Raw genomic sequence first — 72,089 nt, 5'->3', positions numbered from 1 at the left:
AAAAGAACAAGAGTCTAGGTAACCATGCTAAGCCTTACCTGTTTAATAACAAATTGGCTTTATATGTTTTCAGTCCAGCTAAGAATATACTAGTACATGTTCCATAAAAAGCATTCTCTCTCAGGTTTATGCATTATAGTAAAATTGAATGTTCAGAATAGAATACAGCATAATCTATCTATATTAGGGGATGCAGAGACCCCCAAAGGAGTTGCACCGAGTACAAAACAGATAAGGTTGATGAGTTTAACAGAGAATGACTGATGTCTCCTATGGTTTCCAGCCTGATATTGCAAGAAGACACTTGCATATTAAGAAAGATTTCCGGGCAACTACTTTCAGGATGTAGCAAACCTTTTTAATGTATATTTAAGTACTTTCTTGTCATTGATGAACAATTTCTCATTGATAAACAATGAGAAATACCTCATGAATGGATTATGATTTAGGAGGTTCAGAAGGCCACAATGTAAATAGGTCTTAGAATCTAACATATGGCAAAGAAAGTTTGCATAGAATACTTTAAAGCATTTAACTGAAAGTTAAATGTTGATATTAAAATGTGAATCAAACATACAAACTAATTCTGAAAATATAGAACTCTAGCAAATTATTCCTAAATCTGCTGCCGTGTGTATTTCTAGATCTAGAAAGAACTGTCCCATCGTCAAACAAATAAACAGTGGCTGAAAATATCCATATCTGATTCATACTAATGTCCAGCTGCACCAAAAAAGTGCTTTGAATTCTTCTTAGTTTTCAAATTTTTTTGTTAGATCATTATAGATAAGATCATATATAGCATATTAGTAGTTTATCTTTCCATAATATGTCATGGAGTGTACTCAGTTATATTAGTATGGCAACCATTATTTTATATTCACAGATAAACAGCCTTTCTTATATATTTATAAATAAGAATTAACATTATTTCATTTCAGATAATTCATTTTGGACAAATTTCTATACAGTCAAGTGCCGAACTCCCACAGAAGTCACAGAATAGTGACTCTAATCCTTCCTCTAACTAACTTCTCTTCTCCACAAAAAGTAAATTTAGCTAACTAGCTAACCAGGTGGTATCTAGCAATTTAGATGCATCATATTCACTTTTAATTTACCCTACATTATTCCTGTTTTATAATTACTTTAGAAATATGACATAGTTATAATCAAAATGTTACATTTTGAACATTAGAATTCTTTATCTAAAGTTTCACCAGAAATTAGAGATTTCTGAAAGCTTGATTTACGTGGCCTAACTCTGATCCATACAATATTCTGAGTGACAGAGCTAACAACAAAAATGGCCATATTTGTGTTTGATTTGAGCTTGAGAATAGGGAGGAGCATCTAAATTCTAACATTTTAGCATTACCAAACAGGCTGCAATTTAAGTGCCTATCTCACTGCACATAAAGCACAGCAGTAGGCATCTCTTAACTTGTGTTTTGTCAGTGAAATACCTTGCTTATCATTATTCTGCTATTCCTCAATTTACTTTTGTCAGTCCTCTTGATTGTCCAAGTCCTAAAAGAACTCTTAAGATGTTCGAACTTGGATAGTCTGATTGCATGTGTTCTTTCTTTCCATTTTTCACCATAAAACTCTGCTTTGCTAAATCCTTTATTATTATTATTATTATTATTACAAAGTTTTATCCAAGCTACTTAGATCAGATATTCATACTCTGGTCTTTCTCCTTCTTTCTGTAGATGGAAAACCAGGAAAAGGTCTATATAGGCACCTGCAGATAGTCTGTCCCTCACTTTTTAGACAGGAAAAGGGCAGACATCTTTCCAAGTTGGCCTCCTTGTTTAGCTATTCATCAAGTGTTCCAATATTTGAAAGCAAGTTATCTTTGTCAAACCGTTTGACAAAGGATCGTGTCCTAACTGATAGCCTGTAAATATTTTCTCACTTACTCATGTTTGATTCAGTCTTATTCATGTGACCAACTTCTGCAACAAAAACTATTTTATTGAAATGGAAACTTCTTGATGGAATGTTAAACGAACTTTAGCTGAATAAAAATAATTAGAAAAAGCATTCTGATTAAAATTGTCTTGAAATATCTATTTTTTGAGACAGAATGTTTCAATTTTTCATCATTTTTGTTGTGTTATAAAAATGAAGACATTCTTAGTAACATTTAACTGTCAGAAAACTAAAGGCTATCTGGTTTTATTTTGATTCACCACAAAATAAATTTCAAAATTGTACAACTTTTGCAATTGCATAAATGCAAATAAAATGTGTCCTTGAGCAACCTGTAATTTATTCACTGAATTCCGAACTGAAAATCTTTTAGGAAAAAAGTATAAATCACACTTTATAGTAGAGCAAAGTTATGCATTTGGATCATCAGACTAGCCAAATATAGTTAAAACTCATTCTGAAAAGTTATTTATCTTTAGTTGCAGTTCTGACTGTTCAGAGTTTACCACCATTTGACAGTTCAGAGCTTGGGCTGATAAGTCATTCCACTTAGGGTTGTCTGCTTTCATTACTCAAGTACATAACAGCTATTGGGACAAATTTCAAACCCACTTCCATTTGGGCATGCTTAATTTTGCAAATAACTTTAAAGTTAATACTGTAATTTTAAGGCTGAAGAATGCATATATAAAATTACATGCACAACAATGAAGACCACATTCAGAAAATTTAGCAGACTTTAGCATAAAGTTCTATGTGCGGAGGAGCTAAAATTTAAAAAATTAGCTCCAAATATGACCATATTAGTGGGAGCTGGAGACAGCCTTACAGAGCTGACTTTTCTTTGACTAAAGAAATGCCCTCAAGAAGACTTACTTCAGCTAATGAAGGCATTACATAAACAGTAAAAAGGCAGTTGTTAGAGGCTGGTGGAAATCAGCAATTAGTAATTATGAAGATTTCCTATCTCCTTTTAGAATAAATATATTGTCCCACTTGCTAGAGACCCACAAAGGAAGTGCTGAATGGAGACTCTCCAGTCAGTTCAGGCATTGCTTTGCATAGTGCATGCAATACATCCTACCTCCGTGTCTCAAGCTCCTGCTTGAGATCAGGCAAAGGCCAAAGATCAATCAATGATCTGACTGGTAGTGGTAAAATCACTTATTCATAGAAATAATTAATAAAAAGAGTTTGAAACAGCTGAATGCGTCACCAGCAGGCAAATGATGTTTGACTGACCCACCTGAGAAGATAATTAGAGTCAGTAACAATACTTCTCTCTTTAATTAAAGAAGAAAAAAGAGTTGGCTTCATCCTGTAGTTTGGAAATCAGGTATGGTCATTATTGCTGTGATTCACATTACCAGAATGAAATAAAATTTGAGTAAATTAATTCCCTAAATATGAAACCAGTAGCTAAGGATGTAAATTTTTTTGTGTTTCTCAGTGACATTTGTTATATGAATAGCTAACATTTATTATTAATTGATATGCTAATTAAAGCCATACTAGTGATTTCCATTAGCTTACTCTCAAACTTCTACAGAGCTGTCCGTCTGGTTTTAATCAAAACCAAATGGTAATCCAAGTTCTCAGGCTGGAACAGCTAAGAGGAAGTCATTCAGAGGAGGCAGAAGAAAGCAGAAAAGATAAACAGATGATATTCCCGAAATTTGTGTAGAGCAAAGGATGTAGATGCTGTGGGTTACTCTGGAGACGTGATTCAGGCACCCTGTCAAACTGGAACGAAGTAGTTACAAGTGTTTTATGTCAGCAAAATACTAATATGATCAAGATGGAGTCTGTCCTTTTGCTTTTGCAGAGCTGGATTTGTGTAACTCTGGAGGATTCTCAGAAGAGGTAAAGCAACATATACCATTGCCTATAACATGACTGCATTTAAAGTGTAGCATTAATTTTCCAGGATCTAACTGATTCTCCTGAGTAAGAATACAGTTTTAGCATTCACATGTACACAGTATCTAGCTAATTGTGCGTATTTACTGCTCAGAACAGCATTAGACCCTTTGTAAATGTGATATGTTAATTGAATTTAAGCCAAGTTGTTCTCTGCCTATTGCTTGCTACTTAGTAGTAAGAAAGATCAGAGGCTTTAGAGGTGTTCTCCTCTTTTTCTGGATGACTGTTACCTTTGCATGAATATTAGAGATGTATAAAATGCTAAAAAAAAAAAAAAAAAAAAAGGTAAACACCAGGGAGGGATTTGAAAACACTTTTACATTATGTAAGTGTAGTGCAAATAATTTGACAGAAATACCTCAGCAGTGTACTAAACCAAATGTCTTGAAATACTGTCTTGCCGTCTTTCTGTTTTTCCCCTGACTCTGTGCTCTCTCCCTTTCTCTCCCTTTCTTTCTCTCTCTCTCACATACACACACACGCACACAGAGTCACTCGCTCTCTCCCTCTCTCTCAAAGGCAGGAAATACTTTTCAGGCAATCTGGGCCTGGTTGTTGAGGCCCCTTTCACAAAACATCAGTCTGAATTTAGTAGACAGAAGTCACTGCGAGAAGCTTGACAGAATCGTGCTTAGTTAAGGCTCCCTCCAGCTGCAGAGGGTGTTTTTGTTAAAATTGCACATTGAGCAAAACTGCTTAGAATAGAGCAATGATCTCAGTAAGGAAATCTGAACTTTTACGCTAGCAGAAGTGAAATGGGACTGGGTTCTTTTGTTTGTTTGCTCCTTCATTTTGTTTTTTTGACCAAAGATTTTAGAGAGGGCATGTTCGGCTCCACATTCGCTTCATCTAGGTAAGGCTGTCTTGGAATCTTTCTATACTTAAAAATACCCCAAAATATCCCCCCCCCCCAAAAAAAAAGAAAAGAAAAAGAAAAAACAGCAAAGAAACAAGCGGTATCCAGCACTGGAGCTTTCTGCGTTCAAGATCTCAGCACTAAAACTGGAGGTAAAAAAAATAATAATTAAGAATGTACATTTAGTTGTAGACTGTCTGCCAATTCTGTTTATCAGAATGCGCCAGATCTGTAACAAAGTCTTCTTGTGCGTTTTATTTCATCTTTTAAAAGTATGCTTGATATGCTGAACTTTGTTTATTTGCATTTATATATAAATAGAGCTGCATGTTCTTGCTTGTGTATTTTTTAATGGACATTAAATAGGAAAGCTAGAAGTGTGAATGATCTCTTTTTCACCTCATCTGCCAACAGGGAGGGCATTTAGAGCTATGTTTTTTCTCCCCCCTACCTTACCTTTCCTTCCCTTCCCTCTCCTCCCCTCCAGCAGTAACGATGAGAAGCAGAGCTTTAGCTAGATACATCAGTGATACCTCTGCTGGGCTTGGTCTCTAGCTTTTTCACAGAACAGCCCTAGACGGAGTTTGTGGTTTAGCTGACAACACAATCTTAAATATGTACGCTCTAAATATGAAATTCCAAGGTATACTTCTTGGTGTTAGCTAAACTAGATTATTTTTAATAATCTGTAATTAGATACACAGTTTTTGTGGTCTGCTGTGCTTTCATTTAGAAGAGGAAAAGCAAGATTCAGTAAATATCAGCTGACTATAGTTTTAATTGAAAATGCATGAATTTCCTCAAAGTCTTTTTCTTCATCTAGTTAATTAAAATAACAATAATCTTCTGTTAAAGAGTTTAGAGGGAAATTCAGAATATTATCTCTAACTGATATATGAATGGAGCTGCTGCTACTTTACGTAAAGTTGGTGATTTAATTATTTAATTGCTACAGACATCAGAAGTGTTTCTCATGGCAATTTATATAGTATCTCTTTGTCTTCCTGAAAATCTAAAGTGACAGTTATTGCATATAAGTAATGTGAGAGCTTCTTTCTTGTGTCTGTGCATCATTAAGACTCTGTATAGTTACTGGGCAGTTAGGTAACTAAACATGAGTCATCAGTTCAAATATGTTGGAGAAAATTTCCAGAAGTTTTTAGCTGTGTTTTTACTGCATATTGTTGCAAAACGATTGGCGAGTAATGAAATAACTTTGTGGTGTGAAAGGAAGCGAAGGACCAATAAATACTCCAGAACAGGGTGAAATCTCTCCTTTGTAATAGGTTGAGAATTGCATGCTGTACTGCCCAGCCCATTCAGGCAGGAGAAGGCGTTCATGGTCATCAGCAGCTCTGGGCTGTGAAGAGCATGGGTCTGAAGGGGACAGAGACCAGCTGGTAGGCAGCACGTTATCTGCTTATGTCGTGGGGTGAATGTTAAAGTAGCAGTCACTGGTTCGTTTCTGGACAGCCCTCTCCCGTTCTGTGCCCTGAACCTGGAGGGCTGCGACAGGAAGGAGAAGGTCAGAGAGAAATCTGAACGCCTGAGTCTCTGCGTCACTCCCATGAAATTTGTGCTGGAACTTTGATGTCTCAAGGGATTTAGCTTTAGTGCCTTTTACTGCACTGCATTCGCCTACTTGCCCCTGTAAGCATGTGTATATGTACTTAATATTAGACATTAGTCTGGTTAAAGAGAAGAGAAAATATCAAAAGATAAAAATAATTATTCTGTATCAAGGGGCCCCTTCTTCTGCAGCACTGTCTTCTGGGTTTTAAAGGATACAATGACCTCATGTGACCTCACTTGCAAATGAAGGTACACACCTCAGACAGTTGAGCTACAGGATAGACAACAGAATAAAACCCAGAAAATATTTTCTTATTTTATCCTGAAGCTTCTTGCAAGCCATAAGAAAAAGGAACGCAGATAAAGCTGCCCTCATTTTCATTTAGAAGGTTTATTTAAAAGTGTTGAAGACAAATCTCTGTTGGTATTCAATTTCTGGTTCTATTTAAATTTAATTTCTGTGTTATGCTATTGTGTTTTCTTAGATATTGTTATTCAAGAAAATTCATGGAAAGCTTATTGTCTAAAAAAAATGGAAATTATTTTATAGATACATAGCAATACTGAATGTTGAAAAGGAGAAGCATACAATCTAACACTGAGTGTATAGTTTTTGACCTTGCTCTGTTCCTTCTAAAATGTTTATGTACTTAATTTGAAACCCTCCAATAGCCAAACAAGTTATATCAGATGACTCCTATGAACAATTAATCACATGAATTAGTGTCTGCAGCTGGCAGGAAAATTAATACAAGTGATTATATTCATGTGATGGAAATAATGCAAATAGATCCCCTTCATCATAAAATTATGTCCCTGCAAACTCTTCTTTTCTTTTGAACTTTGTACCTAGTGAACTCCACATTAAATTCCATAATCAGAGCACTTGAATGAAATAAGTTGAAAGATTTGGGACTAATTCATGAAGGTCTTTGTAACACAAAGCAAAATTTATTTCCTCCTAAAGAAAATGAGGATCAGAGATAACTGGTTGGAGTAGGCAGTTTTTGTATAGACAGGTTTATACTGATTCTTTTAAATTCCTGAACTTAAAATATATTTTTAAACTGTTCTTTAGGTGGTGGAACAATAGAGGTGCTCATTTCAGCATTTTCATAAGTCTCAAGAGTTGATTCATTTTTATTTTTTGTCAGAAGTGTTACACTGAATTTTATAGCGGATTTTTCTTTTGTTCTTAATACGAATTTTGTTGAAAAGTATCCCCCTTGATATAAAGCTTCCCTGAGGAGGACAGTAGCAGGAGTAGGAAGAGATTTATGAGCGGTTTTCTCTTTTTTCAGAAAAGAGATATATTTTAGAACATTCTGCTTTTTTATTTTAGTCATCTGGTTCCATTTTCTATTGTTTGTTTGTCTGGAGAAAAATTAGAAGATGGCTTTTATGTTGGTGTTCTGTTCCTTTTACAAAAGACAAAGGGGAAAAAACATAAAAATGGAGCAACACAGGGGTAAGTGCATATGAAATAATAGCATTGCAGGAAGAGCTACACATTGATTTCTTTAATTAATAGGTGTCCTAGAATCGTAGAATCAGGTAGGTTGGATGGAGCCTTTGGTGATCGTCTAGTCCAACCCACTGCTCAAAGTGGGGCCAACTACAGCAGGTTGTTCAGGGCCGTGTCCAGTTGGGTTTTGAGTATCTCCAAGGATGGAGATGGATATGGAGCGAGGGCTTGAAGCTTGGCTGTATACATAGGTGTATTTTATACATTAGTATATATATACACATATGCATGCTATATATATATATATTTATATATACACGCGCGCGCACACACACACACATATTTGTTGTTGCGGAGCAGGATTAAGTAACTTACTAGGGATCAGCAGCACTGTTCTACTTTTTCCATAAGTCAGCATGAGACAACAGAAATGCATCCATTGGAGGATTCTAAACTATTTCGCTGTAAGAACAAGACTTACAAAAGGGGTTACAGCTAGAAGAGTAAGAAATAGACCCTGTTTTTCTCAAGCAAAGTAATGTGCACAAATTATTTGGTGTCATAGCTCCAATTTTAGTAGAAATTATTATTTATAGACAAGAAACTCTGATGAACTTTCAAGCCCAAATTTCTCACTACATAAAGGCTGTTCCTTAGAAAATTATACCCCAAACCAAATGTATATAGATTTTTCACATGCAAATGCTATGAATAAAGGATTGTGATTGTGATTTTTCTGAAACAAATTACTAATAATGAATTCGAATGTGTTTTTTGGGCTGTTGACTACTTCAAGATTTTTTTCTATTTCATCTTTCACCATTGATATTTGTTGATGTCGATGCTTTTAGAAACTACATATTTTAAGTACAGTCTTTTGGTAGAGAATTTCAAATCCACTATTACCATAATTGCTTGTTTCTCTTGAATGAGGAAAATCTCTTATGTTGAAATTAAAGTGTCTGATGTTTTATGTTTGACATATTGTACATCAGCCACTGAACACAAATATAGAGGTCTGCCTTAGGCAATATGTATCTACATTAAAAGCCAATTTAACTCATACAATGTATTCTTTATTTTTAGTCCTCACTTCTCTCTAGGCTCTTCTTCCTCTTACTCTGATTTATGATTTTTCTCGTTTGCTATTTTATTGTATCTTGTGTCAAAATCAAGTTGGATTGGATCAAATGTCCTTGAACTTCAGGAAAGTCTGAAGTTTATAAACAACTTCTTTTACCTCTGAGTCTCTGGAGCTTCTCCCACCCTCTAGCTTTCTCTCTATCAGCTCGAGGCTTTCCAGGGTAGGTAGTGTCTTATCAGTGAGAGTTCTGTATGGTCTTGTTACAGTAGACCGTTATCAGTGACAAATACTCTTTAACGTTAGAGTAAATGAATGTTCCAATTTGAACATCACTGTACTTGTGGAGTTTGGCTTATGGTCCAAATTTCAGTGTGGGTTAGGGGGAGTCAGTGGTGAGATTCAAAAAGAAAATAACCTCATCAGACTGGGAAGTGAGGAAAAATTAGAATTGTATGGAGGATTATTGCAAAGTATTGTTCTGCTCAGGGAACTAAGAGAAAATGGAAGAAGGAGGTATAACCAGAAAGAAATTTGCCTGGCCAAAGGAGCTGGGGTTGTATTAGCTGTATCACTGCAGTTTATTAAAGAGTGTCTAACAACCTCAAGTTCGTTATTAGTGTTTTTGCCCAGACTGTCACAAAATATGAAGCTGTTTTCCTCTCCTCCTGAATTACACGCTCCTCCTGCGTGTGTAAGGGACACTGAAGACATGCTTTGGATTCGTTGATTCTGTCTGCAGCGTTGAACCCTCCACTTCGAGCCAAGTCCTGCGAGGCTCCACTAACTGAAAGCAGTGCTAGAGTTATTGCACAGTGGATCCACTTCAAAGCATGTGGCTGAACAGCAGTGACTGGCCATTTGTTGTCAGCTGCTAAATGGCAGATACCCCTTTTCATTTTGCTTGAATTGTTGATCTTCAGATAATGCTGTCTTACCACAGAGAGGTGGCAGCTATCAGTAATAATGTGCTAGAATGAGAAATCTTTGCTGAAAGAATGGTCTCAGAGCTGTATATTCCAAGGTAGAAGCTGCACTTGGAGAATTGCACCTGCAGGGAAAAATTCACCGTCTAGTTTAACGCAGTACCTACATGCAGGAGCATCAGTGCCTTCCTGACAACTTCTGATCCCAGAGTCAGCATCAGCTCAGCTGGATAAATAGCTAAAGATTTTTTAAAAGTTCTCGCATGTCTTGTGAGAATTGGCAGCTGGTACAGGAAAGAGACCCAAATTAGTTTTCCCATGGAGAGAGGATTTCTGTGTGAGCTCAAGTAATTTGTTTTATTTTTTCCTGGTAAATGTACTCAGAAACAGTAATTTCTAGGGTTGGGTACGTCTTCCCAGGCAGGCTACAGGTGCTGCGGAATAGGGGGACATCATCATCATATTGAGGGACCAGCTGATCTGTTTGGAGTTGCAGTATCGCTGGAAGATGTTGTGGAGAAGGTCAGAGAGATCAAGATGGGGTGTTAGGACAATTACAGGGAGAAAGGGGATCAAGAGGTGAGATGTAAACACACTGTGCAGAAAGCCTTTGAAAGACAAACTTCCTCAATTCTGTTGTTCATGGAACAATTCTGAAATCAGAATTTTTATCATGATGAAAAATACACTAGAAAAATTATGAGGTTTTATTCTGATGCTGAACTTTTTTTTTGCAGTTTCACCAACCTGAGTAATAAATTAAATTTTTACTTTCCCTTCCTTGAAGGAAGTGGGCCTAATTAGGTCCTCCAGTGTATTTGCAACATACTTAGTGTGTACTGCAAGTAATTTCTCTCTCTCTCTAGTTTCTGAAAAATATCTGGTACAGCAGCCATTTTGATTAATTTTTGCTTTTAGCATTTTCAGCTGCATTCCAGAAATACTTGCCCAGTTTGTTCTCATCACTTTTTTCAGTTGCGTTAAAATGGGATTCCAAGCGACACTTATTGGCTAAGTCCTACCAAAAAGCACAACCATTTCAGTAATCACTCTTTCTGGACTCTTGATGATAAAGTATTTGTCTTTAGAGATAGGACAAAATCATTTTCAACTCATCATGTATGCATAATTATGCATAATAGTGTCAAAGATGCTTTTTAGTCCCATTTGCACCAGCAATAAAATCGTGCCCCCTACTATTTTAGTAAGGGGACTGGTTGCCAAAAGTCATTGTCCGTTGTGCTTCAGATTTCATAGTTCGTGGCTATAATGAGCACCAGCAATGTTTCTTTAAATGGAAACACTGCATTAGAAACTTAAATCTAAAAGGATCAGGAATACAATCTGGTTAATTCATATTGTTTTCAAAAGGACCTCCTATAGCTAAGAAATTAGTTTTTTACTAGAGCTGGCTAGAAAATGGAATTTCTGCCATCATGAAAAATTTGAGGTTTGGGGAAAAAAAAATCCTAATGCAGGACCAAATATAATAGTCACAGTTTTCTGGTTTGCCGTGTCTTGTGAGATGGTTGTTTTTTATTTCAATTCTTCTTGTAAAGAGCCTTCCAGTGAAGGGTGTGGGGAGGGGAGGTGTAGGGAATCTGCCAAAGCTGCTGTTTGTTCTGCTTTCCAGAGGTGGAGGGCAGAAATGCTTTTGAGAGAGGACTGAGGGGGAGAGGAAGCAGAGATGAAAGCACAAAACTGAAATTTTCTTACAGAAGACTTCAGTTTTGTAAAAAGGGAATTTTACATTAGGAAAAGAAAAACCTGTGCAAACAGAAGAGTCCAAACCTTTATACTTTAGATTATTTTTCTTCATTCCAAAGAAATAAGCTAGATATATTGTGTTGAAATCAAAGTGGAATAATATCTTTCAGGCTACTAGACTTGGAAGACCAGCAGACTTGCAGATCAATTTTCTGGGTATCATTCAGCAGATTTTCTTCTTCTGAAAAAATGTATACTAGAAATGCTATTAATTTCAATGCTTTTAGATTTAAACCTCTTAGTTTCCTAAAGGAAAGTTATAATTTGATGTCCATTGTCACTCTGAAATGATATTCTGGTAAAGGTGATGGAGGAAACTAAGTTACTGTAATATCTAATAAAATTTAATGCTGATCATTAATATATTAAAACACCATTAACAAAATCACTAATATAATTGCTTTTTAAATACTTTAAAAATTACTATTTCTCTGTTTTAGTAACTATTTACCAATGCCAAATAGTACAAAAATATAAAGTTTGGTTGGGTGTTTTAAATTACATCTTTTAAATTGGTTTCAATTTGATAATTAAATTGAGTGTAAATAATATAAATCTGAAGTAAGCTTGGATACATGTGGATCAGTTTGGATCCTGTTATTTCCCTGTCTTCCTCTCTAAGATGAGGCTCAGCTGATCTGAGGCTCAACTCTGGAAGCGAACCAAATACAAATAAAATGAAGCTAAAACCCATGTTGGCTATAAGTAAAAGCCTTCTTTGTATGATGATGAGAATGGGTAATATGCTTCATTTTGAGGAGGAGTAGAAAAGGAAGCAACTCAACATTGTTTTATGTTTTCTAACAACAAACTAAGGCATATTGACAGAAGTTCAGGTTCATATCTTAGAAACCAATAATATTTGCCCAAAACAAGCACAACTCTGGCTGTATCTGAATGAATAATGTGGCAACTTCACTTTACAGTTTGGGGCGTCTAATTTATTGAGATCTTTTAATACTGCTGGACAGTATTGCAATTCTTGTGATATGTTAAATGCCTTTTAAAGAAAGGATTTAAACAACCTTAACACTATTATACATTTCCATTGACAGTAGCATATAATGAGCATATCTGACATATGTCAGAATCTATGAAGGGGAATATAGAATAACTTCCTAAAGGGATAATGAAACTGATCCCCACAAGGAAGAGAAAATACTTACCAAGTCACAAGAGTGACTTCAGGTACATGGTTTGAAAAACTTCTTGTGTGATTTTTCTTCTGTTAGAAATCACAAACTGTTTGCTATTCATTACAACTTCCATTTCTTTACAGACACAAGCAAAATAGTCTTATTTCTTATGCAGAAAGTATAGAGAGTAGAATATTTTAAGGAATACTTTTCTGTTTTAATACTTCTGCTTGATATTTCTACTTTGATGCTCTACATGCTTCTGTAGTATGAGACATAGTGAATAAATGTTCCCTAGTCTCCTTCTCCATGATAGTGTGGATTTTTATATGCCTCTAAATCTTCTCTTTCCCAGGCAGGAAATCTTCATCTGTTTCATTGGGGCTCAGATGGAAGTTACACCATACTTTTCATCATTGTTAGTGCTTTTTGCTACACCTTTTCTTACTCTGCTGCTCTTTCTGAGGTGAAATGAACATAACTGCATACAGTGTTCAGTTCATGGCATAACAGGGACTTAGAAAACATCATTATGCCACTCTGTGCTCCCTCTCTATTTTTCCTACTGTGCTATGTACTTTCTAATTGTCACTGAGCTTAAAATTCAGTTCCTGATAACTGGCCACAGTGATTCTAAGATCTCTTTTCTGATTGGTAATAGATAATTTATAGAGCATCATTATGCATTTATAGTTAGCATTATTTTTTCCTATCTGCCTTCCATTATATTTATCAACATGGAATTTCATCAGTATTTTTATCTGCTAGCTATTCACTACAGTTAGGTTCCTCTGCGTCTCTTCAGTCAATTTTCCAGATAAGTGGTAATGTATCATTAGCAAACTTTGTCATTTCACTTCTTTCCCCCTTCTGAGTAAGCTAAAAAGCACAGGTTCCAATAACTATCGTTGAGAATTTATTAATAATCTCCCTCCTTGTAAAAATGACTATTTGTTCTCACCTTTTGTTTTTTATTTTTTAAATATCAATTCTTTATTAGTGTTTCAGCCAATTTATAGCATATGGAGCTCAGACTGGCAAGCATATAGTTCAGGACCCAGTGGGTTGTGTTAGATTTGATTTTAAAACCAGCTCTTGGCACATCCTCCCACTGCTGCCCCCAGAAGTCAGCACCCCAAGGCTAAGTGCACTGGGTGTTTCCCCTGGTCCTCCCACCTTCTTGTTGTGAGAAGATATCACCCACAAAGCTTAGTAAGGAGGTAGAGATTTCTGGGCCAAAATCCCTCTGTTTCCCCCCTTCTTCTTGATCAGAGAAAAAAAAAATGGAAAAAGAGCTTCTCAAATGCCCTAGAATTCCCATACTTCCCACACCGACCCTTAGCCCAGGTCAGGACCTACTTCTGGCTTTGTCCCTCTCCCTCCGCATGTAAATCCCATCTCTGACTCAGAAGACATTTGCTATTAGTTTGGCAAAACCTCTATGTTGTAGTTCCCCAGACTTCCCTTCTTTGCCTTGCAGGCACCACAGTTGTCCCCTTCCATTCCTCGTACCTAGAGGCTACCTTAGGGTATATATCGTACTTACAAGTTCACTGATTTCTCATTTGAGCGTTGTTATTTGATCCTACAAGTTTGTTCCTATTCACTTTATTTTCTTGTTCTGAAACATCTTCTAATTGGTGTTTCAATCTGAGTCTGTTCCTTGGACCTATCAGAGGGATATTATCATTTGTAGTTTCTTTTTTTTGATCTTTGGCTGGCCAGGAGTTGGGGAATTGCGTTGAAATAGTCTTTGCTTTAAACTCTATGTTATAGGGTAAGTACTGGTAGGAATGGTAATATGTTGCACTTAGCTTTCAGCTCGCTAATAAATATTGATATCAAAGTCACACTGTTCAATGCATTCCGTCTTTCTGGGGCATACTGAAGGCACAGTACAGTATCATTTTTGATACTACTGTTTGAGAGTGTTTTCTAACATGTTTTTATGTTACCTGTTAATTTCAAGTATTTTGACAGAAACTGAGGCACAAGAATAATGCAGGAAATACTTTTTATTATGGTTCATATGATAGAATGCAACACTCATGTTGCATAGAATAGGGCATAGCAATATTTCAGTAAAGAAATGGAATCATTATTCTCCATAAAATAAAATTGGAATATTTTGTCTGTAACTGTTACTTACTCTATTTCTTTCAGAAATCTTTCAGGATTTGCACTTGTTATGGGACTAGAGTATCACCAAAAACTCAGCCTATGGCTTGTAGTAATCCTGAATAATGCAATGTATCATTCATTTCTTACCACCTAACACTGTATTATAAATACATTCAGAAACTCACCGTATCTGTCAGGCTTTGTATGCACCAGAGAATTCAGTCACTGAAAAACTTCCATTTGGATAATTTTGTTTGATGCAGACTTTTAGGAGAATTTGTRTTATCTCACAGGTGTCAGCAACTTCTTTTTCTGAGACAAAATATGGTTCTAAGTGTATTGATTTATCTGGGTCCTTTTAAATTACTTTTAAAGGGGTCATATGTTTACAATGTACCTGAGTCAGCTGTAATAGTCTGGTTAGTTTTAGCGTAAGCAGGACTTCTTCAGGTTTTTTTGAAAAATGTGAATGTGAGTAGTATTTATATAAAAGTGTAAAAAAATAAAAGTATGTAAAAAGTATGTGAAAGTATGCTTTGCATTCATAGGGGCCCCAGCTCTTCTGTTGGAGCCAGTGGGACCTGGGCAATGGGTTTCAGTCTGAGTATTAATTACTTAGCCTTTTCAGTGGTGCATGAAGACTGTACTTCTCTTTCTGTCCACCAGTTCTTGGGTGAAGATAAACAGTAGGAGACCTCCTCAAAGGAAATGGCAGTTACCTTGTGAAAAGACACTATTGAGCTATGTGTGTGGTTTTCTGTGCAAAAATCAGCAATAGGTATGTGACTGGTCTGTGTACACATTTGTAACATATATGTCCATCACACACACATGCAAACCTTACTTTTAAAACTGACGTGAAAGATTTCATATTTTATGTTTTCATTCTGAAGACATACTTGTTTTAAAAGTATGTCTTTTCTGATTTTTTAGAATAAAGTTGTAAATATTTTCAAAACAGTTATTAATTCAGACAGCTCTTAGTTATCTGCTCCTACATGATTATCTTTTTAATATAAGTTAGGAAAAATGCATCTAGCTGTTCACTAGATGAATACCCTACAACAAACAATCCTTACGTTTCTATTCCAGTACTTCAAGGTTTAGAATGGTCTGTACACGTGCACTATGTACATAAAAGGCTATTTAAATAGAAACTGCAGACAAGGTGAGTGTCCACTTTAGTGAAATGCAAAGAATGGGATATATCCAGGAAATAGGACAAGCAAGGATTATACATTCTGCGGCAGGAGATATTTTAAAATAACTCGCTGAGCGAAGATCTAGAGGCTTATGTTTTATCTCAGATTATTTGTAAACAACATTCGGTGTCAAAGCTTGGAATGAAGTTAGCAAAAGGGCTGAATGGAAGCCAGACCAGGAAGATGTGAGATGAGTTTATAGGAAACAGACCCCGTTCACTGAGACTTCCTTAAACAAAGTTTGCTGCCTGGGGTCACAGACCAACGAAGATAAAATAATGATAACAAAATAAATGTTTCTGCTTGATCTCCGTTGCTTACATATGCCTGCTATGTAAAAAATTCAATGAAACGGTCTTTCATCTCTATCTGCATTTATAAGCTAACGTTTGGCCCTGTTCTTTTGCAGAAAAGGTTTGCCTCCCATCTAAAGCATTCGCAAAAACTGAATTCCTCTGTCAGTATCGTAGGGGCTGTACTGCCTCGGCCACCTTATCGGAAATTCTCCTGTCATTTATGCTTAGTAAATGCTCTCATGTTTTTTGTGACTTTCTCCCTTCCAAAATGTCTTGATTTAGTGTAACGTGGCTGCGCGTGGCGCAGTGAATTGCCAGGAGTGCTGAATGCGGTGGGGGGAAAGGGGGACATGGTGCCGGGGTCAGCGCTGCATGGGGATGGCAATGATTTACTGCACTGTGCTTTTGCCTCAGCCCTGCCGTCGCGTCGGCAGCGCGGGGTGCGCTGCCAGGTCTCGCAGGGCGGCCGCTGCCGAGCAGCTCCGCGTTCCCCGCTTTCGCCTTCCTCGACCATGGAAAACCCAGGGGGCTGCGAGGAGGCGGCAGGCCGGAGACGGGCCTCAGTGTCCCCCTGTGTCCCCCAGCTCGTAACGGGAAGGGTTTCTTGCCCCTTTTTATACCCTAAAAGGGGAGGTAGATCTCTGGTCTGGCTGATCACAGCTTTAAAGATTTAGAATAAATTTCCTTCCTTCCCCTTTCCCTTTTTACTCCAGCTGATCTGGCAGCTTTGAGGTCTCACTACTGCGGCTCGTGCGGCTTGTGCTAGGAGTTGTGGTGGCTTTCTGGACTTTGTTTAAAGATACTTTTTGTAGGCTGCCACGTTTTTTTTGAGAAGGGAAGCAAGAGGAGGGAAAAGGTATTTTGAAACGTGTAGCTCAGCCAAACCTGTATGGAATTTTATGAGATAAAGAAAGGATACTTCTGAATTTCAGAGGCTGCTAGAAACAATTTAAAAGTTTGGGTTGCTCAGAAAAAATCACAGGAATCCTTTATAAGAAAAATGTTAGACAACTCAGTTATAGGATAGCCTACCAGTTCATCTTATACAGATTTTCACCCTATGCCTTATCTGTTGCAAAGTAACTACCTGTTCTGTGAGACTTTTTATAACACTTATAAAAATAAAAAAGCATAAAATCTCATGCTATTTTTTATTTTGTTTACATTTTACAGTGGAAAGAAATGGGCATTAAATTATTACAAATTCCAAAATCTATCTAAAATAACACATCAGTTCGTAAACACTGCAAAACAACACCTTGCTTTGTAAACACTGCAAAACATCAAAAGATTGCTTGAAGGGGATTCTGCTGGAGTGAAAACCTACTGTTCATTTCCATTTTCTTTGGTCCAGAGTTGCCTACTGAGTCAATATTACGAATCTTCTTCAGACCTCAAACATGCAGGATGAAGAAATTTTTCCTGGAAAAGTCTTTTATCATTTTTATTTTGTTTCAAACTTTATTCTTCAGAAAGTTAGTAGAATCAGACTTAGTGCTACTGAAAAGTATAAGCAAAATATGTATCTGAATTATGGCAGAAGCTGAATGGATTGCATCGCACTGACAGATGCTTTGTCCTAAAGAAAAGGTCTTTTCACTGTATAGAGCATTTCAACAAAGAGAAAGACTTCAAGTTTCATAAATGCTTTTATCAGAAAATCTGTGCTTTTTATTCAAAATTAGAAATGCTTTGTAATTTCAGAATTTTTTAAAATGACATTTTTAGTGAAAGATGTCAGAAGCCAAAAATAGTTCTGCTGAAAATTTTCAGTTCTTGCAAAATCCTTCAACAGAAGCAGGCATTTGATGTATATCTAAAGAAAAAATTCTGTCAAAATGGAAAAACAGCCCAGTCTTTTTTATTGGTTTCCCTACTGATGTTCTTTTTATCTTTTAGATCTTTTTGGAAACTGACAAACACTGACTCTTGTTAGAACAAGAAAATCTATATTCAGTCCCATTTGCCACCCTCCAGATCTGGAGGGCCCCAAAGTTGCTCAGTGACTGCAGATGAGTTCAAAACTACTTCTGGCTAAAGAAATTAAGTGAACCAGACTGCTAAGAGTTCATCCTCTTGTTTTAAAAATCTGGAAAAATCTTATAGAAAAGTTTCTGGTTGTGGGATGGTACTGAACAGAAAGAGAGAAAGGGGATGGCTTCTTCCCTTGGCAAAGAGTATAAATGGACTTGAGAGAGGCATTTCTCAGAGGACAAAAGATGCCGCATGTCAAGGAAAAAAGTAGGCAACAATAGCAGAAAAGCAGCTGATTAAAGCAGCAAGCCTTTCTTCTGCAAAGTGGCTGATAGGGAGAGGAACAAGGTTATGAGTCTCATCCAGAGGTAAAGGAAATAGGGTATCCTGTATATGGAAGTAGAAAAGAAAGTCACTTCTTGGCCTATAACTATCAGGTAATTACAGAGGGAACAGAATTTCTAAGCTGAAATATAGTAGAGAGCGCAGACTTGGCGGAGGGAGGAGGGAAAGAGGAAGAAAAGTGAACTTCCACCAAACTGGGGGCTCCTGTGTGAGCCAAGGCAATGAGAGGATTTCATTGATTGGCAGCTGAAGCTGTCTGGCTAGCAGACATCTGTAGGGTAAACTTTTCATACTCAGTGCTAATGTAAGCTCATATTTTAGAGAACAATGAAAGTGCCCTTGTCATATATTTATTTGTCTTGCATTTCAAGCACAGTATTTGATATTCTCCTGTTTAATCATTTTTTCTGCAGTCCATGAGGCAGCCAAAACTAGTGATAGCACAAGTAAAACAGAAGGGTTCCTAAAGTAAAATTTATTTGTTTTTCATCCCCCATGAAATATAACTCTCCACATCCAAAAATGAAAAACAGTAAGGGATCTGTTCTCCCCTCTCTGCACACATGTAACTCTATTTAACAGCAGCAAGATTAATACACACATTAACTCTTAGAATGCCTGCATATTGCAGATCATGGATCAGCCTATATTTTAGGTGGGCAGATGTATGAATGTCATTTGGAAGTTGCATTTTTGGCCTTTACATTTAGTATTTCTGGTCTCTTGATTTTTGCCAGAAACTCCCCTGTATGACTATAGGGACTTTTTTTTTTTTTTTTTTGGTAAAAATAGATAGAGCTGCTGTTCTAAGAGGGCAGAGAGAAGGAAGCTGCAAATGAGTTGCATCCATGTGAGTTGCAAAAAAAGCGGTGGTGTTGTAAAACTAATTAACTGCTTCTGAAAAGTTTTAGGGTCCCTTGGTGTAAGGTGCAACAAAAGTTAGAAGTATTATCATTATTTATTTGCATCCTGTGATAATTTTGGACCACGCACTCTTAGAAATAGTAGGAGAATATAAATATGAAATGAAAGCAGAATAAGAATGCAAATGCACTACAGATTTATACAGCACTTGGACTTTGCATTTTAAAATTTAAGCTTGCTCTCATATTCAACCAGGAAACAAAAGAGAATCTTAAAGTTGAACGAACTTCTTACTACCAAATTTTGCCTCTGAAAGCAGGGGGGAGGGGGGGGTTTGGCCTGGCTCTGTGTGTTATTTTCCGTTTTCCTCAGCCTCCCACACTCTAATGACTTGTGCATGGAATTCTCTTACCCTATGAATATATTTTCTTTTTAAGCAGAGTCTCCACAGAGGTGGAAAATGTGAATGTGGAATGAAGCTTGCCATCCTCAAAGAAGGTTAAAGATTGAGGAGTGTGTACAACTCTATTCTAAAAGTCACTTTGTCAAGACATAATTTACAGAGGCTCAGTTGCACAGACATAATTCTGCATTTCTTTCATGATGAATACTTTTATACCTTCAGGCATGTGATTTGTCAGGGCAGCTTTGTGGCCTGGTGGGCAATCAGAATTTGCCTTAGTGAACTGAAATGACCCAGAACAAACTTAGTACTTAATCTTCTTTATTGCTGAAATCAATAAGCGGATCCATGGTAAGTGATGACAGTTCTTATGTAGGGAGTGAAAAGTAGAAGTGTCTGCTTCTTGAACCTCTGGTGTTTTACGGGCCAGAAGTTCTGGTTTGTTATTTGACAAAGAATGTGTTGATTTTGTATTATAATGCATAAGTTAATAGGATGTATTTTCTTTGTGCTCATTCATGTGTGAAATGTGAAGAGATTACTATATCTCACACATTATCATCCAGAAGGCCTGATACTAGAGTCAGTGAAAAAAATTTACCTGTGTAAGTACCCTACAGAATTCAGTGGGGACGGTGGGATGCAGCAAACCCCAAAGAGTCCGGGTGAGCTGTGCAGTTATGGCTGACTGTACTGACTTCCTGGTAATCCTTTCGGACACCCCTATCCTAAATAAGGGTTGCATCTCTTCTTTACATTAGTAGATCTGGGCTTTATCCTAAATTTTTTCACCAAGTTTTTATTCAGGTTTTATAATGTATTTGAGGTAAGGAATATACCAAAAGCTTAAATTAGTTTTCCTATAGTTGTATTTTAACACCCCACAACAGCTGATTCCCCCGAAGTTTCATGTAATACTTGTTTCTATAGCTTGTCCTGAACAGAGTGAAACAATAACAATAAAAATGAGAGCCAGTGAATGTCAAAAAGGCTGGGCCAAAGCTAGTCATAAAGTAAGTGGTTTATAACGGAATAACTCTCAAGTTCTGCTTTACCTCTTTGGGAAACAGCCAAAATTCTGTACTCCACGGATATCTCTGTATGAAAAAGAAATGCAAAATAACTTAATGTGCAGAGAAATCATAAGACAATACAATTTATATCCATGGAAATGGTTATCTTATGACAGACACAGTGAAGAGAGACTCATTGTCAAAATTTGGCTCTGGAGCTACTTGCCTGTTCATGTGCCTGTTTATAACATTTTTGTTTACTTGATACTGGAGAGTAATCAGAAAAAAAGTTATACTGAATTATGAGTGCTGTCAAGTTTTGTATGAAAAGTATTAAAACTTTAAACAAAAAAGTCTTCTAAATTCCTGTCCTTCTGGTCCCACACTCTTATCTTGCTTTTACGCTTTTGTTTAAACTGCTTCTTCTCTTTCTTTTTTAGTTGGAGTTGATTCAGTAAGCCTGTCTTTTTTTTTTTTTCTTGCAGATGTTAAAATGATAAAACCTTCCGTCCCTGCGGAGCGACACAGAACAGCCATGCCATCTCCTCTGGTCCTCTGTGGAACACGTGGTGCGGCCTGCTGCTGAACTAGTATGRCATGTCTCTAGCAATCAGGAAGAAAAGCTGGGAAGAGCATGTGACCCAGTGGATGGGATTGGCTTTGGAGTCTGTGGAGTATAATACAGCATGTCGTCACGGACTCGTAGCTGATAACTTGCAAACAAGTATGGAAAAAGATGAGGTTTTGAGCGTGGACCAGAAAGAAAAATGCGCTTCATTTCCAGATTGCTGTCAGAGTGGAGAGCTGATTGGCTTCCCTGCCAAGCAGCTTGGAAACGTTTCAAAAGAGGTGGATGAAAATGATAACCATGAAGATGAGGAGCATTTTCTGGAGGCCAGCACAGAAACTCTAGTCCATGTTTCTGATGATGATGATGACTATTCTGCATTCAACCTGGATTGTGTCGATTACCACATCACTACTGTTGGAAGGGAACCAAAAGGTGAAGAAAAGAGTTTAAAAGGAGCTGGCTCCTTAACAAAGATGGTACCAATAATGGAGGGTAACAAGGAAACCGATGCATCTGGAATAATTGGAGATATTAATAAGGAACCTGGCTATGACCCCATTCCTAAAGAAGAGATGGAAGAAGAAAACATTTGTGGCAGTATCGGCCAAAGCCTGGAGCTTTGTGATTACGAAGGCTTAAATGAAGTAATAGATATACAGGAAGAAAATCTTTCAAACTCTACAAATGTGAAGGAAATTATTATGCCTGGGAAACAGCTGCTTCATACTGCTGTAATTGCACAACAGCGTAGGAAATCTGATGCTTTTAAAGAAGGGCCTGGAAAGCCTGAGTGTGATGTGGTACAGAGTGAGATTTCTTCTGAATCATGTACCAACAGTGATAGACAACCATGTTCAACAGTGCAATCCAGCGACTGCCTTATGCAGTCTTCTCCTTGCGCTCACATCCTGTCAGTGGAAAATGGTCTGCAGGAAAGTGGTTTCACAGAACTTCAAGTGACCCCTGAGAACAAATGCCTTTCAAATGTCAGTGCAGCAGAAGATATTCAGTGTTTACATTTAGGAAATCATTTGACCACACAAGAATATTCAGACAGTCAAGTGAAACTGCGCAAAAGAAAGGTAGGATGCATATAAATTGCAGAGATTGTTTCTAATGTTTTCTCCCAATTTCTTACAAAGGTGATTTCATAACTGACTAATTTATTGGAGGTAAAATGTATTTTTCAATCTTGTTGCATTAACTTGTCAGATTTTTATTCAAACTGTTCTGGGAAAAATGTGGAGATAAAACTGAGTTTCAAGAGTTTTTTTAAGGTCTGAAAATGGCTAAGCTGTGAATTTGGAAGGTGCCTTGTATTTACTTTTGATACTGTTGTCTTTAGACACCAATATTTCTTCTGCTTGTCATTCAAGGCCATATGAATAAGAATCTTCTATAAGTTTGGTTTATTTTTTGTTTTTCTGCTGCTATCAGATATCATTAGCCATCTTAGGAAAGAGATTCTGTCCAGAGGTTCGGAAACCTTGTTCAAAGAAGAGGACAGCAAAAAAGTGCAACGAAACTTTAAAAGGGAAAAAAGAAATGGAAAAATATTGCCATAGTTCTTTGGTTTTTTGCTCAGCCCTATGACCAGGTGTTCTTACAAAGAGAAGTATTGCTGAGTTTAAAATAAAGCCTTATAATTTCAAAGCACCAAAAGAGTTTTACTGTCTGTACAAAGCAAGGAAGAGAATCGTTCCAAAGCTTTAATGGACAGATCCCACAGCAACAAAAGGCCCACTGCCTTTCACAGAAGGAGTTTGCTGGCTGAGGGGTGACAGGATTCATCCCAAAGCCTGGCTTCCCCAGCTATGCTGCTTGTTCATGCTGATATCCAGTTTCTAATTGTTGCCTCTTCTCTGTGCTTTTTTTTATTTGACATCATCCATCTTCTGTTGTCTGTTTTTATAAATCTGGTTTCTATTAATTGTGGTTTTTGCATCAGATGTAGTGCCTCAGTGGTTGTTTCACTAAATCAAAAGTTCTAAATCACAAGCTCAAATGGCTAAAGCACTGTATGCCAGCACAACGTCCTGAATTCTGGCCCTTGCTCCCTTGTGTAAACCCTTTGGTAATATCAATGCTCAGGAAGATGTTGATATGGTCGGAAGCCATATATAACTTCTGCAGAACGCTCTAGAAGCTCTCGAAGCCAGTCTTCCTTCAGGAGTTCATACAATCACAGTTACTGTGGTAACTGTTCAGCTGATCCTGCAGTAGGTATGACTGAATTACAACTGAGAAACTGGAATGATTTCTTGACTAGAAGTAATTTGTTCCAGAAATACTAAACTTACCCATCTGTATATAACAATTGAAGACTTTAAGTTCTTTTTTAAAAAGAAGCAACATCATTTTCTATAACTAATTGACTATTATAACTGTACTTTCAGTGGCTGTACTTTCAGTATTCAGTTTTCTTCTTTACTTAGCATCGTTGCTAATATTGATGTGTACATTTATTATTATTACCAAGATTTATTTTAATGTACTTTTAAAGCCCTATCATTATTATTTGAAAATATAGATAAAACTTCTTCTTATTATGTTCAGATACAAACACTGTGCTGTGACTCTGCCCACATTAGGTTTCAGTATAACATGATATATTTTGGAATAGCTTTGAGACTGCAAGTTTCTATGTATCACATTGTATCTTGTTTTGAGGTCATTTACTCATTGCCTTTTAAATGCAAACTCATGAGATTTCTATTTGAGAATATATTTGTGCTTTGTGTCTGGGCTCTTAAATATTTTAAAAGAATATAAAAACTCCAGTGAGACTGTAATAGTGTGAAAAACTAAGAAAACGAGAATAGAAAGGGGGAAAACAAGAAGTTGCTTCAGGGAAGGTTAGAGAAATGTGGCTGCAGCAATGGAGAAGCAGTGTGTGCTATAAAGGGGGAAGGAGTCTGTAGATCTGCAGGAGCTAGTAACACTTGGGTTGAAGAACTTTACCAACACTGTGTAGTGTTTGGCTAAAGGGAAAAGATAGGGTCTGCTGTTGCTCCTGGTATTATATCTCCCTAAGTTTGCAGGACACTTCTGAAAACAATGTTCCTGCTTGCAGGATTTTATCACTTATATCTAATCATACACTATTTTACAAAAGTCTGTCTCTCTTGGTAATAATCTGTAATGAAAAATGTGCCTATGTTTATAAACTTTCCCTGAAAGCCACTTTTGTAACTTTAACAAAACATTAGAAAAACAACAGACTTAAAACTGAATCCATCCATAAAAGTCAAGTATTTGCTTTTCAGTGACAGGAAGACTTAAGGGATTGGGAATGGTATATAAAACCTTTTCTCTCAAGGTCAGCAGTTCAAACAGTGCAGTTATGGCCTAAAACATACCACTGTCTGATTAATGCTCAGCATCTATTATAGTTTCACATAAAGAAGTGCTCATAAAGGTCAGAATACTCAAACAGGCACATGGAGATGAATTGTTCAAGGTATTGAGGTACCCAAAGCTTGAGGTGGCACAGTAGTGGGATCACAGAAAGTGCTCAACTTTCAGGTACTTCAGTGACAGCTAAAATACTATGACCTTTGATTAGACATGATTTTGTTCCTGCTGGTACTAAATACTTCTGAAAACCTGTTCCTCATTAACATTTTTTAAACTGGTTTTAATTGTGGCAACAGTGCATGACCTCCCCTCTTATCTTTACAACTGTTCCCTTCAAACCGGATCTGAGGTGAGACAGCGTGGATCTGTTGTGCTTGCTCTGCTGATGAATGCAGGCTTTGGGGCTTAAGGGCTTAAAGTTTAGCATCTCTGACCAACACTACCTCCATTTTGGTAAACTGCTTTAGTCTTGATGGATGGACTGACACTGAAGATGCTTTTTGAAAACAGGTCCAGCCATTACAGCATTCTTCACTCCCTAAAGTCAGCAGGGTTCAAATGGCCGATACCCTCTTTTCATTTTCTCAGAAGGGCTTCCTTAGGTTAGGAAGTGCCCAAACTTAATTGTGATAAGTTAATGATGTTAGGTCGAAATGAAAGATCCCACAATAATCAACCTTTCCTGGTTTTGTGTTGACTGAAAATCAATTCTGTTTATCCACAAAATAAAATTGATGGCTATTGATGGCATAGAATAGCAAAACCATAAATGAATAATTATGTGTGGTTACACCATCTAGTCCCTCATGAATGCTTTCCTGGGTTAGATAAACTTTAAAACAATGACTTTACTTGAGAATTGTACATTCTGATTTTTCTAGATCTTGGAATAATCTTTGGAACTAATGAGTAAGCTCTAATGCTTTTAACTCGGGGGATCCCAAAAGAACTAATAGACTTGTGTGTATGTTCACATGTATAACGCAGTGGAGGTTTTAGAGAACATCATATGAAACCAGAGTAGTATTGATCATTCATTCCCAAGGGAATACGAGCAAAACGAGAATATTTAGTTGTTATATACAGATTAGAAAACAGAGAAAAATGGCCATTATCTTGTAAAAGACCTTGTAACTTTTTGCTTGTGTCCCTTTTCATGCTTGCTCCAAGCTGCTACATGCTCATCTCTGCAAGCTTAGGGGTAGCCAGCAAAAGCCCCACGGGGGCTACTGTGCAGGTGCACAAACATACAAGAATTCTAACATGCTTATCAAAGTTGTTTTTAAACTCAGGAAGGCTGCTTGATTCAACTTTATCTTAAGAAGGTGGGTTGAGGCAAACAGTTATACAAGACAGGCTCACCACTCGTCTCCTGAACACAATCACTGGACAGCTGGGGTGTCGCAACTTGTAACGCTCTCCCATGCACTGCCTTTCACATGCATCATTTGTGTTTAGCACAGGTGGAAAATGAGACAGAAAAATTTTACTGAGGTACAAAGTTCTGGTGCAAATGGACTTCAAGGTAAAAGGTGTCCCAGGGTCAGGGTTTGAGTATCCTCTCTTGTAGAGGAGTCTGAAAAGGCACCTTACGTCTCTGACTGGACCCATTTCTGCTGCTAGTTCTAGCTGTTTTCCTCAGCTTTTGCTAGATCTGTTGCTTGCTTCTGGATTTTCCTTGTTCTGGAAGCCAATAAAGTGAATGCAGTCTTTTATGTTCCTTACCTACTGAATAAACTCTGCAAGGCGTATTTGCTGTATAGAACAGAAATTCAGTTAGGCTTGTAAGGTATTGAGGACATTTGTAGGCTGAGAGAATAATTAAGTTTTATAATGAAAATTCATTGTTGTGTTAGGAATCTCTGAATGTAGTACTGGTATGAAAATTTGTCTTCTGTGATTAATTTGAATGCTACCTGTAAATAGGCAAAATCTGCAAAAAGTGTTTTAGGGAGCTGTGTAAAGAGAGAATGATTTATGAAAATGAAATAATTATGCTCACAAAGGGCTATTTATCCAAGGAGATAAGTAGGATAGCCAACCTGCACAGCATTTTTACCAGTAGATTAAATTTAAATAACTATTGAATAAAATGATTTAAGCAAAAATTCTACATGTAAAAGCAAGTTCTAGTCTTTGCCAGCTTCCCTTGCATTAGCAGAGATGTTCCAGTTATTCACGGGTTGTGAGAGTCTCATCCACACAGGGACAGGCCTTCTGCACTCATTTCCCTCCCTACCCCTGCAAATACACAGAGAAATTAGACATTCAGTTCGTAGGGATTCTAGATCAACAGGCTGGAGAACCTAGATACTATGAATGTGAAAGGTATTAATAGTTTGAGTTATTTTTTAAAGCGTGGCTAAGAGCCCATTTACATGCTGAATCAGTAAAGGAGTAGAAAGTTATCATTGTGAAGTTGGATTCTGAATAGTTTGAGTGAAAAAAGATGAAATGTAAACCAAAAATGAAGCAGCAATAAACTTTCCTTACAAAAGAAATTGTGACTTGATCCCTATATTTCATTGTTCTCTCCCCCAAATCCTAGATTTCAAACATAGCGATTACCCCATATAGAGGGGGGAACAACACCTAGAGAGCTAACTCTTGAGTGTTCATTTATCTCTCCTGCAGGATAATGCTTTATCACTTACTGTTTTTAATAAAATGTGAATTAACTTAAGACTGTGAAAATGAGAAAAGAAAGCATATTTATAACAGCGAATAACTTTGTGCTCAATTGATAGGGTTAAGGTACTGCAATATCACTGCATTTAAGGAAAGAAGGAAACAGTTTTAAAGATTTTCTGCATGCAAAAATGTAGAATCACAATTAGTGGGTTTATTAATAAGAAATTATCATTAATATTCAAAAAGAAAATTCAAGCCAGAAATTAGTTTAGCAAGGTACTGTCAGAAAATGGAGAAAAAATTCTGGGAAAAGATAGAGATCTCTCACTAAATATACACAAACATATAAGAAGTATTTTCTGATTTGACCCAGAATAAATGAAGGAAACACTCCTCATATGCATTAGGGCTGCTGTGATAAAATGTAATTTAATAGCTAAATGTCAGAAGACAGAGAATTGAATTAGCACACACACATACAAATGAACATTTACATGTCAGAATTATCAGTTGCATGTTCAGTTGTTTTCTCAGTTTGGGTAAAGTGTATGTTTGCATACCTCTACACATACAGTTAAACACAGTTTTCTCAAAATCTGTCATTCATTGCAATAATTTAATACTTTCCAACCAACYATATTTTATATTCCAGATTGTGATGAAATATGAAAACATAAATCTGCTGCTCTGAAAGCAGCCCCTTTCTCTGGCTTCCCAAATCGATGTTCCTTTCAGTGCTTAATGTTATTTTCATAAACCTCTGTAAGAAACATATTCTAGAGCCGCTCAGTTAGCAGAGGAGGGCTGTTGTCAGTGGTTTTGGACAATTCCATAGCAAGAGCTTTGAAGTAAATCCTCCAAAAATAAGCTCTCTTGGACTTCTAAATCAAGTTCAAAATAGCTCAGATAAACTTTGGATCAGCTTTTGAACTTTTGGTTGTTTATCTAAATTAAGTATGAATTCTGAAACTTCGGGGGTTCTCATCTAATGTGAAGCTTCTGTTTTACTACAGAGATAATTAATACATTGTATTAATAATCTTCATAAGATTAGAGGTGATAAAGTACTGGCAAATTTGCTGGTTTCAGGAAATGTAATTGATGTATTGTGTCTGGTGGTTTGAAGTATTTGTTATCTCAGCTGTATTCATTTCCAAGAAAAGATACAGCCTGGAAAACTACTTCAGGAAAACATTTGAATTCCATTTTCAAGTGAAACTTCAAATAGAACTATCAAACTAATTTGGGTATATCTGATGAATCTCTCTGTTTCTTTTCCCAGGTAATCTGAGTTTGGATTTCAGTTTTGTTCAACTGTTTTATTTATGTGGCACTGTTAAAGGAATGTAGTAAGCAAGCATGTGTCAGTGTATGAATTCCTCATTGCTCTTTTATGAGACTTTTGCTTTTAATATTTATTGCTTGCAGTTCTTTATGGTGGCCTGCTTAGAAGCTTTCCCGTTTCAAACAGTTATGTTATCTCTAAGTCATTCCTACAAGAATAAAGAATATAATTATCAGGGCTATTTCCTAATGCTTGCTATTATTGCTACTATTTTAATCCAGATTTCTACATTAAATGTTATATGCTTTGCAAACGATACTTAAGCTAATGCCAGCATAAAAGCAGCAGCTGGTGTTAACAAGATGCAAATTAGTTTTAAAATGATTATCATAAGGATGGCAGTAAACGAAAACAGACAGACAGGTAGGAGATTACCCGGGATGGCTCAGTTCTTCATAGCAGTGCCTTTTCACTAAGGTCCTGAGTTCTGAAAGTGGTGGTTTTGCTTTTTCTGTACTGTTGCAGTAAGGGTGGTTTCATTATTTCATCAATTCTATAAATTAACATCAGAAAAAAATAGAATAGTAGAATTTGAGTCTTTCCATCCATATTTGCTACCTGAGTGTTATACTTGCCCATGAGAGTGGAGGCTGACTCTCTTCCCCGATGCTACTTTACAAGGCTAAAACTGTGCTTTTTATGACCAGTGAGAAAGATGGGTTCTTCTGGGAGCTTCTGCTTGTATCATCCTGCACATTGCCTCCCCAGGAAGCCTATGGCACCTCGCCTTTTGGCTTAGCTCTCTTAGCAAAGTACCTGAGAGGCAGTAGGAATGCTTCCCAAAAAATCATTCTGAAATGGTATACAAGAGTTACCTATTTTGCCGAAATAATTTTCGTACAAACTTTTCCCTGCCATCTCTGCTCTTCATATCACATGGTCCTTTTCAATTGAGCACTCAGCTGTCAGTGTTAGATTCTTATTTGAAAAGTAGTGTGAATCTGTTGCAAACAAAAGCGTCCAACATTTTAGATCTATTTCTTATTTTATTGTAGTTAAAATACCAGAGATTCAGTTTCCAGACTTGTCACAAGCATTCCTTTCTGATGGCTTAATCTCCTTTTTACTCAATTCTTTCTTTAGGGAATGGAGGTAATTTAATGGTGCTTCTTTTCTCATACCATTTTTCGATTTAGCTTGTAAGATTCTTCTAGTGTATTTTTGTATAGAAATCGATTCAGCAGGGCTCCAGTCTAAACCATTACTATATAAGTAGTAATGGCAGATGTGGGCTTGTTAATGATTCTTGTAAGTATTTCTAAGTGTTGCACTTGTAACAATAACTCAGGTCAGCACAGGAAAAAAAATTATTTCACTGATACTTCCCCTCTATCAGAGAAAAGATGAAAATATGCCTAGAAATAACAGGAATGTACAGGAATTCAATTTAAAATGGGAACATGAATTTTACTATATCCTGATGTGGCCTTGGGGAACTGAATTTGCATTTTCCTGAGAGTCAGTCTGCAAATATGTGTCAGCTAGAGGAAGCTGATAGCTGTAAAAGAGTCAATTATCTTTAATTGGATAATCTTTGTAAAGTATGATGTATAAATGTGTACATTTCTCACAGTTTACGTTTCCCTATTGAGAATTTGTTTAAAAAAAAAAAAAAAAACTTCTCACAAATATTCTAGGGGAGCAATCCAACAAGCAGGAAATGCTCTACCACAATCTCAGGTTATAATGGCTATTAGAAATTCTGAAAATATGGACAGCAGTGGATGTTGTTTGGAGGGTCATAGGAGATAAGGGTTTGCTGCTTAAATCTTGACATTACAAAAACCATTAATGGATGTCAGTGGAACTGCTATGTCCTTAGGATATGTTTAAAAGCCATGCTGAACTTGGGTGTTTTTATAATTTGTAACCTCAGAGACTGCAGAAGCTAATAACTGTAGAAACACCTATTACAGAATAGTTAAGAAGAAAATTACTTTCAAATAATATTGTTCTTTAACTAATATTTCCTCTATAGTTGAGACCTGTACTTATGCCAGAATGGCACTGTTTTCATGCACTGAGATGAATACTTTCATCTTGGTATCTAGGGAATGTTTTTTCTTAGTTTTGTGAAGGAGAATGGCAAATGCAAATGTTGGCAATGTGCTCATCTGTTTTTAAGGATGGTTGTTCAAACAGGGAAGACTTTTTTTTCACTTTTATAGAATTTGGATTTGCTTCTGTTCTGCACCACTTCTCATCTTCATACCCAGTTTCTAAGGTCTTAGCAAAGCACATGGATCTGTTTTGCCTTGGCCCAAACTCATGATGTTAACATGAACATTACCAAAAATTGATGAGAGATCCTAAGCCACAACAGCTTTTAGAAAGGCTAGTTGCTATCCACGTCTTAGAGCTACAGTCTGTAGTATTAGTACAGTGCGCAACTATTACTGAGAGCCACAGTTGCTTCACCACAAAGAATTTGCTGCATTTGCACATTACTATTAAATGGTCATAATTTGCAAGGCATCAGGAAGAATCTGGCATGGGCTGCAAGTAAAGCAAAATAAATAGTATGATTTCTTCAAAAATAAACTGAAACTTTTTATTTGGTGTTGGTAGTCATAAACATTTGTTTCTCTTTTCTGCATTCAAAACTTATTGCCTAAATTTACCTAAATCTTTTTAATAATGAAGATGTGAAAACAAAAAATATGAATTGACTAAAATATTGGATCTAAGATTTTTAGATTATGCATATGTTCTATGGTAATTGGCAGAAAGTGGTGGTCATAAAGCACTTCCATTAATGTAATTAGATATCCCTAAGTTGTCTTTGCTGCTCTCAAAAAAATATGTATGATAAATATTATCTCCATCTATCTGGAAGCTAAAGAATGCTTTCCCACAGACTTCCTTTGTGTTTGGACTGAAGTATGATGTATTTCAAACAATCTGAAAAGTATTTAAAACAAATTCAGAACAGAATGGGATGATTGCCAGGCCATTACAGTACAACCTTTATGCAAATTTTACTTTGACACATTTTTGTGACAGCATTCAGCAATAAATTTTAGAGGCTGCCAGCATTGTCTAGACTGCAAACCAAGAGACTGTTGCACATCAAGTTATGCATTAGTTGGATTTCAGCTACCTAAAATGGTCATGAAAGTATTTGTACATGGTTCATGGTCATGCACTATCGCTTCACCAAAGTGATGTTAGGCATTTCCAGGAGTCAGTGCAGAGAGTTTTAGTTTCATGCTGTTAATACTCAGCAATTTCTGATTTTGTCCAGGTTTGAATAATTGATAGGAAGAAAACGTAACTTTTTTTTTCTTCTTAAAATGAATGAATAAAGAGTAACCTGGAAAGTCAGTATTAGAGTACCCCTGAGATCCATCTACGCTAGAGAGCCTCTGGAGCCCTAGCTAGGATGGAAAAGCTTGTTCAGCCCGACCCTCTGCTGCAGACATGACCCATGCTAAAAGCAAACGCTTTTCTGCTAGCGCCCTTAGCTGTCTGGGCGACATGTGGGAGAGCCACGCTCCCCTGGCGACCTCGGCGGCGAGGGGCAGGTGAAGGTCCCCAGGCTCTGTGGCAGCGGCACCTTTGCCAGCGCTCTCAAGGAGCATTTGGCCGCAATAGCAATGCAGTGGGTGAGCGCATGGTATCGCTTTTACCCGATGTATTCCCACGCACTAGTTACAAACAAACAAGCAAAGAGCCCCCCTGTGCTGAGCTGCAGCAGGGTGGGAGCCAGCTGCTGGACTCTTTTCCACAGATTTTTTTATGCTTCTTGTTTCCCTCCGTGGTAGTACATGTGATGGAAAGCTAGGTAGAAATATGTTGCTCGTGCTTGTGTTCTTGTGCCGCTCTCTCTTAATGGCAGTGTAGGAGGTTTGCACAGACACGGGGGTCTGTGCCACAGATAGGGCGTATTGAACATTGCCTTACAGAGTGAAACAATACTATTTCTGCTGCCAAAAACTAGTCCAAACTCCAGAAGATATGGCCTAAAATGGTTATGGATTCAAATTTAGATATACTCTTCCTCTTACAAAACAAACGAAGTGGAAATTCTGCTTCTGTGTGTGTGTGTGTGTGTGTGTGCACACACGCATGTGCGGTGGGGTAAATGTATGGCAGATGTAAGCCAGATCCTTGCTGTCCTCCATAACTCTGTCATAGGTGACATCTAATGCTTTTACAACAATGGAATACAAGGAATTTGTCTTACTCAGACTGCGTTAATGAAAAATTGGCTCACTTTAACATGAGGATGTCCTTCAATAGTGTGCCATATTACAGCCCTTATCTTAAGTTTCACATTATTTTTGCAGCCTCACCTTACATAAGAGTTAGAATAACAAATTCAGTATATAAAATATTTATGTAAAATGGAAGCTTGTTTTTCCTTTCCTGTAAGATACCTCCTTTCCAAACATTTTTGCACACAGCAAATTCAATTAAACAAAGGTTTCTATCTAGGATATCCTGAGGATACCATACTCATTTAGCATAATAAAGTATATGGTCTAATATAACCATGCAAAAAAAAAAAGTTTTTTAAGGAGCTGATTCTGTTCTTCTACTGTATCTGCTTTAATCTTTTGGGTGACATCATCATCCTTGAAAAGATGGTTTGCATGCACTAATAATTACTAGCTGTTTAACATGAAGGCATGAAAGATATGAAAATGTTAAGCAGTGCTAAAGCTCAAGACTTGTGTGGCACAATTTTAGCATCAAAATATTTTAAATGCTGACATTTTTTCACTGTACTAACAGATGAAACTGAAAATGAGAAAGTATGGCCACAAACAAAAATTTGGGAATCTAATTCAAACCACTTTCCTACAATTATTATTCAGATATTCTGAAACAGTACATTTTTTTCTGATAAATGCCAATCTGACACAGATTTAGCACTAACTGCTGAGTGTGTACATCACACCTCACCAATTCCATAGAGTTTATTCTAGCACTGCGAACTCACCAGTTTGCAAATTTCTCTACCAATTAATTGCAAGATCGTGTGATAGGACATGAGCAGCATCCTGTTTAGGCTTTACATTTATATAGGAGACAAAATAGCAAGGGAGAGGTTGCAGGATAGGAGAAGAAATAGGACAAAAAGGACAGAGATACAGAGAGACTGTCACAGAGGTAGGAGAAAACTGGAAAATAAGTAGGGAAAGATTAATTGATGTTCCATTTAAAGTGACCATTCAATTCCTAATTTCACAAAGCTTTCTCAGCTCACATAAATGACATCCGACCTGTTTGCCTGTTATAGTGTCAAAGACAATTTGGGGAGAAATTCCTCCATATCTATACCTTGATTAATATTCTTGTGGATACATATTCTGTAGGACTTGTCATTTAGTGCATTTCACAAACATTGCATTAAGCTTTTAGAAAAATGTATGGTAATTCTTACTGCAGGTTCTTTCGCAGTATGTGTTTTAAGTCAATTGATCGCATTTGTGCAGACTGAAGCCTATGAATAGTTATGACCATGGGGAAATGAACTTGAATCAGAAGTAGTACATACATTCCTGAATTCTGCTCTCTTGGGAGCAGTACCAGAAGCCTCAGATTAGAAAGCCAATTACTTTTTTTCTAGGTCATCCATGCTCTCAGTGAGACAAATAGTATTTCTTCTTTGTCTTGTCAGTACACTCCTAGACAGCGTGTTAAGATCACTAATCCTTCCCCCTCACTCCTAGCTTTTCAGAAGGTGTTTGATTTCCCCCCGCCCCCCATTTCATATATTAAGCTCAGTGTGGCAGTATTAAACTTTTTAGCTCTTTGGAGCTTATTTCTCCTTATGTGTGTGTAAAGGAAAGATCACTGTCAGTGACACGAGAATACTGTGTATTTTCCTCCTTGCAAGCATTATAGTTTCACAGGGTTTGATTCCAAGCTCAAAGAAGCAGCCAAGCAGAGCCATATAAATAGAGGAGGAAGGGACTAGAAAGTTGTTGGAAAAACAGGTGAGTGACTTCTGCGACTCTTCGTCTGCTTTGGAAAGAAGGGCAGGGCTGTCCCAAACACCCTCAAGAGCAATGTTTCTAGCGATATTTCTAGTTCCTGGTCCCCTTGTCCAGCCCTCATTCCTACTGTTGTACAAAACTTCTACTCAGATCCATTTATGAGAATATCAGACCGAAACCTGACTATTTTGTGTCTGTTTCCCAGCTTCAGCAGTAGCTATAATCTGCAGCCACTTGGTCCCTCATTCTGGACTTCCTCTCCCAGCCCCTTCCATTCCGCTTAGTAACAAAACTCACATCTGAGAAACAGTTTGTGGAGGACAAGCGCTCCGTGTCAACGGCATTGCCTCGTGAAGCACAATGACAACAGCTTAAATGTCAGCACTATTAGTCACTGGTGATTGTTCTAGAGTTTTTAATAGAATTTTCTGATTTTCTAACCGCTATGTTCAGACAAAATGTTTACTGGGGGTAAAGTATAATTGTGGAGCTTTGATCTTTGCTTTCAAGCCTCTTTTAAAGTGTAAAGAAAGCTCATCTATGCTGAGAATGACATTAGAGGCTATTTTTGGAATAAGACCAGGATTTTGAAGGTGAAAGGACACTTCTCCAGTTCTCTCAACAAGTCCCTGGGAAAGTTAAAAATAAGTCTTGCTGGAAAAAAAATTGGCAGTTGTTATTTGAGAAAATTTCTTTATTCCAGGAACTGCCTCATGTAGCAGAAATTTATTTACCATCTGTGTAGACTTGAAAATTTTTCCATCTTACCAGATACACAACTGAAATAGAAACAGATTTTCCATCCCTATGCTTTCCACTGGTCTCTGCTTTAGACGTGCGTTGTTTTAAAAACTTAAGAAATTTTTGTGTTCTCCAAAGTGGGATAGCTCAATTATAGCCCATCTGTCAAGCTCTGAAGCTCTGGTCATGACCTGTGGTGATGTCACCTTCCTGTTGCTAAAGCGTGTCACTTGGGGAGGGAAGGGAGGAGGTCACAGGCCCATTAGCTGGAAACCTATGCTTGTTTAATTCTTGTTGCGGTATTTACTTCTAATGAAAAAATAGTTGCTGGAGAAATGAATTTGTTTTTCTTTAAATACAAATACACTTCCTTGCTTTCATAGCTCTGCAACTGTTGGGGGGAAAAAGGGGGTAAAAAAAAATTGCATCTAGAAGTAACTGGTCCTTTAAAATGCAAAGCAACCTGTCTGTACATAGCTCTGCATGCGGCTCCTGACTGCTCCCGTGCATACACAGACCAGAGACCAACACAAGCAGGTCCTGAGAGACAGAAAGAGAAAAGGGTTCAGGAACAGGTGTTAGGGTGCACGAGCTTCACTTTGATTGCACTTCCTGGGGTCTGTTCTTTCATTTATTCTATGGGTATATTTTACTGTTACTGTCATGCACACTCAGGATCCCTAGGGGCTGATGCTTACTTGGGGCTCAGATGTCTTTTGATCCCATCTACCAAAATGATACTCGTGGGGAACAAGCGTGGTGCAAAAGGCAGGTGTCAAAAGCTTCCTGTTTGAAATCCACCGTTCTGATTTGCTTAAAAAATAAACTATTTGCTTAAAGAATAAGCTAATAAAGAATAAACTAAAAGCTGTTCTTACTATTTCTTTTTTTTCTGACCTATTTTTACCTGCTTCAGGGTTCATTATGTTTGGCTGAAGAGGCTTATTTTATATTGGCCCTTCACATAGGCTTTTGCTTTCATCATTCTAAGCCTTTGAACCAGTAAAATCTTATGAGATGTGACATTGCTTTAGCTAGAAGTATTACTAAACCCTTTAATCAGCCAGTTTTGATCTGTATTTTAAACTGCATTCTGCCTGTTTTTAGACTTTTCTGTGACTCATTTGACTGCACATAGTAATGCAAGCTATGTTGTACTTGAGAAAACTCCTTAGAGAATTGTGAAAATAGACATGTGTGAACTGTAAACCATTCTATATTATTTCCTGTTGCTGCTAAATCGTATGCAATCCCTAAAGGAGGAAATTAGAATTTATATTCTCAGTTTGCAACTACATGTGTTATTCAATAACCACAATTTTTACATTTGAGTTTCAGTTCCCAAAGAAGCAAAAGGTTTTCCCCATTGTTTTGGTTAGGTTTGTGCTAGTGGGTTAAGGCACATATATGCTGTCGTGGTTTTGTTTGGACCAGGAGAGTGCTTTTGAAGTGAGTTTGCTGATTGATGTGATACAAAGCATGATAAGTGGCCTTGTGGAGCAGTTTCAAAGCATGCAAACTGGATCCCTTTTGATGGTACGCTTTGGTATCTTCCTTTAGCTGCATGGCTATTTTGACAGATGGTAGCGTAACACTTTGCAAAGAAAAACTGTATTTTAGGATTATCATTAACCAGGAAAAATTCTTCAGCTATTAGGAAGAAAGAAATGATGCAGAAGGGTAGTAGATTCCTATCTTCACAATGCAAAAGGTATGGACTGAAAGAAGGAAATACAAAAGCTCTGCTCCCTGCTCAGCACTGGTCCCTTTAGTGCACATTCCCATCGTTTGCAGCGTGATGCTGTTGCAGGGCTGTCCAACCCTTCTCCATCCCTAACCAAACGAGCCGCAAGATATGTAACTACTCAGACCGGGCAAAGTTAACTACCACCAAATCTTCTGACAACAGATTTTTAAAGTGATCAGTAAACTACAGATTAGGGGCATTTGGAAAATATTCCCTGGTAGAAAAACACAGGTTCATGACTCTAGGGTAAAATTTAGCCCCTAAGCAAACTTGGCAGCCTCTTGAGATTTTTCAGCTACACTTATTTCAGCTGTGTGAAATGTATCCAATCCAATGCAAAACTTGTGAAAGATATTCTTTCCCCCATACTTGTGCTTTCTAGTTCTCTCACTAATTCCCAGTAGTGCTGGGGTAATTTGCTCGTTCTGTTGGCCAGCTGCTCAGCTCTCCGCGCATGCATACTGCTGCCTCGTGTGCACTTCCCAGTGCTCTGCGAGTCAGGTTTCCATTCCACTTCAACATAAAATTTTTTTGAAAACAAAGCTGTACACCACTGGGCAATCTAGACAGGGAATCCAATGCAAGCATAATCAAACTCAGTCTAAGTCGTGAATGAGGAAATAAATATTAGCTGTTACAAGCAATAAATTGGTCTTAGCATGTGTCTGAGATAGAAATAGAGAGGGGATATGTCTTGCATACTAAGGGTTTTTTTCTCTGACATACTTAGCTTTCTTTTGCTTAATTATTACCTGTAGGAGACAGGCATCTATTTGGTCATCTATTGCAATTGTGTAGGCCCTTGATGATAGGGCCCTGTAATAAGGTGACTACTATCCCCCACTGTTGTCATTACTGTTAGCTCCAGTCTTTGGTAAGGACAGTGTCTGCTGCAAAGGTGAAGTTTGTCTGTAAAAGGAAAATAGAAAGGGTGTAAGAAGACTAAAACAGAAATAACTGATTTGTTCACTGGTTCTCTTGGAACACAGCATTCACGAAAGGCAGGGGGGGAAAACTGGGGTTGTGGAATTAATAATCATCAAGTGTTAAGAGGGCTGAAAATAGTTTATCCATGGTATTACCCAGGATCTTCAAAGCAAAAGATGAATTCAACAGCTAGAAATTACTGCTCTCTCCTGGTCATCCCAAGGCAGGATTTTTTTTTTTAATATCAAAAATGAAAAGTTTATTTTAAGAATCTCCCTTTGTTTATTGTGAAGCCTAACATTTGATTCAGCGGTATAATATTCTTGTATTCAATTTGAGATTGAATTCTGTACAGATAGGGGAAAATCTCTCAGCTGTGCGTGGAATTGTGTAATAGTGGGTATAGTTTATAAGTAGGTACTTTAAATTTAGGCCATTTATCTCATTTGGATGTTCTTTCATTTAACACCGATGGAGATTTACACCCAGGCCACAATACCAGCAACCAGAGCAAATATGAACTGGGACTTAACCCAGGAATGAGCGAGGAAGCTCCGTGGCTGGAGGAATCTGTGGCATCTGCTTCGTGACACTGGCAGTCATTCTGTGTCGGACTGGTTCCCATTAGTCCATAACAAATAGTGAGATTTGTCTTCTCTACCATGACCAAAGCAGAAAATCTTCTACCTTTCTCTAAAGCTCCCGTGTTGTATGCATGTGTGCACTATGGCAGTGGTTTTGATCATTTCTGGCAGAGTGTGGAACAGTTGCTTTGTGATTATATCACTTCACGTGCTCTGTAGGGAAATAAGATAAGCATTCATTTGTTCTGGTTCAGGCCGCAGTGTGGAAACGATCTCCATCTGTGTATCACTTTTGTTTGAAAAGGCAACATGAGAATTTCTAGAAGCATTCATTGCAGAAGCTTTTTGTTATAAACAGCATGCACTAATATTTATCACATAAGCTCCAGTAAACCTTTTCAGACTGTTGCTCAGAGAATAATGGAAACTTAGCACATTGGGAGAAAAGTTACTGGTCATATTATCAGTGCAAGCATGAATAAATCAAAATGGAGAAGTCATGTGATTTTCTCTAAATCAAAGGCAAAGCTGATACTAAGACTTGGGAGTTCCTGAATTCCAATACTTCATTAAATCTTGAGGGTATACCATGCAGGCTCTCTGCTGAACATTTTATTAGGCATATTTTTGCTAGCACATAGAATCCTAGTAAATACATAACTTCTAAAAGGAATATCCTAGTTGAAATAATATAATTTACAGGGCCTACGAGAAAGAAAGGCAGCAGAAAAAGAAAAGCGTGTGGCTGTATTTTAGGGATTTTTGCAAGCTTACGCCTACTGAGTGAGATTTGATAGCTAGAAATTTTGAACTATGAGTGAAATCTGTTAATAAATAATCATTTAATTATGCTTTTGAATTAAAGGTTTCCTCTGGAATAAAATATGAGTAGATCATTCAGATCAGGATATATGATCTTTTAGGCGTATTTTAATTAAAGCACTTTTGCCAGATATGCAAAGAGAATTCTCCTGGTAGTTGCTGCAGCCGTCCACATTTCCTTGGTTTCACTGAACGTGAAGGAGAGCACCACTCAGAAAAGATGCTGTCAAGCTAGTGATGGAGATATTTCCATTGAGTTGTGTCTAACATCAACTGAGCTGCCTCTCCATGGGACAGGATGCGGCCAGCCCACCTTTACTGAAGAGGAAGCAATAGCAGCACAAGGGCTGGGTGTATTGGCAAAGAGGATACAGATAGAAAAATGACCAATTTGGAACATTGCCCATTTATCTGTAGCTTACTGCTCTACTCTCACTATTGCTATCCAAGTAAGTTATACAGGGAAATCCTATTCTTTGTCACCTGATGGATTCATTGTACGTGACAATTACACCATAATCTTTTCATAAATGGTAAAGGGTTTAGTGACTGTGATAAAATATACTGATACTAAGGCAGAGAAAAAAATCATAAAGAAACAGATCTCCAATGTTAACATTTCACTTAAATAAACTGCTTCGTGTGAGCCAGGGCTCCTGCAATTAGCCAATCTTTGCTAAATTACACTGCAGTGGAATTTCCTAACCAGAAAGATAATCCTTGTTCCTTGAAAGAAGAACTCAGAAGATTTGATAATTAGCTCTCAGAGGAGTCCATTGGTTATTTTACGGCTGTGGAAAAAAACATTAGAGACCTTATTTATTGACCTAGCTATCTGATAAATCAGGAAGAGATCGGTGTCGTGGAATCTTTTTGAACAGACCACCTCCTGACACTGGGAAAGATCCAGATGAGGTCAAAACCCTCGGCTTCCTGTCTCAGAGAGGAAAAGGAGGAAAAAATCTGATAAACATAAAGTTACACAGAGCTGCTTTGGAAATCCTCAGGAGATAAAGGGAGGTTGGGGAAGAACTTAAAAAATATCCTCTTGTTAGATGTAACAAGACAGTGCATGCATTCAACAAATATCAAGAAACCTCTGATTTACATTTTTCCAGTTAGATTACACTGTCAGAACTGAGCCTGAAACATGAGAACCAGTAATGAAACATCCCCCAACAGACACAGTCATAGCAAACACAGTCATTACCCCACTAACCAGAGCATTAAATATACTTCCAAATGTTACCACTCCAGGGATGGATCAGAGAAGCAGGGCTTAAAAACAGAGGGGAACTTAGGCCAGGGGTCAGCGCTGCTGCTTAAGTTCAAGTCCTGCTCTAACCTGGGAAAAATGCTTAACCTGCCTATCATTTTCACATCTTTAAAATGGAGATTATGTCATTTTACCTTCTCACAGCGTATTGTGAGGTTAAATGTTTTAAAGATGCAGAGGCACTGAAACATGGTAGTGATGGAGCCATACAATTACCTAAGATACATAGGTGGGACTTCCTCAGGTGTTTTGAAAGCCAGGCTGCAGTATTGCTCCTGCTTGTTACATCCCCTTCCCTTCCATGTTAAAACTCACAACTTGTTCCCTGTGACTGCAAGTCTCCTGTAGATCCAAATCAGGTTTAGATGGAATTTTGATGTTTTCACAGTCCCCCTCAAAATACCTCGTAGGTGTGCTCTTACTCAACTGGGTGTCCTTTCTGGCTCTTTTGGGTCTCCAAGCAATGTTTTGAGGAGGCTATATGACACTTTTTCCAAGACCCTTTTCTGTTAGTCTTCCCTGTAAGAAAGTACTCCTTTCAGTTCTCTATTGATCTTGCTTCAGGAATTACATAAAAGACCATCCTTTTTTGAGGATAAATAAGTATCAGTATGACTACTGAGCTTAACTGCATGTTTGTAGATACTTATGTTCATAAGCATAAACATCTGTAGCAACAGAAAATTCTAGCTTAAATCAAATCAGTACCATTTATTTTAAAATAGGCAACTGAGCCCTGGAGAAGAGAAAAAGAAACTCTCAGAATGAAAAAGCCTCTCCTGGCATGGTTTCTCTGGATGATACACATACAAACGGAGGCAAATCAGTTTTGGTGAAATCCTAATTCTGTTGTTAGCAAACTCCCAATTGTTTCAACAGGCCTCAGATTTCACCTACAGACATGTAGTTATCTGGGCCTGATAATAAGCTCTATTGCTGCATGTTTTAAATGCAGAAGAGCCAAATGTTATTTTGCTCGTGCTGATAAACACGCTGACTTAGTGAAGCATACATGTTGGCCTTTATGTGTCACATTGATATGAGTCAGAGGAAATCAGGATTTAACTCAAGTAACAAGATAACTAGAGTTTATAAATATTTTATTGGACGTTCTGGAACAATTAGGCATTTATTTTTCTTCCACACTCAGAAAGGCATGCTTGATAACAGTTACGGTGATTTTAATATTAAATTTAAATACAGTAAGAAATACTTTGCTATTTCAAATGTCTTGTTCTTCAACCTGAGCAATCACTGGTCCCGCAGGGCATGCTATCATGTTCCTGAGCACGGCAGGTGAAGGTTGCCAGGGTTCCTGATGCTGTTCTTCCTCGCGGAGGTCAGCTGGCGGTGGCTGTAAATTCACTACAGGGTACAGTGCCAGGTACAGGCACTGGCTCTAGTCTGAGTCAGGTTCTTTCCCCAGACATGTATTTCTGTGTCCTTCTGCTATGTATTTCTGAGGCTGTAGTCTCATGCTTTTGGCCTCGCTCATGAATCAGAAGCTGGGGTGTTCATATGATGTTACTTTCTTGCCCTGAGCTGATTCTGTCATGGCATGTCTTATGTTAAGCCAATAAAAGTTCGCATACACCAGAGAGAAAAATCAAGTCATATAACTTGATATTAGAAAACATATATATACACAATAATGTATGGGTGACAATTCTTAAATTCTACTGGGATAATGCAGTCATATTGCATGAGATAATGCTTGATTAAATTGAAAAAATAATAGAGTTCACTTAAATGCTCTCAAGCTAGTTATCTCAAGTTCTCTAATAGACACATTTTGATTGTATGAGGACATAGGCTAATCTGTGCCAGCTGCTCTGTACTTAACTATTCCAAAAGTCTCATTCCCTCTCCTCAAGCAATGTTTTTTCTCTGCAGACAAATTTCATGCAAAAGCTATGTTGACCTTTAAAGATGTTTTAGGCTTTTGTCACAAGATGTATTGTCAGTGTTTATTTCCTTTAGTATTAGGAAAACCTACATTTAAAAGTTAAAAAAAAAATTGTAGCAAAACATCTTGTTATTTCATTCTTTATGAAGGGTAGGCTGTATGGTTATTATGGGGCATTTAAGGAATGGTTTAAGACATAGTAATGTTGCTGCTTCATCATATAGAAGCTGAACTATTATTTTTAAAGAAGATTGTAAAGATTAATTCAAGAATATATCCATTCATTTATTTCCTCATCACATTTGCCCACCAACTGGAGATTGTGGCTATTTGTTTATCATATGGAGGAACCTAGAAATGATAGGTATAGAAATGTTGTCCCATTGCCTTAAACAACTTTCAAATATACAACCAAAAGACATCCTTTTCCCAAAGATTATATAATCTAAAATGTACTTTGTTCAGTGTGCTAATTTTGCTTATTGTATTTAACGTGCATTTGCAAGTGTAAATAAGATGGGCTTTGGCAATTTTGCAGTTGCATTTCAGCTAAGAGCTCATACTGCTAAAACTGTATTTGCGTGAAAGCAAGGCAACACTGTCAAAAAAGGGATGTGTATGCATATGCACACACATACACACATAGATATATATTTGAAAAAAAGCTGTTCAAGAAATGTCACGTTACCAAAGGTCACTGTTCATGCTGCATTGGGAGAGTCTTCTGAGGTGTCCCAATCCTGAAGTGTGAATCACAGTGAAATCAGCCAGATTTTAACCCTGACAAGCAAAGGATAAAGTCTAAAATGAAGAGTGTCATTTCAGCCTATCAGCAAACCCTTATCTTATGAAGGAGGGAAAGAAGATAAAAAAATATAGATACTTCCATTTAAGGCAGACTTTGAAACAAATGTTTCCACTCGGTTCTGTGGCAGTTTTATACCTTTTGCTTGAGGACATGCTGTTGTTACTGCATCCTGGTTTCATGACTCATTAAACTTCTTTTCTGTATATGTAAACAGACACCTCTTACTGACATACCATAGGCTGCATATTGCATAGTCGCAAAGGGGAATGAGTCACCTGGAAAAGAAGCCTACCCCACTGGAAACTGTGGAGCCAGCCCAGCTGAAATAAAGTGTGCAAACTTCATTTTATTTTGCTTTAAAGAAAATCTTAATAATTAAAGCAGCATGTGCTTGTGCATCTTAAGAGACTGAGAAACTTAAAGTAATCAGATATTTCAATACAAATGTAAATGCAAAAGAGTAGCCAGGACTTTGGATTTATTGATTTATATAAGCATAACATTTTGCTTAAAAGATTTAATGTTGAAAGTGTGCTTTCCTTGCAGGCCAGCAAAGCTCTAAACAACATTATACTTGCACTATTCTCGGTTAAAAAAATAGCAGTCGGCAACATTAGAATACATAGATGGAGAAGCATTAATGCATAAGTTTGCTTCTAATTCTTCATTATTCATTGGTTATCCAGTTTACCAGCACCCACTGAATCTTAACATTTTCTCTTTATTTTTCAGTTCTACAAATATGTGTTGTACATATCTGTGCAGAACAGCACCCTGATCCTGTCCTGCTTGTTAACAGCTGGATTCCATCACCCTGAATTTAATTCAGTAAATCATATTTAGAGATTAATCTCCTTGATTTCAGTAACACCAATTGCAAATAAAGGGCAAGCAAATTCTTTTATACTGTTAAGGTGAAGACTTGAACTCTTGAAAATGCAGCCCCAATAGAAGCTAAGGATTTGTGAAAATCATGTCAGGTTGATTGCTGGGCATTGAAATCTACTACACAGTTACAGAAAAAAATCGATCATTCTTGTGTTCTGTATTTTCTTACCCTTTAATCTCATAAGGTCAGTTAGGGTATCAGACTCTGGACTTAAATAATTAAGGGTCTAGGAGGCATAATACTTAATCTGTTTAGTAAATCCAAGAATTACAAGAATAGTTTCACCACTTTCACTTACTACTGGTCTCAAAATGCATTGAATTTTTCTAGCACCATCACTGAATGATAAAACAACATAGACCCACTAGCTGATACAGAAATATAATGTCCTGAATTCTTAGGTCATTTATATTTGGATTTCAAAGGCATTGCAGAGCATTTCCCGTGATGTTCATGAACAGTAGAGAAAATATGTTTATATCTTGTAATTGTATCAGTTCTAGCATATCCTATATATCTGTCCTATCCCTTTGTAGATCTAGGTTATGGTATCTTCTGCATTACTTGAAACTGAAGTAATACTGCCACAGTCACTAAATATCCTGGTCGCTGGGCTAAGTACACCATACTGCTTCCTGTAACTTTACTCTCTGATTTTCCACTCAGTCTTTACTCAGATGAGGCGGAATTCAGCACTTAAATCTAGTGTTTAGACCCATGAGACCTATGACTAATTCATTAGGTTCATCTTGTCGATTGAACCTGCCAGGAATTTTCCTCCTGTGCCTCTGATGCCCATGTTCATATCTCTGAAAAGTCCACTCAGCCCAGCTGTGGGAAGTGCCAGGACCAGTTTATCCTGCTCACAGTCTGTGCGAGTCCTGGGGTAGCTGTGAGTGCCTTCACAGACTGGCAACTCCTCTCATCCCAAATACCTCTTTCTCCTTGGATCTTGAGACCTCTAGGCCTCCTTTGATCTTAGGCTCTGAATCTGACTTACTTGTGTCATTGTTTTAGTTTGCCTCTAAGTTTTCATTACAATTTCTTTATAACCTCTCTTGACTTGCCTTTAAACCCTGGCTTTAATATGCAATTGAACAGGAAGAGACTGTTCATTAGCATGAGGCATTAATCAAATACTTTTTCCAGCCTCTCCTGCTAATCTTCATCCGATAAGAAGTACTGAGCATGGATTACACGTTAGCCCAGTTGCAGAACTTGATAAGCTAGCCTCTGAGTACTGTTCAACTAAGTGCAGTTCAAGTGCTTTCTATCATTCGGAGACTGAATTACCCCTTGTCTTCTCTGACCTGGAAATCTGAGGATGTTTGGGTTACTTTTTTTTTTTTTCCTTCTTCACAGCAGTTCTACCTCAAAGTAGGGTGACATGATTGAAAAGATGGATTTACCTAGTTTAGACAATAATTTCTGGTTATTTCACAAACTATGTTCAGTCTGCAGCCACAGAAGACTCATAGGAGACTGATTTTATTCTCTGTCATTACTGTAGCTTTGTGATTATAACCAGGTGTTTTATGCAACTTGGTTATTAAAGTTTTGGGAAATTTAAGAGTCTCTCTTATTTATTTCCTTATGTCTATATTTATGCTCTTTTTTTGATCTATGATGTAAAGCCAGATGTAACATGCCTCTCAGCTGCTCTCCTATTCCTTCGCTTCATCAGTACTTGTTCTTTGTTCATTTCAACTTTACATCTGTGCTTTTGTTTTTGCAATACAGCTATGATTTTGTTACTTCAGTTCATTAATGGGCAATTCTTTCCATTTCTTAATTCACTAGTAATAAACCCCAAATCTCAGAACCATATTTTCAGTGATACCATACAGACTAATACACCATATAACTTAGTGGAAAAGTTAGGTACTTGTGAATCGGCGAGAAACACTTGAAAAAGAGGCAGAAAAAAGATTTTCCTCCAACGCTCCTCAAAATCATGTCCTCAAATTCTGTGTGACAATGAGGCATTTCAAGAGAAACATTTATTCTTGAGAAACTAATTGTATTTCAGGCTGAGCAACTTAAAGGAAACCTCACTGTGCCATTCTTAGTCCTTATGTTTGTGATCTCTTCCTTGAAAATGAACATGCAGTCTTGGATTTCACTTGAGGGAAGGAGGGTTGAATCAAATTTAGATAGCCATGATGATGTGATCATTGTGATCATTGCCTGTTAATCCTAGAGCTTCTTGACCACTACATTATTCCCAGCCCAGCCCTTCAGCAAGAGCACGTGGACAATTAATGATCTAGTTAGTTATCTAAGGTCAACAGAATTAACAAAGTGGTGTCTGTCAGGTGGGCCTATTTCAAAGCCATTAGAGGTTGGTTAAGATTCTTCCGGTGGCCTGAAGCATGATGAATTAAGCAGTGGGAAAGCTAGCATTTCTGAAAATGCTCAAATAAATTCTGTAATTTGCTTTTTGTATTTCTCTTGAGCCTGGACTGTTGATATGGCTTTCATGCCATTAAGAAGTGGCAATCATGCCAAGCTGAGTTTCCCAAACAGATCCGATTAAATCCAGATGGATGTTTTTCCTGCAACATATCCAAACGAAGAGCCTTCTCGGAATACCTTAAAATGGTCATGTTCAATACCTTTAAAATACTCCTCACAATTTGCTGTTCATATTTGAAATTTTTTACACTTCAGTGATCACACTTCAGGCTACTTTTGAAGAATAACAGAAAACCCCAAATACTGATTTTTATAATCATTTTGCTTTTTCCTGTTCTGAAGGCTACTTTCTCCAAGGCCCCTTGCATCCTATCTTCTTGGCATGCATGAGTTGTTTTATTCCATCTGCTTTTTTACAATGCAGCTTGGTCATTGTTAGTAACATCCTGCTTGAATGTTTATAGTTGCATGTTTGTCCAGTTAAAATCCACCAGAAGTGTTATGCCAAGATCAGAGCAAGGTGCTGATTGACAGTAATGTTGTTTTGTTCATGCTGGAGCAGCTTCGAGTTTTTTATTCTTTCCTTTCATATCTTTCTCTTTTCATACTCATAATGAGTTTTCCTTCTGTGTGTGGTTTTTTTCACCTCTTTCATTCTAGCTAACTCATTGGCCAGAGTTTATTTTTACATTGTCATTCAAGAACAGTCTTTTCAAAATAAAACCTTACTACAAATCTACAGTATTTCCAAATGTTACATTTACATTCAAAGTCATGTGCAGAGTGATTGACATTTTGTAATAGTGCTAGCCACAATTACTGGAATTCTTCAGTTATTGAAAATTTGACTTCGAGCAAGTAGTACAGGTTCGGGTGGAAAAAACTGATAGGAATTAAAAACATTCAATTAAATCATTAAAAATATTTGCAAATTGTTTTGCAAGACTGAAATTTTATTCACCCCAATAACTCTGCTGAACATCAAGAAAACCCCAACATTGTCATGTTTGTCTTTTTTCTGCCATCTACTCTTTGAGATAACTCTTGAACTCAAACATCCCACTTGGTATAGCCACCCATGGAACTAACATGAGAGTTTCTATCCATATATAAATTTATATGTATTTTTGCATCACTGTAGTAGTATTTACAAGGCATAAATGTTGAGTCTTAGTTAAAACGAGGATTTGTAACCAACCTCACCTGCCATTTCAATTGCAAAGATGCTAACTGCAGGCTCCTGGGCCCTTTGTGGACGCCTGTGGTTGGAGATGCACTGATCCAGACAGACCCACTGAACTCCAGTGCACGGTGTGAACAGCCTGCCATTTCTGAGCAATACGCACCTCTCCCCTGCTGTTCCTGGGAGGCAGCCACTGCCAGAGGAAGCCGTCAGTCATCAGTGCCCAGAAGCGGAGGGGGAGCACTGCACATAGGTCATGGTGCTGCAGGCTCCGCTGGGGGCAGGAGCCCTCTGCTCAGCTGCGACCAGCACTGAGCACAATCCTTTTCCTTCCTTCTGTTCTGGACTATCAGGCTCTGATATCAACTGAGCACTGATGCCGTTACCTGCTACAGCTTAGCTGAAACTCTCAGAAGCAGAAAGAGTAAGGGAAATGCTGCAGCCACAGTCCGGGCTCAGCTCAACTCCAGTCCAGCTAAGGACTTGCTAGTAAGCTCCTCCCTGGTTGTGGGGGCTCAGGTCTCAGTCTTACTACTGTTTTAATTTGCAGTGTAAATACAGACTGTGTTTTTTTGATAAATGTGCTGTGAATTCAGGTATGATACTTACACAGGAATCTGCTACATTTGAAATGAGTTCTGTGTATTTTAATATCCTGTCCTCACCTTGCTTTATCTATACGAGATATTTTCAGAGTGTACAGTAAGAAAGACTTACTTTTTTGAACCGCTTATTCCTTAAGTGTCTTATTGTAAAAGAAGATAGGCAAGTAGGTAAACAAGCAGTGGGAGTGAATGAAATCTAAACCTGGTTTTCCATCTAATACCTGTGCACCCAATTTGGGAAGAAAGTATTTTTGCTTTTGCTGATGGAGGAAGTTAAAACTTTAGACAGTCCTCTTGTAAGTCATGTAATACTCTTCCTGTGTGAATTATGAAATTATGTGAAAGAAAATTATATAGCAATATCCCTGTGGAATGCTACTGGAGCTGAATTTTCACTTTACTTGCAATAAATTATGGGAGTTTTTTAAAAGAGTGTACACTAGTTTTCAGTTTCCAAGCTATTTGTCTTGCTTCCTAAAGAGGACTGGTTATCATATAATATATTGTAATTAGTTTGCTGGTGGGCATGACTCCAGGGTATGACTGGCAAGCATTTAGTTTAAGGTTGTATACAAAAGCAGCAATATATGTCCTACAGAAGTACAAACACAAAATGAAATGCAGTAAAGAGGTAAATCATTGAGAAAAATTCTTATCTGAATTCAGTAATAGTACTAATACTTTCTACCTAATCCTACTTTACCAGTAATTTTTGTACATAGTAGTTTAACTAATTAGTTTCCATCGAGTAATGGAAAAATTAAGGCAGCATTAGTAATTCAGGTTGAAAGAAACCTTTGGAGGTCTCTCGTCCAACCCCCTGCTCAAGCAGGGCCAGCTGGGAGATCAGACCAGGTTGCCCAGGGCCTTATCCAGTCGGGTCTTGAAAACCTCCAAGGATGGAGACTGCACAACCTCTGGGGGCAACCTGCTCTGCTGCTGGACTGTCCTCACAGGGAAAAGGTTTTTCCTTATACTGTATCCAGTCTCATCCTGTCTTGTTTCAGTTGATGCCTGTTGTCTCTTGTCCTACCCCCATGCACCTCTGGGAAGGTCCTGGTTCCATCCTCGTAGGCACTGGGGAGCTGCTATTGGGACCCCCTGAAGCCGTCTCTTCTCCAGGCTGAACAAGTCCTGGTCCCACTGCCTCTGCTCACTGGGTGAGTGCTCCAGCCTCGACCATCCTGGTGGTCCTCCCCTGGACTGTCTCCCTCTTACTGATGTCTGTCTTGTATTGGCAGGGGTGTGTGTGCCAAAACTGGACTCAGTATTGGAAATGTGGTCTAATGAGCCCTGCATAGAGAGGAATAACCCCTTCCCTTGACCTGCTGCCCGTGCCCCTGCTCATACAGCCGAGGAGGTTGTTGCCCTCCTGCGGCCAGGGCACACTGCTCAGCTTGTGGCCCACCAGCACCCCAGAGCTTTTCTGCAGAGCTGCTCCCCAGCCCGGCAGTCCCCAGCCCCTATGGCTGCAGGGGCTTGTTTCTGTCCAGGAGCAGGACTTTGCCTTTTTCCTTGTTGAATTTCATAATGGTCCTGTTGGCTCATTCCTCCAGCCTGTCTAGGTCCCCCGGATGGCAGCCCTGCTCATGAGCATATTGACTTTCTCCCCACCCCAGTTTAGTGTCATCTGCAAACTTTTCTCTAGTTTCTCCAAGCCATCCCTTCTTTTCTCTTCTTGCTTCCTCTTGCTGTGTCCCTTTCCTCCAGCCCCAATGCTCCAGTGGGAAAGAGGAGTCATCGTGTGGCTCCTGACTTGGCCTTCTCTTTCAACATCTGCTCTAAGCTCCCAGGGCCATCATGGCAGGCGGTCAGGTCTGCCGCCTGCCCCCTGTACCCAACAAGAAAGAGGTGAATTGCTTTGGGCTGTGTGCAAGCAGTTTCCTGAAGGCTACGGTGTAGCTGTCTTCTCTGCATGTGGCATCCCTTACAGGGATGTAAAAAAACATCACCTACAGTGAAAGAATTGGGGAAAGAATGAGCCTGAACAAGAGACTACAGGACTACATAGTATGATCTTCAAGGACAAAAAAGTCTGTCACAAAGAGGAAAGGAACAGATTATCTTCCATGTTTGTGTTTGGCACAAATAAAAATTAATGAGCTCAAGTAAAAGGAAAATTTCATTTCCACAATAGAACTAGTTTTTTAATGCTAAGGAAGGTAGCATGGAAATAAAACCGTCTTTGCCTTGGGCAGTTGTGGAGGTCTGTAAGAAGAGCTAGAGAAACATCAGTCACATATGACAATCCTTTCATAGAGAGGGAGACAGATAAGATGACCTTTGAAGTTCTCTTCCAGCTGTATTTTTTATGATTCTATGACTTTGTAATGTTAGCCCTTTAATAGTGTATATAAATGCATAATATTAAATATTGTATAAATATTTAAAGCAGTTAGAATCCATCCTGTTGATGGTTTCACATAAAAACAATCACTGGATTGGAGAAGCTGAACTTAGTACTGAAAAAGCAGTGAATGCCTCAAAATAAATAACCAAAACATATTCATTTAAATATTTATGGAAAATTGCTTTTGTGCCAGTTATGGGGTCCAACTTTGGGTCCATGTTGCATGCCCGTTCTAGGATTTTGGATAGAAATGCTGAAGGGAAATGAGAAATTAAAGTGAGTATCAGAGAAAAAAAAGAAACAAACTTTCTTGGAGGGGGATAAATTTAAGGATTCAAAAATATATTTGCAAAAGAATGATGCTTTCAGAGTAACTTTCTCTTTTGGCTGTGTGTCACACGGGCTGTGTCCTTTGATGTCAATGGACAGTCCATTCTAAAGGCTAGCTTAGAGGCTGGGATGTGTGTCTGAGCAAGCCTTCAATGCCAAGCACTGTGCACAGATCAATCCCATTAACTAGTGTTCAAGAGCTAGAATAATTCCAGTGCGCATAAATGTATTTCAAAGGCATACGTGAAATAGCTGAATATATTATAAAGAAAAGCTGAATAACTTGTCTGAACCACAGACTTTTACAAAATTCCAGTCAACCACTCAGTATCTGTGATTAGACACTGAGCTTTGATGAATTTTAGGCAATGATGTCGTATGGCGTCTGAGGTAAAACAGTTTCCTTGGTTGTTTTTACACAGTTTGGGACATTATCAGCACTGCAGAAGGAATCTCATAATAGCTGTAGAATTTCAGAAACACTGACATGACTGCAGCATCTTGGCTATTTAATGCAGGGAATATTTAGTTGTAAAATATGGTGTGTGTCCATACGGAATGATATAAAGGATGATCCAAGTTCCTTTGATTCTGTAATTTCTCAAATCCTATGATTGCCATTTATTACTATTTTCTAAGAATTTAGAGTGAAAGAGACAGCATGCTCTAAGAAGACTTTTAGAGCTACCTAGACTCAGTCTTCATGTAGCTGAACAGTAATGACAGAGTAGCACTTCCCTTAATGAATAGCCTCCACCTATCTACATAGCTTAATCCCAGTTGGGGGGGGGTTGATTTACATATGACTAGACTTTCATATAGTTAAGGTAAGAAGACTGAAGTGAACACCTGATTTACCCTAAGTAACACTTTTGTTGAAACAGTGTTGTTGAGACAAGTTCTGAAAATTCAAGGGTGTTAGATCTTAACCCAAACCTGAACTCTAATTTTGGCTCAGTCTTATTCACAGATACAAATCTTAACTTTATTCAAGATCAGGATTTTTACCACCACCTCCTCCATCACCAATAATAGTTCTTACAAATAAAAATGTGCTGTGGTTTGTGACACAAAGCTACCCTTAGTTTAAATCTTACTGTGCAGAAGTAATTTCATAAGAAAGTAATTGTCACTGGGACGATCCAATTTTCACATGGGAAAGAATGAGCTCTCTTCCAGGAAAACAAGGCATTTAAACTCCTTTCACTGAATATAAGAAACCAGCAATGGATTTTCTCATGCTATCAGGTTCTCCTACAAACTTGTAACATAAAAAAAAAAAAATCTCTGGCATTTCATCAGCTGCATAGACTGGCAAAACCAAACAAGGATGTGTGTGAATTGAGCAGCAAGGAATGGCTGTTGACTGCTCTTTTTTGCTCTTTCAGATCCTCACCATCTAAATTACAAAGGTTCATATTCCCTTAACTTCTCTGTAGGGGTGTCCTGAAGAAAAAAATTTCAGAAGCCCTCAAACCTTGCATCTGTAAAATCAGCGTATCCTAGTCTGTAATAATAAGGTTACAGTTATATGGTCACTTTACACCAACATAAATCCAGGCTGTTGCAAAAAAAGAAAAAGCAGTGCAGTCTTTTGTCATCCCTCTGTCTGGCGCTCTTTGGCCATCACTGCCATTTGCACAGCTGCACAGTGAAGCAGCCTGGGGAATGGATCCTGCTCAGCACTCCCCCTTTCCCAGGGACTTTGTTCTGCTAGGTTGCCACCGGCTCACCACATGAAGACTATAGTGCTGGCACAAGGGAGATGAGGGGGGCCCTGGGAGAGCAGATGAGGGAATTGCAACTTTTAGTAGCACCATGAATTTTGGACAAATTAAAGTGGCCACGAGGCTGTGACCTAATCAGATCACGATTTAGACAGGTATTTTTTAAAACTAAGTTCAGAGGGGAGTGGTAAACAAAATAAAGTAGAGAATTTACTGAACAATATAGTTTTGATCACACTAATATACAGGAATCTTGACATACTAAACTGTCTGTTATTAATATGATAGCTGAAATATATTTAAAATCATTGACTATTGTAAGGTTTAGTAGTGGATTTACTATATAGTAGAGAAAATCAGAATTTTTCTTGGTATTGAAACATTATATTGCATGTAGCAAGCTGTCAGCTTGCCAGCTATGCCTTCGTAGAAGGTATCTTTGCAAGAAAGGAAGGAGTAGTCTACGCAGTCCATTAAAAGGTATAGCCAAAAGACACATCTCTTTGCTAGAGGCAAGGTCAAGTGCACTTACATAGCTAAGGATCAGTCACCAGAGAGTAGATATATAAGTGCTAGGTGGCACACTTAGATATATGCCAAAGCAACAGTCTTGCAGCAGTATGGGAAGGCAAATCTGAGAGGCAAGCCAGTGAATCTTTGAGCTTTTCGAAGCAGAGACATGCACCTTCAAACAGGGTTTCACCAGGACTCTTCCACTTTCTGAACATGGTCCTAAATTATAGGAAGAGATATTGGTATCACCATTCAAGGTCTAGAGGTAAGACTTGTTCTTGGAGATGCACGTGTTATAAATACCATCACTGTTATAATGGTTTTATGGGTTTTTATGTTGATTAAGCCCTGCAGTAAAAAGGTCATGCAGTATTACAAATGTTTTTCTCTATATACTGACAGCTAAATCAATTATGTCATGCAAGTCACATGTAACCAGAAGTACTGTTCTGAGAATCTGCTCCAGTATTTTTGTTGCACAGAACATCTTGCCTCTAAAAGAAACAGCGCTATTTTGAAGTTCACTGTTTCTAAACAAATTCAGTCTTATTAGAGGAGAGTTTAAATTCTCAGCTTCCTCCACCATTTGTCATGAAATGTCTGCACAAGAAAAACATGACTCTGCTATAACATTGGGAACTTTGCAGCAGCCTTCAGCATCCACTGCTACATCTGCCACAACACTAAAGCTAAGAAAATCTTTAAACAATTTTTTTCAGGTCATTTGCATGACTTTCAAAAACTCCAGTTAGTGCATATTTTTCTGATGAAATGAACCAGAAGCAACACTAAAATATTTCAAAGAGGCTTCCAAATGGCTTTAAAAAGACAGAATATTAACAGTGCATAAAAGTTCCACATATTGCAAAAGTTCTGTGATGTGTTTAGTCTTCTGCATTTTCAGAAAATAAACTCGCTCTAATTTTGCAAATTTGTTGACTTTTGTACCACAAAAGTGTCCTGCTTGGATTAGCATTAATATTTCCAACTCTACTAGCCACTGCTTTACATTTTTAATACTATTTTCACTCTAGTGGTACTTACCTGTTCCCTCATTTTTCTACAAGCCTTATTAGCTGATCTGCAGTGCTGCACTCAGTGCTGTCTACTTACAGCCATTAAACAAAAAATGCTTTCCAAGTATGTGATTTTATACTGGGCACATAATGACATAAGTGAAATAAAGAATTTGCTGACAAAATACATTTTTACATACATTTCCTTAGAGTTCAGATTTTCATTTTCTTATGAATAAAACAACTGTTGCTGGCCAGCACAAACTTTTTTTTTTCTGTAGACAAATTTTGGAGAGAAAATAGATCTTCATCACTTTGACCCAAGAATGTCAAGTTTACCATCACAATTCTTACAATGAGTTGAGTATGAATCAAAATAGTAATGTGTTTTGTTTCGAAAAAAACAATTTGGATTTTTTTTTTGGTATTTCAATTTTATCAATCTTTTTGTGTGAAAAAAATCAAGAAAACCTTTTCTTACATCTTTCTTGACATTACCGTGTATCTCACAAATGACATGAACTACTCAGTGTTTCATAGGCTGACACAGCTAAATGGCACAAAAAAGAAGAGAAAGGAAATCAAATTATGTCTTCCATTTCACCCATCTTGGCAATAGGACTGTAAGGTACGTGCTTTCTTCACTACACAAATGAAGTAGATCCACTCTGCAGAAGAGCGGATCAAGTGGTGGCTCATTTAAAGTAGGTCTCAAGCATTTGGTTTCACAATTCTTGTGCCTTTGTCCTGGGTATCCCTTCAGACTTGGTCTTGCCTGGACTACCTGAGATTTACTGTAGTCAGTATATACCTGTCTATATCATATAGCTTTCTCTACAAAAACTCAGCTCTTCTCTCCACAGGGATTCCCCCACCTCATTCTTTCCATCATCAACTCTAAGGTTTTAGTTTCTCTGCTGCCTCTTTACAGAAGTCTCTATAGTCTAGTCATGCTTCAAGGTTCAGGGGAAGAAAAAATTATACCTGAATGCACCCTATCTCAGCTTTCCTCCTGTTTCCCTGTCTCTTCTGATGGCCTTCTCCAGACACGAGAGGGGCTGCAAACTTTGTGTTTGGCTGAGCAAACCTAGTGCATCCCTCGTGTAAAGCTGATGGCTGTAGAGAATGTGGCCCTGGCTAACTTAAGCAAGATTACAGAAAACAGTATGATAAATGCCGGTTCTTCTGTCTCTATCTAGACATCTAAATAAATGACCAGATTCTCAGAAGCTGTAAGCATTGAACTCATTTCAATGAGTTGCAGAATGTTACAAAATGTTCCTAAGTTTTGTCATACAAGATGTGAAAATTCTCAGGCAAATCTTGGTTATGAGCCCAAAATTTATTTATTTTTATAAGTCTCTCCAGGTAAACTTGTTATAATATTTACTTGTATCTTTAGAAAAGAATGCCAAGTTTAAACCTACCACCAAATATTCCAAATGTCTTTGCTGTGCAAATCAGTGTATTGCATGCATGTGTGCATATTTATGTGACTGTGTATACATAGAAATATAAATAGACCCACAAGACTTAAAAGAATAATATGAAACTAAAGTAAAAGGCAGAAGCAGTTAAATATTTATATTTTTACAGAAAACAGATGACTGATAACTTGGATTTCTTCAAGCTAAGCCTTCATGTGGCAAAACTTACAAGATTAAGTAACTAGCTAAACCTGCTCCCCTCACATGACGATTTGTTATAATTTTTGTGTAACAGCACATTTCTGCCATAGTGCTTTCTAGCTTTGCACACACATTTTGCTTGTAAAGAAAAAGAAATATGGGAAATACTCTGCATCCTAAGTGACCAGGGCTTGAAACCCTGGGTGAAAACCCCCCCAAAAATAATAGGCAGATTGATTAAGGTATTATTAGCAAGGGGACAGTGTTTTTTTTTTAATAGGCTTCTTTTTTATTTTTCATTTATTGACATTACAATCATATTGATGAACAGAAAAGTTATCTAAAAAGATTGAATTGACAGTGCACAGAACCTTTCACCCGTTCTTAAAACAATTTAATAGGTTAGCATTATAACCATCTAAGATTCTATTTCTTACCTGGGAGAAGTTAGAGCATACAATGGTTTGTGGTTTTTAATTCTCATGTCTTTCTTAGGCCTGATTCAAATCCCGTTGCAATCAGTGAAAAGAGTCCCATTAATTTCAGTACTATAGTACTGTACTATAGTACAATAGTACTAGTATTGCAGTATCTTCAGGTATTGTGGTAAATTACAGTGTCACTAACAGACCTCATCTAGGTAATAGCCATTACCTGTTTTCCAATGTTTTCCTTGCTAAACTAGAGGGCAAATTATGTTTTATATTCACTCCCCTTCCCCTGTTCTTTTTGAACCATGTTCAGTGCAGTGTAAAACTAAATGGACTGAGTTCATTTTCAGTTTGTAAGTAATTACTTATTAGCAGGTTCAGATACAACCTACACCTAAAAGATGTGCTAGCTAAGCTAAAATGGTACTATCCTAATAATGTCAACATATTCATTATGAGTAGAAAGAAATGCTTTAGATGATTACAGTCATTTCTTCAGTGGAAAGTTTTTCTCTGTGAGAACAGTCCAGCAGCAGGGCAGGTTGCCCAGAGGCTGTGCGGTCTCCTTGGAGGTTTTCAAGACCCGACCAGCTCAAGCCCTGAGCAACCTGGTCTGATCTCCCAGCTGGTCCTGCTTGAGCAGGGGGTTGGACGAGAAACCTCTTGAGGTTCCTTCCAAACTGCATTATCCTATGATCCTAGGACGGGAAAGCCTTCCTTTTCCTTCATTTTGCTCTATTCACGTGCCTGCTCTTTATCTCAGTCAGACCCTAAAACTGACAAAAGGTGAAGGAACTGAGGCAGAGGGATTACAGGTGGAGAAAATGATTTGAGCAAAGTGTCCCCCAAATCCTGCATTGGTTATCACTATAATATTTTTGGATACTTTAAAAAGCATATTGTAAGAAGTGTTGTAAACTATGATATCAGGACAAGTAGTCTGTATTACTTTTTTGCAATATAAGGTATTTAAAAGCCATGGAAAACAGTTTTCATGATGTATGTCATTTTCCAGGAAGGAAGGAGGCAGGTAGAACTGTAATTTAATGGCTTTCCTGAACAGAAAGATAAAATAAAGGTGGGGGGAGGGGAAGTTTAGCTTTCAAAGTGGGTATTAAAAGCAATTTGACAATTTTGCAAAAATGCACATTTAAAATATCAGAAGTTAGTCAGGTCTGCAACGTAAGACTGGAGAATGAGCATTTTTCCTCACAGGCTTGGCTCTTGCATGTTGCAGTACATGAAAGTGTACAGTGAACAAGGTACCTATCCTCACCCTTCTGTTTGCAGAACTGACTGATAACACTTTAATTTCACTTCATATAGTTATAAGGAACAAATTAAAATTTATATATGATATGAAAAGACCTGTTAGAATTCACTTTTTTTCTTTCAAGATCAATTTATTTTTCTCTTATGACAGTGGGCCCTTTATGTGTTAACCTGTACTCCAGGGCCTATCATTTTCACTTGGCAAAGTTACAAAAGAGCTTCTTTAATAATCTGCCAACCTAAAAGCAAATTGTGCCCACTCCCATGATATTAACCAGCCTTTCCTATAGGCCCCCCCCACTCAGTTTTGACACTTTTCTCTTTCCATATTTAGAATTGCTACTTAATCTTAATTCACAGTTTGTGATAAAAGAACCAGATATGAGGATCCATGTGAATGATCATTGGCATCAATTCTTCTTTCTTGATTGACTTTTGAATGTTTAGTTTGACAAATCCAAAAATCTTAAAATTAAGTTTAAACAAAATCACAAAGACCAGAACTGATTTCCTGAAGGACAAATCCTTCCTCTAATTTAATTGGAAAAGCATAACAAAATGAAACAGCTCCCTATAAACCTGTAAAATAGGCATATAAAATATAAATACACAAATGGGTTCACTTATTTGTGTATTTGTAAAACATACCCACGACAGACACATATCAAAGGTAAATTTCATAATATCACTGATGCTGGTTTCATTTCAGACATTTAAAATATAACCACTATTTTGCTTAGCAGTATGACTCTGCTTGATTTATAGCATAATAGGAAAGCAATAATAAGTTCATTAAAGTATTTTCCTGTTAATTTTGCATGAAATGATCAGATCTGAGGTGTTTTTGCAATAATATCAGAAATGCAGCATCTGTCATGTTTCACTTCTGGAGTCCTATTTAATCACAGTATTTTTCTAGTCGTATAATTAGTGCTCAGATTACTGTCATAATATACTCCACAAAGCAGAAGTCTTTCTCCTCATAACAAATAGAAGTAGGGTCAAGTGAAGGTAAAAACTTCTTTTCACTTAGTTTGGAAGTCATAGCCAGGGTAACTTTTAGAGTAAGTATGATGCCAATTTACAAAATATTAGAAGGAAATCAGAAAGTAATTGAGTATTGCCTATGCGTGAAAGAGCATCACTAGTTCCTCCAAACCAAGATACTGATCTTTGATTTCATGTTTTCAGTATATTCTTTCTGCCGAATGAACACACAGGTTACGTTCATGCTGTGCTCTGTGGCTCTGTAGGGTTTGATTCTGGGAAATTTTTGTCATCAAAATCCTGACATGATCCTAAATAACAAATGATAACTGGGAAGTGGGTATCATCAGATCAGCTACTGCTAACAAATATAACTCCAAAGAAAGAGGGCCATCATCTGTAATTTATGAAATTCAAATTTTAACTACATCAGGACTGATTATAAATTATGTGTTGCAAATGTAAGATAATTATCTTATACATTGCACAAGATGTACCATTTATAGTTAACATTAGGTTTGGTTTTGCTTCTCTTAGTCACCTGAATTAGCTCCATTGATTAGTACTTTCATTAGTGTTGCAGGAGTGTAGATATTAATGTTAATGCAGTAATGACATTCTGAAAAGTTTATGTTTTCCATTAATATCTAGCCATGGTAATATGACATTAGCTAGACAGCAACCCTGCTTGACTTAGCTTTTTAACACAGAGCTGTTAGGTTTCAAGAGTAACCACTTCATGAGGAGCTGTTGCCTTCAGTATACCCTGCTGAGTTAACATAGTTATGTAATAATGACTCCTGGGGCTGTTTTGTCCTAAGGTTTTTGAGTGATTTTCCATTTTATGACTAATGAATAATGAATTGCTAAATTTCATTATTAAAATAACTTCTATGCTGGATAGTTTACTTGGCTGACATGAAACATAGAATATTACAATCAAAACCGCCTGAACAAAAATAGAATACAGCATACAGGTTGAGTATGTGTTTAGGCAAAACCAGCTGTAGAAAGGAAGTTACTAAAAAGGAATGCTTTTGTTTAGATAAAATTATTATAAAACATGAAAGATGGCAAATATATGCAGCTGAAATCAGATGAAATTCAGGAGACCCTATTTGTGAAGAGTACAGGGGTTTGAAAGATCTTGTGAAGGGCTAGAGAAATGGAGGAGTTCCATCTCACTCCTAGTCTCCAAATCTTTAGGAACCTGGGACTTAACATCTTGGATACATTTGGATTTTATGCTCTGTGTCATTTTCCAAAACAGTTTCCTGTTTTCTCCAGAGAGTGTGGCACTACCCCTGCAAGAGGGAGTCATATTTTATGTCCAAAAATATAAAAAGCATGCATTTGGCTGAGAGAATGTGCCCTTCAGAGTCTGACTTTTTGATGCTGTTTTGTTGATTATATTTCTCTTATAAAAGGAGAAAGTGTCATAATTGTGAATTTCAGTACTGTATAGCAATCAAGTGCCTCTGAAGTCTTTTCCTTTGCAAATATAACTCATTTGGGGGTTTAACAGGAATTAAAAAGTGCTTATTTTGGAGCGAGCTGTAAACCAGTCCTATGGAATACATTACATTTGGAAAAATTCAGTCACCTATTCAAAGGTCTTATAAGAAGAATTAGAAAAAAGCTACTTTCCAAAAAGCATGGATGTGTGTGATGTCTGCATGCATGTGAATATGTACACGAGTTTACGCTTGCGTTATTTGTTTCAGTGTCAGACCATTTTAAAGATTAGTTCAAAATATGATTTACAGTCATAACAATACTGTTAGCATCACTGATGTCCATACCTTGTCTTATATGGAAGAGGAATAGTGCTTTAGGTTTTTCATTATATGCTAACAGTCTCCACCTGCAACCCTCCACCCAATACAATGAAGAATAGGACTCTAATGTGGTAGTGCAGGGTATAAAATTTAGAGAAAAGTGAAATTCTTCATTTTTTCCTAAGGTTTGTGAGCTGTTCACTGCAGTGTAAAAGGGTAAAAATTATGCATTTGATTTATACACCTGCTAGTAAAAGTCAACAGATATAATCCCCAAATAGGATATGTTGCATTATCCTTAGGGCATGTCTTCAGTTCAGATGAACACCCTCACAGTCTAAAAACAGGGATTTAATAACTTTCCATTTTTCAAAAAAGTATATTTTTTAGCCAGGGAATACAAGAATGAGGAATTTAATGGCATAAGAAATACATAACATTAATGAAAATTTTAAGTCAGTCCAGCTGGCTGCGGATCAAAGATAGCAGAGGAAACTCCGCCAGCTCTTTCCATAAAAGCTCCCTTTCTGTTGTGGGTGAGCAAGCTCGGCCTGCCAGCCCTGCAGTAGGCTCGCCTCTAAAAACCTCCTCCTCAGTGAAACTGGGAGCATCCTGCCACAAGGGGATTTGTGACTTTTCCTGTTTCGAGCTGCTTGTAAATCCAACCTCATGATTTTGTCTAATTAAGAATATCTGTATGTAGTGTGTAATTTGCTTATGTGCTTCACACAGCATCACAAAGGAGCTAATATGAACTTAGATTTTGGAGTATGTAAGCAAGCTTTGTGTTTACAGTACAAATCTGACCCCAAAAGATCATTTCCCTCCCTTAATTCCAGGATCTCCCTAACTACTTTTTTAAAAAAATATATTACCCTTGTGGTGAAAATGTTTTTAAAGAAGTTATAATTTCTTCAGTATCTGTCAATGAAGCTGTTTAACCCAGGCCTTTACGATGAGGCTCACTTTATAACTCATTTTGGATTATCAACATAATTTTCTTTGTCCCATTTCTGGAAAAAAAAGATAATGGGACTCCCCATTTCTGTCCTACTGCAGCACAATTTTTTATAAAATTAGTCATGATAGACTAACTGCATCATATAAAATATGAACATTAAAATAATTAATTATGAACAGAATTTAGTATAAGGAATGTAGTGTATTGTATGATGCAAAACCATTAGAGAAAATGACTAGATGTATTGTGTTATTTCTTTGCAGTGTTCTGCCTTTTCAGGGCATCATACAAATTTGTGGTTTTCTGTACCGAGCTTTAGTACTTCAGAGGCTGATTTTGAAAGGCAGCGTTCAGGAGGAAGCTGGAGTGCAGCGAGTGCAAGGTTATGGCGACGGCCGCGACTCTTCGCGTCGGCAGCACTTGCCGCTGCGCGCCTACAGGACGAATGAGTCCATCAGCTTTTGTACTTAAGAGCCAGCGAGCACCCGCTTATCGGTTAATGTGAAATAATTTGAGTAGTTTTATGTCTAGAAAGGCTGGGGTTCTTCTGGACGGGCGTTGAGGGGCCCAGAGAACTGACCCTTTAAAATGGCGCCGTCCGCTGCTGGGCTGAGGGGGGCGCTGTGCGGCGGCGCCCGTGGGGCTAGGGCCACCCCGGCGGGCACAAACGGGCCCCGAGCCAGGGTCGGGGCGGCGGCAGGGCCCCCGCAAGGCGGCTGGGGCTGCGGCTGGAAGAGCCGGGGCTGGGCTGAAAGAGCCGGGACAGGGCGGGGGTGGTTACTGCGGGGAGGAGCGCGCCTGCCCGGCTCGGCTCGGCTCGGCTCGGCTCGGCTCGGCTCGGCCCCGCCCCGCCCCGCCCCGCCCCGCCCCGCCCCGCCCCGCCCCGCCGGGGCACTACCGCACGGCGGGTTTTTGTGTAGCAGCTACTTCGGGGCAGCATTCGTGCTGTAAAAATTAAAATGGTATTTACTCTTCAGGCTGTATGTTTGTTTTCAAAAGGTAGCTTTTGCTTCAGGCCTACACAGCTGAGAGAGGTATGTGGGAAAAGAGGCTATGATAGGCAGAAAACTCGTGTGTGTATCTGTAAAAATGTAAAACTGGCTGTAGAAGAAGGGAAGAAATGTGTGTAGAGGAAAAAAAGGTTTAAGAGGCAGAGGAAGTGAAGGGCATCTGCTTCAATTGCTTTGCTCTGCCCTGATAACACAAAACAGATGTATTAAATCCAAACGCAGCTGATTTTCTGCTGCTTGGCTGCTCCCTTTTTGTTCCAGAATAGGCTAAATTCATTGCAAAGTGCTGATAAGATAGGTATAAAAGCTGCAACTTCAAAGCAGAACAAAGTAGGTGCTTAGTATTTTTAGAACTACTCTGACTAATACTGCCTTTGCACTGTGTTTGCTGTGAAACATTCAAAATCAAAAATACAATATACTGTGCAGAGAACATTATGTTCAGAAATTGCTAAGTGCTCTCAACGCAGAGTGGTGGTGCCACAGGGACTTGGTGTTAACAACCCTTGTTTGTAAATCAACGCACAAAGGAGCTTGGTACTGAAAAGAGAAACAAGCAGCTGAAGACACAGCAATGCACAGGAAAAAAAAAAGTGTTATTCTTTAAAACAACAATATAAGCTCCTAAATGACAAAAGTGTCTAAAAGGTGGCTGAATCTCATCTGTTTTCGTTGCATTAGCATTGTGTGCTGTCAGTGGTAACAGTTAGGACTTGTGAACTATTTTCCTTGTAAAAATATTTGGATTTCTTTCACTATCATCTTAACTTTGGGCTTTTAATGCTTGATATAGAAGTAATTAAAGCATCCTATATTCTGGGAATATCTACAGTGTGTTTTGTTCTAAAGATATGAGTGTATTCAATTTTAACTAACTCCTTTATCACATCAGTAAGGATCAAACTTGAAAGAAATAGGGCTTTAACAGTTCATGACCTAAAGTGTTTCCTCTTTTTGTTTGGAGACATGCTGAAAATAAAAACTCCAGGCAGAAAAACATACCGAGATTGACTTGATGTGTATCTTTATGATACATTCTTGAATTGCCCAATGTAAATGCCTGAGGGCAAAAACTAAGGTTGCTAAGACAGCCTTCAACCAGGCACCTTCTAATGCTTGAGTTTTGACTTCATAATGCTAGAGGTAGGATTTTTGTGTAATTCTACAAATGTAACTTACATGGTTGTATGGTAATCTTAAAGATAACCAGCCAATATTGGGGGGAAATGTGAGAGGCTGGATGCAAAGGAAGTACTATTTCTTCAAAATAAAACAAATAAATTGTTAATATCTTGGTGGCTTTAGATCATATCACAAATTGGTAACAAGATCTCAGAATATACACACAAGGGAGATACAAAAAAGACAAATAGGCTATAAAAGTCTTGGAAATTTATTAGATAATATCAAGGCTAAAACTCTCTAAACAAATTAATCCTATGATAATATTTATTTAGTGTATCTTATTGAATTTCTAACACAAGATTAGCTTTTTTTATTTGTATATATTAACTTTTCCTGGTATAGTTTTAGCCTTTTATGTATACAATTTAATAGTGCCCTGACCAGACAGAACGCAATTATTGTGATTTCCAGTAAATGGTGCAAATAAGAACTGTAGTCAAAATGCTAGAATTTCTCATGCCAAGGCTAATGGCAATGGTGTGTGGTTCCCGCTGCTCTTGACAGGAGTACTGAATAATGTAGCTAAATACCATAGTGATAATATTACTGTTTTTCTGAAAGAGGTGTTTGCCTGCAAACTTGAGCCGTTGTGTCAAGCCTGAATATCACTTTGAACAATATTTTGCCACCTCTTCACTTCAGCAGATTCTTCTCCGACATTCTCAATCTGCTACCTGCTAAGCAAGCTTGTAGTTATTTGGCAGAGTAAGTCAAACAATTTATTCGGGGAAAATCCCAGATTTATCCAGTTAACCTTTTTTTTTCCTTCTTCTTCTTCTTCATGTAAAACACCTATTATCTCTCCAGCCTGCACTTCAACAACAACAACAAAGAGAGAGATTTTAGCATCTACCCAATCACCACTACTCCTTTGATGCAATTCACTGAAGTGTAAATTTTATGTTGATTAGCCTTTTCAGTGCTGTATTTCCAAGTGCAGCTAATAGAAACATACTTAAAATAAATCAAATTAGGGGCCTTGTGGGAACCTAGTTCTGGTAGCTGTACAGCCACCCTCCCTAGATTGCAGTATTGCTGTGCATACTCTACAGCATGGCTAAATCGGCCAGGTCATGCAACAGTCTCACCCAGCACAGTGTGAAGAAGGTCATGTCGTCTTTGTTACCAGACACTCGTTTGTACCTTTGGACTCCTGTGTCCTTGCAAGTTAGATGAAATAATTGCTCTGAACTTTACAAAACTGAGACAACAATTTAACATAAGTTAAAATGAAGATGAATAGAGTTTCAATGGATTGTTTGGGGCATTGCGTTTTCAGTTTGAAAGAAAGTGCAGCTTAGCCCATGTGACTGATTGCTCTGTTGTTTTGAGGTAGTGCTCTCCCAGGTTCATTCCAAACTCAGTTCACGTTCATCAGGAGGGCCTGCAAATTCATAAGCTTTCAGCAAGCCAGTCCAAAATATCATGTACTAACAAAAAATGAAATGCATAAATAGTGTTCTTGTTTTTGGCCTTTGCTATAACATTTTACATAACTGCTATCGACTATAATAGGTTTGTATTCCTGCTTTTCTAAGGTTTAGCTAACTAACCTTCAGTCGGCTCTGTCTTCAGCAGTTGAGAACATGTAGACCATGTTTTATATGACCGTTTATTTATACAGCTCCTTTAATTCTAGTGGAAATCATTTCATTCATGTTTTGCAAAGTCTTTGAAGCAGTTTTTAAAAAGCTGCTGAGAGAATCCTAACTACACAGAGAAATTTATGTACAACTTGCAGAAAAGTTTGTTGCCTTTCAAAATTGTCTGGTTTGGGCTTTTATACTCCCTACTTCTTCGGCACAATGTTGCAATTACAACATTTTTGTTTCTAGTTCTCAAAAGGATTTATAAAAATATTCTTTGAAGTGAATTGATGGAATTTCCTTATTTTGCGATTTCCTATTGTGGAAATCCATAAAGGAACTGATGGGCAATTTCATACTCCTGAATTTTGAGGCAGACTAGCTGGCTAGCTTATGTGCTGGCTATACCCTATATAAAGGGAAAAGAGAGGGAGTGGCTCTGTGAGAACGTTATTTAGTCCATGTAACTTAAGGTCTTGCTTTAAGTTGCCATTTTCAGGAGCTTACCTGTTTCCATTTGCTACAAATGGAGTGTAAGGAAATAGGCTGGGTAAACTAGGTTTTTAAGACTGTGATGACCCCTCACTTTTCTCTCTTCCCAGTCAGAGGATCTATGATGCTGTTTACTATAGTGCTAATATATTTCATATRTATCAAGAATTTCTAACCAAGACAAAAAACTCTGCAAAGAATTGAAAATCCATGGTTATGCTGATGAGTTACACAGGAAAAGTAGTTGCAGCTATCCCCAGCTGGAAAATGGCTTCTTCAAACTTCCTCCTCTCCCATTTCTATCATATATTAACCTTAGTCATTTGTATTTGTATAACAAATTAATTAACTTGGGGTGGATTTTTGGAGGAGTTTTTAGAATCAGTAGCTCTCTAAATTGCCTACTGGGTCAAGCGAATGGCTGTGGTGCATTTGTATCAAACAACTATGCAAGTTTTTTCTTAAAAGTAGTTGTTGTAATGGAGGTATATTAAATATTTACACAAAACGGGTTCCTGGCAGCAAATCAATTTCAGTGAATTGATGATACAAGAGGTTTTTTCACCCCCAAAAAAGAATTTTCTGGCTATTATTCAATGTACTTTTGTGCCAAATTAAGAAAGAGTTTTTTATTATTTCCAAGAAATGCCCTTTCAGATTTAGCAATTGTATGTTCTGTTCCTCAGGAAATGAGAGAAGATCGGGATCGATCACGACTGGATTCTATGGTGTTGTTAATTATGAAACTGGACCAGCTTGATCAGGATATTGAAAATGCTCTCAGTGCGGGCTCTTCCCCCTCCAGCACCCCAACATACAAACGGAGGCATGTACCTGTGAGTGAGTTTGTTTAATCTTTCTTATTGTTCTAAGCAAAATCTGCTTTATCTTTTTTTCTTTCATTCATCATGTTTATCAATGTTCAGTTTCAGAACAAAAGTTCTTTCTGTAAAGAATCTGTTGTGTATTTCTCCTTGTTTATATGTGTGTGTTGAAGGCAGTAAGTGGTGGCACCCATTAGTTCCTTTTGGCATCCTTTCATAGATGAGAGCATCAAAGGTTCTCCAGTGAAAGAAAGGGAGATCAACAAGATTCAGAAAATGTCTGGCTTTCTTATTATCACTTACTGTAAACACAGAATCAGCATGGAGTCAGGATCGCACCAGTCTCAGAGCATATGTGTATGTGTCATTAAATAGTTAGGACTGGAAGTAAGTATGAGCCAGGTCTTGTTTTTCTGCTAGAGGTAGGGTTCAGGATTTTTTTGCAGAGACACACTTAAGAAATCCTCTGTCATGTGAAATAAAACTCTGGGCAGTATCCTACGCATTTATTTAGATCAGAGAATACTTTGCTGAGAGTAGTGAGAAGAAAGACTGTACAGTTCACAAACATGACTGATACTTTTTTTTTTTTTTTAGGTTTACACATAAAACTGTGAAGAGTATGAAATGGCTGAGCCAAGGTGCTCTCATACAGGCTTCCTATTAATTTTACCTAAATGTGCTGCAGCTGTACTTCAGTTTAAGAAACCTGAGAAATACCACCCCAAAATGTCTAGGTTAACATCCAGGTTGCTTGGTTCTGTTGGTGGTGTTTTCTTTAAAGTAAAAATTTTAAGTATTTTTCCTGTTGAAGACAGACTTCATTATTGCTGCATAGTCAAGCGAGTAATTCTGTAAGTGAGAAAAGCAGTATTAAAGTTACAGTTTTGGTCACCTGAAGAATATACGATACCTTATTTTTAAAGGACATAATTATATTTTAAGTCCTTAAAGTCCCTTTAAAGGACTTAATTATACTTTTCCCTCTGGATATCAAGGTACTCGCAGTATTACCTTGGATGCTGATGGGAGAGGAAAGCTGAAATGCATTGTTAATATCTGTTCTCCATACTTCACCAATGAATGCCAGCATTTTAGCTAATTTCTTGCTGCCGGATAGGGAGTTTGGGCAATCTGACTAAGTAAGCCTGTAACATAATCAGAGATGGTACCTGTTTCCATGCTGCAAGGCAATATCAGAGCCCTACAGAAAGACAACATGCATTGAACATGAAATATATGCTGTTTATATATAGTGATTTTCTAGGAATTTGGGGGCCTTTAAGTATTATGAATCAGAGAATTAAACAGCTTGGTTTTCAGAGCACTTACACATTCTGTATTCAGTTTCGTGGTGATGTTATAGTAACAGAGCATTTGAACGTGATGCAGAAACTTGAGTAATGGGACAGGGAGCATGGTTGTGCTCTGTGGCGGTATGGCTCTGCTAAACACGAGCTTGTAAGACCAGCTAGACCCAAGCTGACTCCTGCAGAGGCTACAGAGACATGTCTTTGCTGCATTTCCCAGTGCTTCGCATTGCAGAGGACTCTCAGACTCTCTGGCAGGAACTATCTGACTCACAGGCATGGTCCTACATAGGGTGCAACTTTAATTACTGACCCTTTTCAGAAAATAGCACACTTGGGTACTTGGTGCAGAGGCACCTGTCTAAGCAGTCAGGCTACATTTGGCAGACCAAATACTTAATTGGAATTAATGAATCAAAGGATTGCCATTTCCTTCCAGTTCGAGCAGAACCCCTCTGATGTGTCTGCCCCATATTCTAGCCATTCTGGGAACATGATATTAGGAAACTCAGGCTTTATCTGCACAGAGTTGGCTCATACCAGCTGGCGTTAACAGTTTGGGCTTTTCTGTGTGTACTGTGTCTCTGTATTCACACAGGCTGCACCTCGGCTAATAAACCCGGCAGAATCTAACTGGTTCTACACATAGTCAGCTCTTTGCCAGATCTTTGTCATGATTTATATGCAAGTGGTATAATCTCCCACCCTCATCCTACACAGTAAATCAAGCATGCACTATATTTTTAAAAGCCTATATTTACTTTCTCAAAAATAAAGCATCCTATTTTTCTTTCTATTCTCAAAAAAAGGAATGTAACCTTGCCATAAAAAGCAAAGGCATTTTAACCAGAAACATTTGTCTGATAAGTCTTTGCTGATTCTAAAACCTAAGGAGTTGTACCTTTGAATTGTATAAACTGCTGAATCATGATGTCATTTCAGCGTGTAATAGTTTACAGATGTTCACTGAGCTTACAATGCTGCCGGAGACAGAAGGTGGGAGCACACAGGAAATACTGAACATCAGAGAAAAATGTCAGACTTCTTCAGCCCTTAACTGATTTTTCTTACCTTGCATTCTACCATTTAGGGGAATTACAGTTTTGATGTTAGTGATGATTTATAATTTCAGAACAGCAACTAATGCAAACCACCACATTGGAAAGAAGGACAGCAAGAGAATGTGTAGGGAACAGGAAAGAATAATGAGAAATACTGTTATAAAGAGAATTATGCATATATGTTTGAGCCTATATAAATACTTCTGTTGTTTGGAAGAACTAGATTTTTATTTTGTATTCATATGTATTCATATTCTCATAAAGAGACTTAAAACATTTTTTTACAGGATGTTGAATCTGGTTCTGAAAGTGGAGTGGATGTTGCTTCGGTAAATCACTCGCAAACAAACTTGTCTCCTAATATCTATGCTCCTGACCTAGCATCTCCCTGTTCAGTTGCCAGCTGTGGAGCTAAACCAAAGGCTGGGGTGAGTACAAAGATTATTTTATCTTAACAGCAATCGTGATATTGGTCTGGAATTGAAAGAAAGATATTTTATACTATTCACTACAATGGATTGTAAATCAGTATGTGTGTGATGCTGAAAAAACAGACTAATAAAGCTGGTTATCTTAAATGCCTTTCAAGTGGCAAAGAATCCGTAAGCAAAATACAAGTTTGACATTTAGAAACACAGTATGATCAGCTGATGATTGTAATAGGTTAAGTTTATATGTGAAAAGATAAACTTTAATGGACACATTCCATTTTACTTTGGAAGGTAAGATTACCTGCAGTGGTAAGTATCATGCCTCTGTCAGTGAAATGACAGGAAGCTGAGTATTGAAATCTGTTTAGATGAATGATCCTGCCATATGATCTGTACACTCACACCGTATGGTATGTCAAAAAGTTCCCAAATCCTGGTTAGCCCCATTGAAGGGAGAATGTTGTTCCAAGGCCAAATCTGGCAAACAGTTTCACATGCTCGAGATCAGAGAGAAGCCTCTGAGCAGGCAGGCTCTTTCTAGGAGGCGAGATCAGGTCAGAGAGTTCAAAAATGACAAGGAACTCAGCATTTTTGATTGCTTTTGTCAAGCTGTTAAAAAAGTGCTAATGCATCCTTTTATAAACACTGGCGCCAGCCATGGACAATGTACCCAAAAGGTGGCATCTTTATTATGCAGTATACAAGCAAGTCTTCCAGGTACTATTTCCACTATTTCAGTGAAATACTTGTAAGCTGCCAGTGGGGTCCTTATTTCACTTTCACTACATATTTGATACATGTTTCTGTATTTTGCATCACTAACTTTTGGAGATTCATTTCACAAGCGATCTGCTATGTGTTATTTACTCCTCAGCTGGGAGGCAATGGAGCTCTCATCCTTCTGTATTTATTCATAGATAGATAGATAGATATAGCTATCAGGAACATGGGCCTTTCTTTTGCCATTGTCTATCTACTGAAAAATCCTTAACTCTTCAGCTGTCAGCATGTGCAGAAATGCTTGGATGTCCCAGAAACTCTTGACGCACTTTGTGTTCCCACTTGCACTTGCTTTTTTCACTCCATCACGAACTAGAGAAATCTAGGCTTTTCTAAGCTTTGTCTAGGTTGACATGTCTTAGCATTATTACCATTCCAGTCAGTTCATCCATTCAACTGCTGCTGGTAACTGGACCAGCAGAAAATTTGGGATAAAATATTAAAATATAAATTGTGGCTAGCATAAAGATACATGTTTATAAGAAGTTTATGAAAAGTAAAATAAAGAGGCAAACTGTCATTTGCTGCACTGCAAGAGCAAGTTAACTAATGTCTTCGATTGAGGCGGTAACAAAAGTTCTAATAAACATTTACATTTAGGATTGTTCACTTGCACAAAAATAAATTCACTTGTAATCTATCATCAGTGCATAACTATAGCAGATAGGGAGCTCTGCACTCTGTCATTGCATGCAGTGCAGTGCAGCGCAGCACAAATTCTCAAATAAGTACGTATGTTATGCTAGAAGGTGATATCCCATTTTGCCAGCTCCTGAGAAGAACAAAGACACTCTTTAAGGTATTAAACATCCTTTTAAAATTTAGATTTCTCTACTAATATTTGGAGAACTCTGATCACTGGCTTTGCAGTAATGTGGGTCACTTCATTTGGAGCTAGATACAACATGTTAATTCACCTTTTATAAGTATTTTTTCTTTGACTTTGGCTGTGCTATATATATCATGCTGAACGTATCTGAGAATATATTTTGTGATATACTTTTTAATGTATATGACTTTGTAAAGTTGTTGGCTTTTTTTACTTTGTAGAATAACTATAAATATTCAGAAATCTCTGTTTACTGGTGTGCGGATCATAGAGCTACAATCCAGAGTCCCCTTTTCTTAACATTTTTGAAAACTGAAATTAAATTTCCTCCAAACTCAACTCTCTCTTAAAGTTTTGCATGCTGCAGCTTGTCACGCTCTCTAGCAGGATTTGGGATGGGATCTTTTTAGCAGGTATATTCAGATGAAGACCATATTTTCACTCTTCTCACAGTAGGTTTGTTAAGTACATAGTGTCCATCATTTTTGCTCAACAGAGTGTAGATCTCCAAATTGGGGGAAAAAACAGACCCTCTCAGATACATTCTGTTCCTTTTGGCTTTGTCCTTTCAGATTGTTTTGCCTGTGTACCCTTCTGATCTACAAACTGAGTGCCGATGTGTATCGTGGCTTCAGCTGTTCAGCTTCAGCTGCCTCCCTGCCTGCAGTCGAACTTTATTTGAAATCATATGTTTTCTTTGAACATACTAGAAGAAAATAATCCTCAGTTCTAACCCTTGTGTATAGTTAGCCCTGATATTCATCTGGTCTGCACAGCTGAATACTGTACTGCTAGGTGCTTGACTGGAATCCTATACCAGTAGAAAAGAAGTGCCTGTATCCTTCTGGTCATGTTTAGTGTTGGGCTCTCTTCAGCATGAAAGTTTAGAAAGGGCACGTTGAACAGCATCTCCTTGAAACACTGGCTAGAATAGATATCAGGGATGCTTCTGTA

General features: G+C 37.8%; 1 protein-coding gene across 1 annotated transcript; it reads left to right on the top strand.

Annotated features, from left to right (window-relative positions):
• Window positions 1-21,479: 21,479 nt before the first annotated feature.
• Window positions 21,480-69,523, top strand: LOC112978317 (rho GTPase-activating protein 7-like; the record flags this gene model as incomplete). Its single annotated transcript, XM_026091695.1, has 3 exons — window positions 21,480-22,535; window positions 66,587-66,736; window positions 69,383-69,523. Coding segments are annotated over exons 1-3 (1,347 nt in total), but the record flags the coding sequence as incomplete, so codon positions are not given.
• Window positions 69,524-72,089: the final 2,566 nt, after the last annotated feature.

This window comes from Apteryx rowi, unplaced genomic scaffold, assembly GCF_003343035.1.
Source record: "Apteryx rowi isolate R43461 unplaced genomic scaffold, aptRow1 scaffold_917, whole genome shotgun sequence".
Classification (NCBI taxonomy): domain Eukaryota; kingdom Metazoa; phylum Chordata; class Aves; order Apterygiformes; family Apterygidae; genus Apteryx; species Apteryx rowi.
This window is presented reverse-complemented; position numbering and strand designations above follow the sequence as displayed.